Source organism: Aphelocoma coerulescens, unplaced genomic scaffold (assembly GCF_041296385.1).
Source record: "Aphelocoma coerulescens isolate FSJ_1873_10779 unplaced genomic scaffold, UR_Acoe_1.0 HiC_scaffold_63, whole genome shotgun sequence".
In the NCBI taxonomy this organism is placed as follows: domain Eukaryota; kingdom Metazoa; phylum Chordata; class Aves; order Passeriformes; family Corvidae; genus Aphelocoma; species Aphelocoma coerulescens.
In genome coordinates, this window is record NW_027183981.1 from 1,705,721 (window position 1) to 1,775,605 (window position 69,885).

General features: G+C 53.7%; 2 protein-coding genes, 1 long non-coding RNA gene and 3 pseudogenes across 6 annotated transcripts; 4 read left to right on the forward strand and 2 right to left on the reverse strand.

Moving 5' to 3' along the window:
* Nucleotides 1-1,156: 1,156 nt before the first annotated feature.
* On the reverse strand, nt 1,157-4,128 carry LOC138102156 (N-acetylmuramoyl-L-alanine amidase-like; annotated as a pseudogene).
* Nucleotides 4,129-4,945: 817 nt separating this feature from the next.
* On the forward strand, nt 4,946-31,332 carry LOC138102171 (inositol 1,4,5-trisphosphate receptor-interacting protein-like 1). Of its 3 annotated transcripts, none has more exons than XR_011147340.1 (3): nt 4,946-5,035; nt 11,178-14,111; nt 14,220-19,659. XR_011147340.1 is itself a non-coding variant. In XM_068999909.1 (3 exons), the coding sequence occupies exon 3, from the start codon at nt 24,822-24,824 to the stop codon at nt 26,730-26,732; it is 1,911 nt and encodes a 636-aa protein (XP_068856010.1). In that variant the 5' UTR covers nt 4,946-5,035; nt 11,178-11,289; nt 20,873-24,821; the 3' UTR covers nt 26,733-31,332. The 3 variants fall into 3 exon arrangements, 1 of the variants encoding a protein (XP_068856010.1); XR_011147339.1 differs by having other exon boundaries at nt 11,178-11,289; nt 11,817-19,659; XM_068999909.1 differs by lacking the exon at nt 14,220-19,659 and adding an exon at nt 20,873-31,332 and having other exon boundaries at nt 11,178-11,289.
* A 1,984-nt stretch (nt 31,333-33,316) lies between these two features.
* On the forward strand, nt 33,317-35,985 carry LOC138102183 (zinc finger protein 70-like). Its single transcript, XM_068999938.1, has 3 exons — nt 33,317-33,520; nt 34,172-34,250; nt 34,437-35,985. The coding sequence occupies exons 2-3, from the start codon at nt 34,199-34,201 to the stop codon at nt 35,285-35,287; spliced, it is 903 nt and encodes a 300-aa protein (XP_068856039.1). The 5' UTR covers nt 33,317-33,520; nt 34,172-34,198; the 3' UTR covers nt 35,288-35,985.
* Nucleotides 35,891-40,630, reverse strand: LOC138102174 (ultra-long-chain fatty acid omega-hydroxylase-like; annotated as a pseudogene).
* Nucleotides 40,631-40,732: 102 nt separating this feature from the next.
* On the forward strand, nt 40,733-43,704 carry LOC138102157 (N-acetylmuramoyl-L-alanine amidase-like; annotated as a pseudogene).
* Nucleotides 43,705-52,643: 8,939 nt separating this feature from the next.
* LOC138102194 (uncharacterized) lies at nt 52,644-55,537 on the forward strand. 2 transcript variants are annotated; one of them, XR_011147346.1, is made up of 3 exons: nt 52,644-52,745; nt 53,207-53,314; nt 53,673-55,537. It is a non-coding gene; the product is annotated as an uncharacterized lncRNA (long non-coding RNA). The 2 variants fall into 2 exon arrangements; XR_011147345.1 differs by lacking the exon at nt 52,644-52,745 and having other exon boundaries at nt 52,945-53,314.
* Nucleotides 55,538-69,885: the final 14,348 nt, after the last annotated feature.

A 69,885-nucleotide genomic window follows, 5' to 3' on the forward strand; every position in this document is an offset into this window, starting at 1 on the left:
CAGGGGGTCCTCTCATCTGGGTCTGGGGGGGACCAGAGTCAGCACACCCAGTACTGCCAGACCACCCCTCATCCTGTGGGAAACATCCCCCAAAGGTGCCAAATCATGCCAGGATCTGGTGCAGCCAAGCTTTGGGTAGGCAAAGGGGGGGCTCAGGGGGACAAAGGAGAAGGGGCAGAGGGGCTTATCCTGCTCCTGGTTCAGTGCCCAGTGCTGGTGCCCAGTGCCAGTGTCCAGCCCCAGCACCCAGTGCCAGTGCCCAATGCCGATGCCCAGCCGCAGTGTCCAGCCTCACTGCCCAGTATTGGTGCCCAGTCCCAGTGTCCATTCCCAGTGTCCAGTCCCAGTGCCTGGTGCTGATATCCAGTGCCAGTGCCCAGTGCCAGCATCCAGCCTCAGTGCCTGTCCCCATTGTTCAGTCCAGCTGCCAGTCCCCAGTGTCAGTGCCCAATACTGGTGGCCAGTCCCACTGCCCACAGCCCAGCCTCAGTGTCCAGCCCCACTCCCCAGCCCCAGTCCCAGTTCCCAGCCTCAGTTCCCAGGCCTGGTGCCGCAATGCCAAGCCCTGATCCAGGACAGTCCCCACCCCGGTCCCAGGTGGGTGCCAGCCCCACTGCCAGCCCTGATACCAGGTGTGTGCCAGCTGTGTGCCAATGTCACCCCCCACCCTGGGGGACACCTTGGGCAGCCACCAGCAAGGCCCAGGGCTGGGCAATGCCATGCTGGCCCCGAGGGAAGCCGAGGGTTTTAACCCGGGGATTGGCCAATGCAGCAGCAGGAAGGAAGCAGTGATGGGGACAGTGACAGGAATGGTGACGGTGACAGAATGAGGCAGCCATGCACGGCTTGGGGCATGGCCTGGGGCATGGCGTGGGGCATGGTGTGAAGTGTGGCGTGGGACATGGCACAGGATAGAGGGCATGCCGTGGGTTGGGACATGACCTTGGAGCATGGCACAGGACATGGGACATGACACAAGACACGGGGCACAGCTAGAGAGCACAGGGACATGGGACATGACTGTGGAGCATGGCACGGGACACAGGGCATAGGACATGGCACAGGACACAGGACATGGCACGGGACATGACCATGGAGCATGGCACAGGGCACAGTCAGTCCCAGCATCATCACTCCAAACCCCCTCCCACCAACCCTACTGGGACACCCACCCCAAGCCCTGGAAGCTGGGCCAGCTCTGGATCTCCTGGAAGAGGGCGTTGCCAGGGCAGTTGGCATGGCTGAGCTGGCGGTGGCCACACAGGGTGAAGTCTGGCCGGACGGGGCCAGAGTGGACGGCACAGGGCAGGAGCTCGTCCTGCACCAGGGCCAGGGTGTCGGGGTCCAGCAGGGTGGCCGAGAAGTCCCAGGTGATGCCAATGCCCAAGCCTTTGGTATTGTAGTCCTTGGTGTGGGCACCGACCCAGCGCCACCCCCGACCCTCGTACAGGTATCCATCTGAGCCCACCACGAAGCTGCAAGGACCTGATGGGGACAATGGTGGGGATCATGCTGGGGACAATGGTAGGGACTACAAGGGGACCATGGGGGGCGAAAGGGACCACAGAGGGTGACAGAGACCACAGTGGGACAGTGATAGGGACAGTGGGGGGACAATGGTGGGGACTACAAGGGGACAGTGATGGGGACCACAGTGGGTGACAGGGATCACAGGGGTCACAGTGACTGCAGGGGGTGATGGGGACCTTGGGAGGCAACGGGTCTCTCAGGGGGTGACAGGGCCCACAAGGGTACAATGACAGCTCCCTTGAGGGGTGACAATGACCTGCAGCCAATGTCGTCCCAGGTGCGGGTGTCCTGGTGAAAGCTCTGCCTGTCCCTCGTGGCACGGGCACAGGGGCAGAAGCTCTGGCATGGCCGTGTCGGCTCCAGGGTGTGGTGGAGGAACATGGAGCCCAGCAGGAGCTGCAGCAATTACAGGGTGCCCCAGCAGGGACGGGCCCCCCACATGCAGCGGGGCACAATGGCCAGGCACTCTGCAGGGGCAAGGGGCTCCATGTGTCTCATGAGCCCTTGGGGACATGGCAGAGTCCACCTGGGGACAAGGGGCTCAATGGGTCCTTTGGGACACGTGGGGACACCTGAGGGACCTTCAGCCTGGATGTGGGAGGGTCCTCCTGGGAGTTACTGAGGGGACGGGGAGGGGCTGCTCAGAGTGTCCTCTGGCCAGGACATGAGGTGGCCAGTGTCCAGGGGACACAACAGTATTGGCCATGGAGACATGGTGGTGGCCACCCAGGGACCATCACCGAGGGGAGAGTGGTGGCCATCTGGGGGACAGAGTGGTGGCCATACAGAGGACATGGTGGAGGTCATCAAGGGGACACAGTGGTGTCCACCCAGGCAGCATGGTGGTGGCCATCCAGGGGACATGGTGGTGACCACCCAGGGGACCCGAAGATGTCCCACCACACCAAGCCACCTGTCCCTGCCCTCATCTCTCAGTGCTTGCCCACCAGAGTGACCCCACCCCACCCACCTGGGGTCCCCTCCCACACCCTCCCACCCCATTTGTGCAGTGACAACCCCCATTTGTGTGGTGACAACCCCGTTTAGGGGGTGACATCCCCTGCCCATACCCATGTAGTGCTCGCTGAACTCCTGTGACACCCAACGAGCCATGGTCACCACCTGCTGTGTCCTCACATCCCTCAGGAGATGCCAGGTGAGTGACAGCACCCACAGCACCCCCAAAACCTCCTTTTGTCTTCTCCTTCTCCAGCTGTCCTGGCCCCACCAGCGCCCTGAAATCCCGGTGCCAGTAACTGCTGGGGAATCTCCTCATTTCCAAGCCATTGCTGGTCCTGCAGTAGCCTCAGAGCAGCTTGGCCAGCAGGAGGGGCTCCCGGGCCAGTCACACCCCCAGGACCACCCCATCCATAGTGGCCACAGCATCAGGGACAGGGGATGGGAGGCCCTGCAAGATGTAATTTTGGCAGTTCCCCATGTCATCCCAGCAGCCGCTGGGTCCCAGCATGATCCCATTGTCGTCACCAGGAGAGATGTCCCCAAAGCCTCGGTGGTGGTGACAGCGAAGAGAGGATCAGCAGGGGGTTGAGGCTGGGGAGAGGCCACCCAAATCCTCCAGATCTCAGCCCCATCTCGATGCTGGCGAGGAGGGGACTGAGGGCCACCGTGGAGCCGTTGAGTGTCCAGTGTCGCGGGGTCACGGCAGAGGAGCTTGGTCAGGAGCTGCCACTGCCCAGGAGTGAGAGCTGGAGAGGTCCCAGGGGTACTTGCCCAGCACGGCCTGGCACTCCAGAGTGCTCCAGCAGGTGCTCCAGCACCTGCCCCAGTGCCGTGGTGGTGACGGGGGAGCCCCGGGGCTGGGGACTTGAGGACATCCATGATGTCACCCATGGAGTCCATGTGGTGTGGAGGACATCCGTGGGGACACCTGGGGGAAAAAGGGTGGGCAGGGGGTGAGGGTGTGTGAGGGGAAGGGTGGGGAGGGGGTTGAGGGGGGAAAGACACCCAAAAATGCATCAAAGCAGGGGGAGGGCACCCAAAATTAAGGGAAAGGACCCAAAATCTGAACAATGCACCTAAAACTGGGGAAAGGACCGAAAACGGGGGGAAAAGACATAGAAGAAGGGAAAGTACCCAAAATAGAGTTAAAGGACCCAAAAGAGGTGGAAAGGACCCAAACCAAGGAGAAAAGACCAGAGACAAAACCAGAGGTCAAAAGGTGTCACGGGGTGTCGTGGCATGTCCCTACGTGTTCCGGGACGGGCACAGATGCTCCGCGCAAGGAACAGCCACGGCAACATCCTGCGGGACATGGAGACACCCTGCGGGACACGGGGGGGGGCGGGGGGCAGGGGACATACGGGGAGGGACAGGGACACACAGAAGCGGACAGGGTCACACGGGGAAGATGGGGACGGGGACACTCGGGGGGGACAGGGACACACGGCAGTGGACAGGGGACACGTGGAGAGGGACAGGGACACAGGGGTGGGGGACAGGGACACAGAGTGGGACACGGAAGGGGGACGGGGACACATGTGGGGACAGGGACACACACAGTGAGACGGGGACACACGGAGGGGAGGGGACACGATGCCACCAGGACGTGTCAGGGGACGCTGCCACCAGGACGCGCATTGCGACAAAAGCCACCTGGAGGCATCCGGTGACACCCAGCGCGGGGCCACGTGACCCCGCGGGCGACACCGCCCGCGCCCGACCCTTGCCCTGTCCCCAGCCTGTCCCCAGGAGCGGTTCCATGGCGGTGGCCGCGGCGCTAGGTTCCCTGGGTGCGGTGGCCCTGGGCACCTTCGTGGTGGCCCTGCTGCTGCGGTGGCTCTGGGATGCGCTGGTGGCTGTCACCCGATTCCGGGCCACTTGTCGCCAGCTGAACAAGTTCCCCATCCCACCCTGGCGCAATTGGTTGCTGGGACACACCGGCATGGTGAGGGCACGGCCGGTGGCACCTGGGGTGGTGGCACCTGCAAGGGGACAGGAGGAATGGAGTGGTGGCACTTGGGGGGACAGTGAGGACGGGGTGGTGGCACCTGCAAGGGGACAGGAGGAATGGAGTGGTGGCACTTGGGGGCACAGTGAGGATGGAGTGGTGGCACTGGCAAGGGGACAGGAGGAATGGAGTGGTGGCACTTGGGGGCACAGTGAGGACGGGGTGGGGGCACTGGCAAGGGGACAGGAGGAATGGAGTGGTGGCACTTGGGGGCACAGTGAGGACGGGGTTGTGGCACTGGCAAAGAGACAGTGAGAATGGGGTAGTGGCACCTGTGAGGGGACAGAGGAGGCAGACACACATGTCCCCAGGGCTGGCAGTGTCCTGAGGACACATGTGTCCCCAAGCCTGTCTGTGCCCCTGATGACACACATGTCCGCTGCTGTCCCCAGGGGCAGGGTACGGAGCAAGGCCTACAGCAGGTGGACGCCTTGGTGGCCCGGTACCGTCACGGCTGCCTCTGGTGGGGACTTCCCTGGCTGCCTGTCCTGCGTCTCTTCCACCCCAGCACCCTCCGGCCACTCCTCAGTGCCTCAGGTGGGACATGGGACATCCAATGGGTCCCCAGGGCCACCCACGGGTGTCACCACAGCTGGCACAGAGACCTGGCAGTGCCCGGGCAGTGGCCACCAACCCAACCCCACAGGTCCTCAGAGGCGTCACCATGGCCAGGCCAAACGCCACCCTATAGTGGCCACCAATCTGTCCTTGAGGTTCCCCAAGACCACCCAAAGGTGTCACCATGTCCAGCCTCTGGTTGCCCCCCATGTAGTGGCCATGGGTGCTGGGAGAGGGTGCCCACCCCGGGGTCCCCACCTGAGGGTTATGGGTGCAGACAGGGGGGCCCCACCCCCAGTGTCCCCACCCAGGGGACCTGATGCCACCCCAGTGAACCCCTGCCCACCCCGTCTCTGTCCCCCACAGCCTTTGTGGCTCCCAAGGACGAACTTTTCTACAGCTTCCTCAAGCCCTGGCTGGGTGAGTGGGGGGGGGGGGGGGGGGTTGGGGTGGGGACACCACCCCTGGCTGCCCCCCGAATGGAGCTGGGTGTCACAGGGGTGGGGACAGCACCCCTGAGTGCCTCCCCAGATGGATCCGGGTGTGTAACAGGGGCAGTGGGGGACGTGAGAGACCCCCTGGGTGCCCGCAGGATGGATCTGGGTGTCTCACAGGGGTCAGGGGCAGCGGGGGACAGGGACAGCCCCCCTGGGTGCCCCTGGTGGGTACAGATGTCACAGGGGAGGAGACAGCAGGTTTTGGGGGCAGAATCCCTGGGTACCCCCGGTGGATCCGGGTGTGTCACACAGGACAGGGCACCGGGGGACAGGGACAACCCCTCTGGGTGCCCCCAGGATGGATCTGGGTGTGTCACAGGGGTCAGGGGCAGCAGGGGACAGGGACAACCCCCGTGGGTGCCCCTGGCGGACCCCGGTGTCCCCCCCCAGGGGAGGGGCTGCTGCTGAGCCGCGGGCAGCGCTGGGCGCGGCACCGGCGACTCCTGACGCCCGCCTTCCACGGGGACTGTGCTTCGGAATTACCTGGGAATCTTCAACCAGAGCACCCGCGTGCTGCTCGTGAGAGATCCGAGATGCGCACGAGTCCCCATTCGCACCCCAAATCCTGACCTCAACCCCAAGTCCTGAACTCTGACGTGCATCCCAAACCCTGAGTCCTGCACCCAAAACTCTGTCCTGTACCCACTGCTGCACCCTGAGTCCTGTCCTGCACCCCGAGTCTTGTCCTGTACCCCAAATCCTCTACTGTCCCATACCCCAAACCCAAACCTGCCCTCAAACCCCAACCCCACCCCTCGCTCATCACCCCATCCCTGTCCCACACCCCCACTCCAACTCTGCCCCCTGTCCCACCCCCAATGCCCCCCCCGGTCCCCATCCCTTGTCCCTGTCCCTGTCCCCTCCCTGTTCCCTCCCTGATGCAGTCCATCCCCGCAGGCCAAGTAGGGGGTGGCAACAGTGGCAGCCGGCGGGGGGCCGGTGGGGTTGGAGGTGCTGCAGCCCCTGAGCCTCCTCACCCTGGTCACACTCCAGAAGTGCATCTTCAGCCACGAAAGCCACTGCCAGGAGTGGCCTCACAATACCCCTGTGGCAGTTTAGTCCACCTCAGTTGGTTCTTTTTCCCTGTCTTTGGATCTTCCCATTCAAAGGCAAAAATATTTTGGCTTTCCTCTGCCAGTGGGCAGGCCCAAAAGGCATCTTTAAGATCCACCACACTAAACCACTGATGTTGAGGTGGAACTTTGCTTAAAAGAGTGTAGGGATTAGGAACCATAGGGTAGCAGGCCCGTGTTCTTTTGTTTACTTCTCTTAAATCTTGCACTAATCTGTAATTTCCATCAGATTTCTTTACTGGGAGAATAGGGGTATTATGAGGGGATTTACAAGGTTCTAGTGTCCCATCCTTTATTAATTCTTCTATCACTGGTTTTAAGCCTTTTCTCCCTTCTAAAGATATAGGGTACTGATGTACACGAATGGGACATTCTTCTTTTTCAATTGTGACCCTTATGGGGTCAATATCTAGTCCATCTCTATTCCCTTCCCCAGCCCAAACCTCTTTGTTAATTTTGCTTTCATCTTCTTGGCTAAGTTTTAACACTTTGGCCGTCATTTTCCCTTCTTCTGGTATGACTCCAATCCCCAGTTGGATTTGTAAATCCCTTCCCAAAAAATTGCTGCCAGCCCCAGGAACTAACAAAACATCCCCTATCCCTATTTTTGTTTCCCCTTCAATAACCACATCTTTAATGACAGGGACCTTAAATCCTTTCCCCTTTGCTCCTGTTACTTTTACCATATCATTACTTACATCACACCCTTTTGGAATATTCATCACACAAGTCCTTTCTGCCCCAGTGTCAACTGTAAATTCTAATACTTCCTCTTGGGGGCCTACTTTTAAAGTTATCAAAGGCTCCAGATGGTATTTATCCCCCAAAAAACAGAGCCCATGACTTCCCTATTTTTCTTCTGTGTGTGTTTCTTGAAATATTTTCAGATCCCTCCTCAGGTGGGGGCATTCTCTTTGATATGCCCTTCTTCCTTGCAATAAAAACAGGCATCCCTGGGTTGTTCTTGGAACCTTAATTGTGCTGAGGTTTTATTTTTCTCTTTTCCACCATTTCTGAATCTGGAATGTTTAGGAGTGTTACCTGAGGGCTTTAGATTTTTTTTGGAAGGTACTCTCTTGCATAGTGGCTATCATGATCTTTGCTTCCACTTTGGCTTTTTCTTCATCCCTCCGGACATATATCTTTTGAGCTTCCCTTACTAGGTCTTGTAATGGTTTCTCATACCAGTCTTCTATTTTTTCCAATTTTTTTCTAATATCTGGCCAGGCATGAGTGACAAAGTTAACTCTTAGCAGGGCTTGCCCTGCTAGGGACTCCGGGTCTATCCCAGAATATTGTTTCATATTCTTTTGGAGCCTCTCCAGCCACTCAGTCAGGGTTTCTTCCTTCCCTTGCTGCCCCTCAAAGGCCTTTCTGACATTTTGTCCTCGGGGTGCCCCCTCTTTTATTACCTTGATTATCAAATTACGATAGTCATTCATATGTCCCCTCCCAGCTTCATCATTTTGGTTCCAGTTAGGAGGTGTAATGGGCATTTTCTGATCCCCGGGTGGACCTTGTTGGTTTTCTCTTTCCCAAATTTTTATTCCAGCAATTCTAATCATTTCTCTTTCTTCTTGGGAGAATATTATTTTCATTATTGATTGCATTTCTTCCCAAGTGAAAATGTTGGGACCTAAGAACTGGTCCAACTGCTCAGCTGTACCTATGGGGTCTTCTAATAATCCTTTCTTTTTTGAAATTCCTAACCTCTGTAGAGGTTAGAGGAGCATTTACAAAGCCTGTTCCCCCTCCTCCCATAGGTACTTCTCTTAATGGAAATAAATGAATTTCTCGGCTTCCCTCTGTTTGTTTAGCAATGGAGGGCTTGTTGGGCTGCCTCTGAGCCTTAATGGCACCTCCTGTATTCTGGTATGGTGCTCCTTCGTTAAGAAGAGGGTTGATTCGGGAAGAAAGCACCGAACTGCCCTGGGGAGGAGGGGCAGATTCAAAGTCTGGCGCTGAAGCTGAATATTCTGTGGTGCAGAGGGTGGGGGTGGGGTATGGCAGTGAAGCCAGATATTCCGGAGCACAGGAGGCGGGCACCGGGGCTAAAGCCGGGTTTCTCAAGGCAGGAGAGGTGGGGGCTGAAGCCGGGACGTGTGACCTTTCCCTTGATTCAATTGAGGGTGCTGGGATTCCCGAGATATATGGGAAGGGTGGGATCCCCGGCATGGGCGGGGGCAGGGCTCCCCCCCAGCTCCATTGGGGCGGGAGGGCTGGCGGGGGAAAGGCCCCCGGTGCGGGCGGAGGGGGGGCTGGCGGGGGAAAGCCCCGGAGCCAGGGGGAGGAGGGCAGCTTCTGGTGCTGGCGGCGGAGGCAATACTTCTAAAGGGTCTCAGCCTTTTTTCTCTTCTGTTTGCTTTTCCTCTGCGGTTTCTGAAATTTTAAAGACTTTGGTTCCCAGAGGTTTTGTAATTCCTGTCCAGCAAGAAGCATATTCTCTCTCCTCAGGGTGAGATGGCTCTTTTGAATTTACAAATACATTGAGAGCCTGGCAAATCCATGCCTCATCACACCCATATTTTGGCCAGTACACATGATCGGATCTGATTTCCTTTTTTACCCACTCTTTCATGCAGAATTGAATCATTTTTACTTTATCTTTTCCTTTTGTAGAAGGATCAGTTTCCCAGTTTGCGAGTTTGACCCCGAGGGGACTGTCTTGGGGTATATCTTCTGGCACCCTTTTATAGTTTGAACTTAATTTACTAGGTTGTTGCCCCATTTTTCAAGGAGTTCTCTATTACTCAAAATACCAATTTATCCCTCCCTTTGAAATACTAATTCATTCCTTTAAAACACTAATCTTCACTGCTGTAAAATACTACCCACCTTTTCACAGTACAAAAAACCAAAAAAAATTTAGCCCACCTTCCCCAAAAACAAAGTTAACTTCTAATTACACAGTTTTTCATTCACACATTCACTCTTTTTAATATTTGTTCACTCACTCATTCCTACTCACAACAGAATAATAAGGTACCTCTTTCAAGTCACTTGTTAGTATCCACCCATGGGTATGATATAATCCTTAGGATTGTGGGTGCTCTTGGATTTCCCTCAACCCAGCATTGCTAGCATCCAAACCCCCAACTTCTCTTGGGGTACTTTTAGGCCCTGGGTGCTCTTGGAGTTTTCCTCAACCCAGCATATGGGGGGGGGGGGGGGGGTAGCTCCCACTTTGCAACCCCTTCCCTGGGACCCCGTCCCAGTCACCCCGGGAGATTCTTTCACTCCTCTTATCTCTCACTTCGTCTCCTCGCTGGCCGCTGTTCTCGTGAACAAGACGGAACCGCAGCACTCAGAGACTGCCACACTCGCTTCGCAGATCTGGGGGCAACCAGCCCGCGTCTCATTCACACACACTCATCTCCCGTAACCACCCCCTTTTTCTTTGGACAATACTTACCAGTCCTGTTTCTTTTCCAGTGTCTGTGGGATTTTTGTCGAGAGCGCTCTCTTTCATTTGCTTTATTTTTGTGTCTTTCTTGTCCTCCGGGTGTTGCCCTGCTTCCACCAAATCACGCCAGAGGATGCTAAGCAAGGTTCCTGCCAACTTGGGCAGGAGGCGCCTTAGCCTTGCTTCTTGAATCCTCCCACGCTTTTCAGAGGCGAGGTGTAGCTCCGGGACGAGCCCCCAGTTGTGAAAAACGAGGTTCACTCTCCTGTGAGAATTTAAAGAGTTTAATATAAAGACAATAAGAGACACATAAAATAAAGCAAAGGGGTAATGGCCGAGTGCCTTGGCGCTCTGCCAAGAGCACACCTGATGCCAGAGGTGAGTCCTTTTTATACCACTTTTACTGTCTGTTCTTCATTCATATTCAAACTTTTCCCGGAGCTGTTCTGCATGGCCACTCCTTGGTTCCGCCTTTTTAGAGCATGCATAGTCTTCTGCCTTGTGGTTTTATTTCTCTTGATTCTTGGGGTTGGGCCCGCTAGGTAAGAGTTGATGGTAGGGTGGATCTCTTAATTCTCCAGACAGTCAGGGCTGATTGCAGCTTTGGCCTCTTTGCCCCCCAGGCAGAGCGGTGATAACGGGTCTCAGACTCTCCTGGCCACCTGTTCTCTGGGCGGAGCAGCCTTTGGGCCCTTTTGTTCCCTGGACAAAGTGTTGATTAGCAGCTCCTTGGGCCTCATCCTCTGTTCCCTTGGAGGGTATCTTACTTGCTCACACTTGCTAACATTCTTGCTAAAAAGAGAGAAAACTACATCCACACAGCAAATGCAAAAAAGCATTTCTAACATTATATAATATCTACCTTTATACTTTGTGAGAAGCCAATATAATATATGTTTATAACACCTGTGATGACACAGGATGTCAGCATGGAGGGCCTGTGATCAGGTGTGATCTCATGGCTTGTGGTGGTGCATTCCCCTTCCCTCCCATTTTTCAGCCTCCCCATGATCTGAGAAATGCTGGTTAGGCCTCGGCCTTGACAAACTGCAGCTTGGCTGAGCTACTCTTGAGCTTATCAAAAACAATGTGCACTCCCAGCAACTGGTGCTGTCTAACATGTTCCTGGTTTTTTTTTATTTTAACAGCCTTGGAAACTTTGTTTGTGCCTGAATGGTAAACACTGCGTGCAGGTGTGCATGTCCTCTCTGGAATGTGGGAGAGGGGCTGCTCTCCTGGATCTTTAAGTGCTTTACAACTGTAAGTAAGTTATGCTTGTAAGTAAAGTTACTATAGAGGTATGGTGAATCCTGTATGGGTCCTGTTCTGAGGTGTCTGGTTTGAGTTCAGTTCTAGGTTAAGTGTTGTTTAAGTTGAAGTATGGTTGAGTCTAAAAGCTTTTCAGTGTTATTCCACTGCTAAATGGTTAAGTTTAACTTATAAGTTTAAATGTTGCTACCTTTTAGTTAAGTGAAGTGCTATTGAGCCTTTGGGCCATGTTCTTTTTATCCTTACTCTTTATAGCATCTTGACAAAGACATGCACACACTCACACACATGCACAGATGATTTTCATGGTATTTCATTTTGGATTGACTGACTCTGGATTTTGTTTGTTGCTTTTCCTCGCTGTGCCTTAACCGTTGTGTCAGTAGTAGAGTGAAGCTTGTCAAGGAACCTTGTCCTGCTGTGGCTTTGATATGAAATCTTTCTTTCCTGATTTCCTGATACCTTTCCCATGATTCTTTAAGTGATGTTAAAGTTCCTGTGCCATCCCATCTCTTTAGCAGCATGGAGAGGCCGGGATGTCCCCACGGAGGCCCTGTGGCAGCACGAGTCCTCATGGTTCTTTTGCAGCCTTTGAGACCCCTGGGATGTCCCCATGGAGCCCCTGTGAGTCCTGTGACATCCCAGCTGTTTGGCAACATGGAACCTCCTGGAATGTCTCCGGGGGCCAAGTGTGAGTGCCTGTGACATCAGTGCTCTCCGGCAGCAGCAGAGAGCCCTCTGGAATGTCACTGTAGATGGCCTGTGAGTTCCTGTGACATCGTGGCTCCTTAGCAGCGTGGAGATTGCTGGGATGTTACCCTGGAGGCCCTGGGATTGCCCTTCCCCTGCCTGTTCCTTAGGAACATAGAGAGCCCTGGGATGTTCCCATGGAACCCCGGGGAGTGCAGTTGCCAAAAGGGCTCCTTAGCACCTAGAGACACCTCTGGTTTTGCCACGGAGTCACTGTGAGTGGCCCTGCCCTCAGATGTCTTTGGAAGATGAAAGAGCCCCAGGATGACATGGGATGTCAGCATGGAGGGCCTGTGAGCAGAGAAAGCGGCAGATCGCAAGTGGGGCCAGGATGAAACCTTGTTGTGACTAAAGGCCACCCCAGGGGTGCCAAAGGAGCCCCCCTGGAGCTGTGCTGGGCCGCAGCAGCGGTGAGCAGCAAAGTCCCTGTGAGTGGGGCCCCTGTGAGCCGGGAACTCTCCCCTTGGCTGCTCTCGGGGGATCCCTGAAGGACGACGGCTCCTGGGCTGCCGACACCCCCACTCCTGGAGGCCTCGGCCTTTTCCCTTTGGTGAGAAGATGCCAAGGCATCTGCAGGGAGTATTTCAGTGCCTTGGAGGGGAATTTTTCACAGGTACCTTGTGCAGGCTCTTTGTGTGCTTGTGTGTGTGCAGGTGTGCATGTGCTCTCTGGAAGGCGGGAGAGGAGCTGCTCCCCTGGACACTGAAGTGCTTTAGGTTTGTCCCGAGGTCAGGCCTGTAAGTTGCTCTTGTGCTGTGGTAAAGCCTGTGTGGGTCCTTTGCTGAGGTGCTGGGTTTCAGGTCAGTTCTAAGTGTTGTGTAGTTGAAGTACGGTGTTGCTCCTCCGCTAAATTGTAATTTGAACTTAGGTTACCAAGTGAAATGTTGCTAAGTTGAAATGCTATCAAGTGAAATGCTATCAAGCCTCTTGGCCACATTCTTTTTTATCCTTACCCTTTCTATTCCTTTCACACACACACACACACACACACACACACAGAGACAGATAAAATTTTCACTTTCTTTCAGTTTGGGTTGAGTGGCTTTGGATTTTTGTTTGTTGCTTTTCCTCGCTGTGCCTTAACCATTGTGTAAGTAGTAGAGTGAGGCTTGTTATGCTGTCACTTTTATAATGAACCTTTTTTTACCCATACCTTTGCCAGTGATTCTTTAAGCAATCTCAAACACTCCTTGGTAACTTGTCTCTTTAGCAGCCCAAAAAGCCTTGAGAAGTCGCCGTGGGGCCTATTTGCCTCTCTTTGACCTCTCTGCTTTGGAGCAGGATGGCGCCAAATGTGATGTCACCATGCAGTCCCTATGACTGTGGGTGGCTGCAGGGATCTTTAGGAGCCCAGAGGGCTCTGGGAGTGCAGGTGAACTCAGGGCTCTTTAGAAGCCTGTAGCCCTGTGGGACTGAGGATGGAAGCCCTGGGAGTGCCTTTGAGCCAAGGGCTCTTTAGCAGTCTGGAGACCACTGGCAGCTGTAGCAGGATGCTTTGGGCTGGCTACTTTGCCTTGGAATGTGTTCCAGGAACTTGGACAATGTCCTATTTACAAAGCTCTCAGTGTGGATTGAGAGGGGGCACCATGTGTTGTTTTGGTGTTCAGTTTTCTTAAAACTGCTTGTCTTAGGTTGCAATGTAAGATGTAAGCAAAAGGATGTATTGTATCACCATCTGTTAAAACCAGGTGGGGCAGTGTTCTTTATCTCTTCCATGACACATCCCTGATAACTCCCTCCAGGGCATATGTTCTGTTAATGGGCCATCAAGGCCACACTGCATGACTCATAAAATTACATCAGCCCATTGGGAGATCCTCCGCCCAGGGGGAGGAGCCAAGCATTCCTACCTGGATGTAATCTGAGGTTTGGAGCACCACAGCCAGCCTTTCCTAGTGGATTCCCAGAGCACAGGAGCTACATAACCACCACTGGCCCTTCGGAGGAAGGCCAGACCCTTCTACAGGATCACCGCTTCAACAGAACCACATCTATCACTTCAGGAGGACTGCAGCCACCATTGAATCGGACTGCTCCCACCACCCTGACGGACAGGGCATCAGGTTGTGTCCTGACTCTGTCAGTGTTTCTGCACTATTGCATTTATTTTAATTTTCCTATTCAATTGCAGTTCTGACTTGGAGTCTCTCACTGGTTTGCTTTCAAACTAGTACATGGGGGTAGAGGAAGATCTCTCACCTAAACACAACATGGGAAAGAACAGCTGCCTCCTGGTGGTCAGAGAGAACGGCAGCGGAAGAAACGATGAGGAATCAAAGGATGGCACAGCAAGAACGTCCCCACGCGGACCAGCAAACAGCACGGATTCGGCCCCGGAGGACATCCTGACGGTGACAATTCCCGACCAAAATCCATCCTGTCCATGCTGTGGCACCCGGGCGGACCGTGTGTTGGACTTGATTGAACACCTGAAGAGAGCCCACATGAAAAGAAAGATCTGTATTCGGTGTGCCGGCTGCGGTAAGGAAAGTCTGAACCATCACAGTATTGCTTGTCACTATCCCAAATGCAGGGGAGCCACAAAAACGGCTCCAGCAGGGGAGTGGATCTGTGAGGTATGTGGAAGGGATTTTTTGACAAAGATTGGCCTGGGACAACACGAAAGACATGCTCATCCTGTTATCAGGAGCCAGAAGAGGATTGCTGCATCCCGCCCCAAGGGCACCTCTGCCCGAGGAGCCCACAAACGAGTGTGGACAAAAGAGGAGGAACAGCTTCTGATTCAACTGGAGGTACAGTTTGGGGCAGACAAACACATCAATAAATTAATCGCAGCCCACATTCCTTCAAAAACACCTAAGCAAATAAGTGACAAAAGGAGGCTGTTACACAAGGGACCAGCTGTGGGCAGGGGAAAAGAGCCAGAGATGACTCATCAATCAGAAGATGATGAGGAGCAGCTGGGGAACATGGACCCCAGCAGGAGCAATTAATACTGGAGAGTGTGACATGCAGCCTCATTCACAGTCATTGTTTGTAGATGCCACACACAAAACTTTTACATTTAAAGATGTTAAGATGCCAGTATTTTGTTTTAGAGGAATCTCCTTCTGTTCCAGGGCCATGACATAATTCTAACAAATGACACAAACACATCAAATGTTATCCTTAGGATCTCTAAGCAGGAGGGACTTGACTTCTCTACACTGATGGGAAAGGTTTCACAGTAATTTGTAGAACCAGAGACTTACGGAATCATGGAATGCTTTGGCTTGGGAGGGACCTTAAAGCCCATGCAGTGCCACCCCCTTCCATGGGCAAGGAAACCTTCCACTAGCCCAGGCTGCTCCAAGCCCCATCCAGCCTGGCCTTGGACACTTCCAGGGATCCAGGGGCATCCACAGCTTCTCTGGGCACCCTGTGCCAGGGCCTCACCACCCTCACAGGGAGCAATTCCTTCCTAATAGCCCATCTAAACCCTCCTAAATTGCAATAGTCAGCATCATTTCCTCTTGGAATTTCCCAGTTTAAATTGGAGCTATGTGAGCCTTTCAGCCCCTTTTGAAACTGGATTCCAACAGCTCATCTCTGGAGTTTTTTCCTTTGCCTCCTGAACCATGTGACTTCTCCTGTGTTTATATTGCTCTGCAATATAAAGGGGCAAATGATGGCATTCTTAACTATGCTGAAAGGGAAATCAATTTCCCAACGAGTCCAGAATTTTCACATCGCACTTATCCTAAACTTAGTGCTGCACACGTCACGTGTGCAACAGCCTCTGCATTTTTCGGTGAGCCCTCTCTCCTGATTTTAGAAGGGAATTCTCTGGTGAGTGTGAAATTATCAGAGTTAAGAGAAACAAAGAAAATTATGCTCTTGGATTTGTTTGGAACATTTTCCACAATTCTTTACAACTTGTAATCATTTATAAATAAATTTTACCCTGCAGTGATATGCCTTCTACAATTTAACAGCTGTGCATGATGTGAAAACACACTTTTTTAAAGCTGTAGCAAATCCACTGATTTCACTCTCCAGCCTGAGGAGAGTGTGGGCAGCGGGAGGAGTTGGTTTCATTTGTCTTTGTTTCTTAACCTGCACGCCTGTTTTAACTGAGAAGCAATGACTTTTCCTCAGTGGAGTCTGCCTGCCTGGGATGTGGGGGAGCGAGGTGGGGCTGGGCTGGCAGTGGGTGGGCACAGCCTGAGCTCCTGGGGTGTCAGGCTCCCTGTGGTAGCAAGACACTGTCTTAGAACCTATAAATCCATTTAATCTAGCCCTGAATGACTAAGCAGCACCCCTTTGGAGTTAAGACATGGCTGGGAATTTATCCCAGTGCCGCTGTGACCCTCCTTATTTTCCTTCTAATGCAAGCCCAGGGAGTCCAGCCTGTGAAAACCACTCTGTAACAGAAACAACCATGTTCTGCCAATGTCCTGCAGGAAGGTGGGAATGGGAAACAGGAATCTGCCCGCTGTGCTTTGCCTCAAGCACCTGTAACTACACCTGTGCCCATAAAAGCAGCAGGCAGTGAGGTGAAATATTCCTAAGCATGTAAAGACTGACTCCCTTAGCCAGTGCCACTGTTAAGTCAAGCTTACAGTATCAGTTGATATAACTTCAGAGCTGGCCCTAAGAGCATCCTGACCAGAGTCACATCTAAACCCAGCTTCAGCCCAGACTTCACAGCAATTCACAGCATTTCAGCAGTTTGTACCTTTTATGTGATGAACCAGTGGTGGTATTCTTAGGTAAAAGGTACCAAAGGAAAAGGCACACTTGAAAGGCTTTTCAGTGTTTTGCTGATAATCACTTGGGAAAGGAAACCATTTGAATGCAACTAAAGCCTAAGAGACACTGAAATACTCCAGCCCTTCATGGGTATTTGGTCTCCAAGACTGGAGCAGGGCTGGTCCAAGCTCAAACTCTCAGAAATGCGCCTGTTGTGGACCTTGAGTCCTCATCACCGGCTGGTGATTTACACATAGGCTCCCTCAGGCCCAGGCAGAGAGGTGAAGGCACTGGCACTAGACAAGTGTCCCTTCTTAACACCATGCCTTCCCTGTGGCTTGTGTGGGGAAGCCTGTGCTGAGGGGTGCCTTGGAACAGGACTTCTCCTGTTTACAACACCTGTCAATCACCAGCAATGCCATGGGCTGCATGGGCATAAACAGGAGAAGGATGTCTCCTAAAGTGTGCCCTGGAAGTGTCTGCAGGGGATCTCTTATGAAAAGCTGATGAGATAGAGAGAGATAGAAATCTCTAAGGTATCTAAAGGGTTTCCGGATAACTTTAAAAATCAGGCATGACAATGAGCCTGGAAGTCTCCTGGAAGCTTATTTACTCAGTGCTTCATAGGTAGCTGTTGTGATTTACTGTGAGGAAATCATGCAGTGCTTGACATCCCATTTTATTTGCAGCTGAATTTATAAGCACAAGCGGCCCAGAGCAGCTTTGGTCCTCATTCATTGAGCAGGATGACTTTGGTCACTTCCAGTTTCTACAGCATCTTTGTCAAAGCCGAGCCAGTTGTGCTTTCGTCTTTGCTGGTGTTCATTTGAATTTCCACAGGTATTTTACGGCAGATTTTCCCTGACAATTCTGACAATTATTCTTGCTGGAAGGAGACTAAGGAATACGTCTCTAGATTCCCTGCTGGGTGTTCATATAGAATCACTCCAGGGGAACAACAGGCACCATGCAAGGTGCTTTTACTCCAAGGAAAGCCGTCCAAGCTACTTGATGGCTGATCCCTCATTTAAACTGACGATAAACTGTGGAAATAACTTAAATGATGATGCTGTCCCTTGCATTAGAAGTACATATGAGGTGTATATTTTGCTCTTGCTGCAGTGGGCTTGTGACTTCTGAGAGTCCAGGAGCAGTAGTTTGTCCTGAAGAAATAAACAGGCCCTGGCAGTATTTCCCTGGGGATTTGTGCCATGAAATGAGGAATTTGATGTCTGTGTAGCCACAGAAATACGGAAGCTCACACTATGCTGCAGTGCAGGAGGACACAAGTGTGGCCTGGAAGCTGAGCCTTTCCCTGGTGGCATGCAGCCAAGCCAAGGAGCAGCCAAGCAGCAGTTCCAGGTGGCCAAAAGGGGCTCCTGGCCAAGAGTGATACCACATTTTAACTGCTGTGGGGAAAGGACTTTTTAGTTGGGGACTATTCCATATGTCTCCCCAAAAACCATCCAGCCTTTCCCTGTTTGTCAGCAGGCACCTCACCTTTGCAGGCCTAGTTTCCTCCTTTAGAAAAAGGATGCATTGAGAAGGTTGACTTGCTTGCATGCATTTCCTGTGGCTCCACTTCAGGCCCAGAAATTCTTCAAATGAATGGATCTGCTTGCTCTTGGAGCTGAAATGCCCATTTTGCTGCCTGTAGTCTTTGTAAAAACCCCCTCTGACACAAAAGCCAGTCCTTGGCAGGAGTGGGCCTGGCCAGGTGGCCTTGTTTGTCACCTGCCTGTCAGGGCTGCAGCTGCATCAGAAACCAAATGATTCTGCTCTTAAACCCTAGAGTAACAGGTATTGAATGGCCAGGCCATAGAACCGGAGCTTACAGGGTGAACCTACGGTAAATGTCAGCTGGGCATGGAGTTCTGAACAGCAATCTGTGCTATCCAACCCTTTGCAAGTGAACATATGGAGATTGATCAGAGATGCAGGGATTGCTTTCATGGCAGTGTTTAGAGGGTGAACAAATCAGGCCACTTTTAAACTTGAAACCCAAATTGTGCTAAATCCATTCATTAGCAGAGAACTTGATAGCAATGGTTAGATCCCAGGCCAAGAGGGCCAATGACATCCTAGCCTGGATCAAAAGTAGTGTGGCCAGCAGGGCCAGGGAAGTGATCACCCCCATGTGTTGGGCACTGCTGAGGTCCATTGAATTCCATGTCCAGTTCTGGGTCTCTGGCGGCCAGAGAGGCCTGGAGGGGCTGGAGCATGTCCAGGGAAGGGAACGGGGCTGAGGAAGGGTCTGGGGCCCCAGGAGCAGCTGAGGGAGCTGCAGGGGCTCAGCCTGGATTTCTCCAGGAGGTTTAGGGGGCACCTTCTGGCTCTCCACAACTCCCTGACCGGAGGGGGCAGCCAGCTGGGGGTCCCCGGGGCTCTGCTCCCGGGGAACAAGGCACAGGATGAGAGGAAAGGGCCTCAAGCTGTTACAGGGGAGGCTCGGGTTGGCCATCAGGATGGATTTCTTGCTGGAAAGGTTGGTCAGGCATTGGCAGGGGCTGCCCAGGGAGCTTTCGGAGTCCCCATGCCTGGAGGTGTGCAAGGAAGGCCTGGACGTGGCACTCAGGGCTCTGGGCTGGGTGACACGGTGGGGGTCGGGCACAGCTTGGACTCGATAATCTCAGAGATCTTTTCCAGCCTTAGGGATTCTGTGACTCTGTGAGTCCATGATTTAACACTGTCCCTACACATGCAGAGCTGTTGATCTTTAACTCTGATGTTCTACAGCATCTGTGGCTATAAAATACCACACACACCTGGTCAGCAGGGATGGCCGTGGTCTGTGGAAATCAGTGCTGAGGGGTTTATGCTGCTTTCCCCTTCCCCGCAGGGGGTTTTTATCTCCTCTCTGTGCTGCTGTTCTTGGGCTTTGGATTTGAGAGTGATCTTTGTTGAGCAGGATGTCCTGCCTACTCACACTTTGAGTCTCACACTGCTCAGACACTCCAAGGCCCTTGCACCTTGTGCCACGTGGTGCCATGCCAGTGTCCCCAAAGCCTCAGACGCTGTGTTCATGATGCCCATTGAAAAGGCTTCTATTTCAATGGAATGGAAGCTACTCTTAATTCCATCCCAATTATGCACTTCTCCTTTAGGAATGTTTCAGGCTGCTGCTTTTGGCACAGCTATGGCATCTTCTGGTTTGTTTCTCTGAGCCTTGCACAGCCATTGCTGCTGGGACATTGCTGGAATCGAGTCAGTTGGAAAGAGGTGTATTGCCACTGCTGTTCCAAGGCCAGTTCTGACCTCAGGTGAGCCTGCTGTGCTCAAATAGAGGTAGGCAGGACCTCTGTGCAGACCTTAGTCCCAGAAAGAACCCAAACATCAAATGGATCTAAAAGACTCTAAGAAGTGGGGAAAGACCCAAGGGGTTTTGCTCTATCGATCTCATTCTCCTTTTAAACAGAAGTAGCTTTTCTTCATGAAATGCAGCTCATTTGTCCCTCATTGCCATCTTGTTTTCCCACAAGTTGGCTGCTGGTCCATGCGGCCAGTGGAAGGGGACTTTCCAGAAAGATGAATACTGGGTTTTCAGGCCTTCCAGGAGCCCTTTCTGCATTTAGTTCCCAAGGTTTCCAGTTTCCATGGAACTTACTTTGACTGTCAGTTTCTGGATACTTGCTATCAAGCAGAACCTTTGCATGTGATGGTTGCATTCCAGTGTTGATCCCTTAAAAGTCTCTGTGCAATAAAGCAACCTGGTAGTAACTTCCTCCCTCCCACAGCTGCAAAATGAAGTAAATTCCAGCCACATTTCCACTTTCAAGGACGCAGAACATAAGAGGACAAGTGGCAAAATTCTAAATGTGCTGCTTAATCAAAGTGTGGTTTTCTGTGAGCAAGCCTGGGATTTGGTGAGGCCTGGCAGGTGTTTTATGGGCTCTGGTGTTCCCAGAGGTTCAGAGGAGCGCTGCCTGGACCAGGTTTTAACCACGTTTTAAGCAGGTACTGAGAAGATGGTGCACTGGGATGCTGGAATCAATCCATTCCAGCTTTACATCATCTGTTTAAGGGATTTTACACCGTCAGCTGGTGCTGCTGAAGCTCTGCCTGTGTCACTGTGGCTTTTTTGTTTTGAAGGTTTCCTTGCACTCTTTAGCCCTTGTGACGTTCATTTTTCCAGGTGGCTGACACAGCCTGCCCAGCCAGATGGAGCCAGCTGGGATTAGAGCTTCACCCTGTGCACACTGCAGCACCCTCAGGCTCAGGAAAGCGCGAGAAGAAAGCACAGCTCAGGTGACACAAGCTGGCCTGGGGTTCTTCCCCGAGAAAAGTGAAATGGGCCTCACAAAAGCCTCATTTCTCAGGAGCACAGATGAAAGCAGCAGAATGCTTTCTGCCTGAACTTTCACTAATACAGTGCCCAGGAAAAGAAACCTGGTGGCTGGCAGGGAAGTCCCGGAGACAGGCATTGTCTGTGGAGTTGAGAATTTCCCGGGGATGCCAGGAGAATGTGTTGCAAGACAGAGGCCTGAGGAATGGCTATCCCTAAAAATGCAAGTGTACTTAAAGCTTTAAAAATGACTTTCCAAAGCCGTATTTTACATTTTCTCTGGATATAATCCAGTTATACCCTACAGGATCCATTTGATCACTTATTATTTATTTCAATAGATGGCTTTTTTGGGCTGTGAATTGCATATAGAAATCACTTCTTTTGGTCTTGGAGAAACCATACAGACCTCTTTTTCTTTCTTATTTAGTGTCTGTCACGATGCTACAGAAATACTCTGAAAAGGCTGAGAAATGTTTGTGGCACTGAAAGATGATTTGTGCAGAACAGAAGGGGTGGTGCTCGGCCTGGAAGCACCAGTCCTGGTGTCCTATCCAGATGCTTAATGCCCAAGGAGTCCTGGAAGGGTCCCGAGGCAGGAATTTGTGACCCTGATGGTTTTCATGTACCCCCACTCTGCCCATGGGCCCAGGAGTCCCCTTTCAGCCAGCCCAGGCCCGTGCTCTTGCTGCTCCTCGTCTTCCCTGTGCTGCTCCTGGACGGGCCCTTTGCATGAGCTGAGACACAGGACTAGGTTGTCTTCCTCCCCACTGTCATTCCTGGAGCAGATGCCCAGGGCCAGCATTTACTGTCTCTACCTAAGAAGTGTACGTGGGGATTTTTGCTATGAAATCTGGATGTCCTCCACTCCACTTTTCTTTTCTCAGCAGGAAGAAAGGGAATGTCCCTGCTTCTTAGACCAGTGCCATTTCTTTCAAAGGATTCTCACCAACTCTTTCCCCATTTCATGGTTCTGTTTCTTTTACTCCCTGTTCCACCTGAGTTTATCAGTTTCAGTAGACAAGGACCAAATAGACAGAGAGTAATCAAAGTGCAAAACAAAGCAGAAGGATTGAGAATGGAGAGCTAGCTCAACAATTTAAGAATAAATCTCTGCAGGTTTTCCATGTGTTTTCCACAAACAGGCTGCTTTTGCAGCCTACAATCGCTGCAAACGTTCAGGAGGGACAAGAGTAGAAAGCCAAAACCTTATCCTAAATCTCTCCCACTCCCCCCTCACATGTGATGGAGGGAGGCAGGGAGGGAGGGACGGAGGGAGGAAAGGAAAGGAAGGAAGGAAGGTAGGGAAGGTAGGGAAGGTAGGGAAGGCAGGCAGGAAGGCAGGCAGGAGGGCAGGCAGGAAGGCAGGCAGGAAGGCAGGCAGGCAGGCAGGAAGGAAGGAAGGAAGGAAGGGCAATTGTAGCGACGTGCCCTTGCTGTCAACAGTACCAGGTACCATCTTTGGGCACAGGGGTAAACCCCCACGGCCTCAGCAGCTGCCAATTGTGGCAGACAGATGTCACCCTTGTCCCCCAGTTTGGGAGACTGAAATACGTCCATTTGTCAGTAGACACTTTCTCTGGAGCCATCTTTGCATCTGCCCTGCGGGAGAAAAGGCAACAGACGTGATAAAACACTTTCTCCTTGCCTTTTCCACCCTGGGAGTGCCCAAAGAAGTGACAACGGACAACGGTCCTGCCTATGTTTCTAATAATTTGCAAGATTTCTTTAGTCAGTGGGGCACCCAGCACACCACAGGCATACCTCACTCCCCCACAGGACAGTCTATTGTTGAAAGGACCCACCAAACTCTCCAGAGGGTCCTTGACCAACAAGGCGGAGGTGCAGAGGTTGATTCTCCCATTGTGAGACTCTGCAAAGCTCTCTTTACCATCAATTTCTTAAACCACTCCTTCTCAGAACCCACCCCTCCCCCAGTGTTCCGACACTTTACCAATGCCACACAGGCCAAATTAAAGGAACAGCCGCCAGTGCTGGTCAAGGATCCAGAGAGCTGTCAAATTCGGGGACCCTTTCCCCACCTGGGGGAGGGGATATGCTTGTGTTTCCACACCAGCAGGTTTGAAATGGGTGCTGGGAAAGAATATCAAGCCCTACCTTGGACCACTGACAACAGCCCCCGAAGACACAAGAAAAAACACAGATAACCCTGACCCTGAAGCAGACAAAGACGAGACTAGTGCCGCCTGGAGGCGACGGCGACGCCAAGTGACAAGCCACGTGAACATCTAATTTGGGGCCCCTCCAGACTGTTTCAGTTTAAAATCCCCCTGAACCCCCCTGACCTTCCCTCATGGTTTCCCTGCCCGAATAAACCCTTCCCCTTCCTATACCCTGTACCTACCTTCTTTTTTGAAGAGGGGGGATGGAAAAGGGAAATTGATAAAGGGAGAATGAACATTTCCAGTTTCAGGTATTCTCGAGTGACTCGACCTTTCAATAATCTTGCCATGATCCTTAACATCCTTGTTTGAGACCCTTACAGAGACATCGGCCCCAACTCCCCCATGGAACCCGGCACCTGTCACCCTGCCGTCTCCTAGATGTCCCTAACCTGAGCAAGTACCCAGAGACGCTGCTGTGGCTGCGGATGCTGTGGCTGATGAGAGCATGGAAATAGCAGCCTCGGTAGCCCAGAAAGGTCCACCACATCCAGCACCGTCAAAAAGGAACTCGGGAATTGTTGGGACATTGGGAACTCGGGGGAGGGGTTGCTTCCCTCCTGAGGCTTTGGGGGTGTTTCTGGTTGTTCTGCCATCCATTCGTTGTTTCCAATACCGCCACAACCCTGGATGCTCACTGCTAAAATCAAAATCCACTTTCCCCGCTCACAGAAAGGGGAAGAATGGTTCCCACCTTAGTTAGTTGCAAGTAATTGGGGGAGGCCTCCTTTTAAAGTAAATTAGGGGGAGATGTAGCAGGGGCTCAGTGCACGTCACACCCCTCAAGTTTCCCTAAAAGTGGTCTCTCCTAACAACACTGTGCTAGAAAGCTCTCCCTTTGTCTAGATTCTGCTGGTCACTGGCCCTCTCCCCCCTCCCATCCCTTTCCCCATTGGCCCCTGTTCTGTCATTCAACCTTGCCTCTGCCCCCTAGCCCTCAGACTATTGCTATTGGATGCTCTGCCCGCCTTTGGGAGTTTTTGGGATCAAACTGGCACGGGCTTTTGATTTGGTGTTCTTTTTGCCTCTGCCTCCCTTCGGGTGTGTTGCCACTAAAGGCCTCGGAATTGCATGCAGAGAACCCCTCTCACCCCTCTGTCTCTGGTTCATGCACAGACTGTGTGTGTGAGCGGGTGGATACTCCTCCTAAACCATAGTGAAGGTACAGAGGCCCTTTAGAGGGACCACACCCATGGAGCCACTAGGGTCAGGTCTTCCACTCCACTGCAAATTGTGTCAGCAAAAGAGCTTCTCAAGCTGCAGCTATAACCCTTCTGGAAGGTTCTCACAGAAACCACACCTGGAGTTCTTTGCCTACCTGACCTGCAGTCCTGTCTGCACTTTGTGTGTGTCCAGCCTTTGATTGCTTCAGGCTACACTGAGTGCCTGAGCTGGGCTGGAGACAAAGGGTGCTGCTGGCCTGGCTGTGCTGTGCTGTGCCCCCTGTGACATCCCGGGCGACGTGTCACAATGGGGGCAGCTCTAAAAGGCCCCAGCAGGTAACGCTGGCCCTGTATTGCTTGGGCAAGCGGTGAGTGCACACGTGGCGGGGAGGCTGGGCTGGGGACGAGGGCCGGGGCGGAAACGCTGCACCCGAGGCTGGCTTGTCCCCCTGCATGCAGGGACAGCCCCTCATGGGAGAGCCTGGGGCAGGGCACGGTGCCGCTGCTGCTGGGGCAGCGGGACAGGCCTTGCTGCCTGCCAGCTGTCTGGGGCCCTGTCCTTCCTGGCCCCAGATGCCTGTGACTGCCGTCCCTGCTGCCCCCAGTGGCAGCTGCCTCCCTCCCCAGCCCACTCAAGGCCTTCTCTCCATCCTCCTGCAGACCATGGGTCACTGGCTGTTCTGGCTCTTGCTCTTGCAAAGCCTTATCCCGTACCCGCAGCCCGCAGGAGATGCTTTGGATGAGGCGAGGCGTCTGAGCATGGAGGTGCATGCGATGCACCAGGAAGTGGAGAGGATTCTTCTGGAGCGGGAGGTGGAGCAGCTTATGCTGAGGCAGAGTGGAGGGGCCTGGGGAGACCTGCCGTGGTCTGCCTTGCAGCACTGGCAGGTCTGGGAATTTGCTGGGCTCCTGCTCCTTCTCTTGGCCCTATGGTTTATCTGGCGGAAAAGGAGCCTGAGGAGAGAGGAACGTGAAGAAGAAAATGATGGTGCAAATGAAGAGGAAGTCAGAAATGCGGATGCAAACCAAGAAGAAGATGTTGGAAATGAAGAAGAAGAAGAAGCCAATGATGCCAATCGGGAGGAAGACAACAATGATGATGGCAATGTACAGCAAGTCGGCAATGTTGCTGCAAATGAAGAAGACGATGTTGGAAATGAAGTTGTCCGTGAGGCTGCAAATGCAGAAAACAACAATGATGCTGCAAATGGAGTCCAAGAAGAAGAGGACGAGGGTGAAGATAACTTCGGAAGGATTGCAATGGAGCGCATCCAGTGGCCTGTAGAGGACCTGCAGGAAGGCTGTGAGTGGACAACCAACCTGATGGACAATTTTGCCATTTACTTTGGCCACGTCTTGTCCAACAGTTTCTACCCGGTGCTGCAACGAGCCATCGGGGTGGGCAGTGCCTTCGAAGGTTGGAGTCCCCGTGAGCAGGATGTTGTGTACCGTGTGCTGGTACCCATGAATCCTCCCCGAGGCCACTCCTTCCAGCTGGAGCTGGACACTGCAGGGCAGAGGCGCGGGAGGAACTTCCGTGTCCGCGTGCAGCTGGAGTGCACCTGCAGCAGGGAGCAGCAGGGTGAGAAGATGCTGTGCTTCCTGCACCAGCCCCAGGAGGAGCTGCGGAGCAATCAGCATGCCAGCCTCCTACACACCCTGTGCACCGGCTCCTACCTCGACGTGCAGAAAACTGCCCGCTGGTTCTACCAACTGGTGAGAGCAATCTGGCCAGCTTTGCCTCAGTCCCACAATTGGCATTTAGTGCTGCTGCCCTCCAGACGCTCCTGCCAATTCCAGGCGAGCAACGGCGCAGCAAGCTTCCGCATTGAGGTGCTGTTTGGGGTGCGGCAAGGCGACTCAGACATCTTTGTGAGCAGCCAGCCGAGGGAGGCCTGCACGCCAAGCACAACATGGCCTGAGAGCTACGCCGTGGCAGAGATGAAGTTCTTCAAGTCCATCGCCAGGCAGGCCCCCCCTGACAGCTTGCACCTCAAATGCCTGCAGTTCTTCAGCCGTCTGCAGCTGGGCTCAGGCTTTTCCACCTACACCATCAAGACCATTGTCATGCACCTCCTGTCCATCATCCCCGTGTCACGGTGGCGCAGGAGAGATTTTGTCAGGCGACTGGTGGATATCAGCGAGGGCCTGCGCTTCTGCGTGCAAGTGAGATGCCTCAACCACTTCATCGTGGGCAACCGGAGCCTTCCTGGGGAGATCAGGTTGCCCCCAGAGGTGCAGATGGCCGAGATGTGCAATCTCTTCCACCACCTGGTGATGGATCCCGTTGCCCACTCCCAGGCGATGAGTGAGTACGTGGATCTGCGAAAGCGGTTCACACGAACCCTGAACGATGAGCACTGAAAGAGCTTCTCCTGCTTAGAGCTGTGCTTGTGGGGCCGGCAGCTGGCAGCAGAGAAGCCCCTCATTGTACAGGGGAAAAGAAGGAACAGTGTGGGACACAGAGAGGGAAGGGAAAATGCTGTGCAGCAGCACTCTGCCAGCAGCAGCAGCAGCAGCAGCAGCGGTGTCATCTCAACAGTCTCCTCAGCACTGCATGCACGGATGACCGGGTTGGCTACACAGATCAGGGACCACGCAAGAGGAAATACTCTGATTCCATTTTGTGTTCTCTGGGCTCTGTGGGCACAATCTGCTCCCTGGGCTGCAGCTGACGCTGACCGGAGCGTGCAGAATGTGGGGAGGGCACTGCTCAACAGACAGTGGGAATTGCTGCCACACCTTTCCTCAAGAGCAAAAGAACATTCGGGGAGTCAAAGCTGATGGAGCTGAAGAGGCCGTGCCCAGGGGCCTTGTGAGAGAGACTCCCATTAGCACCAGGACTGCGACTGCCCCCAACTCTTTCTCAGACTCCACTTTCCCTCGGAGAGCTTCACCTTGTGCAAAGATGCAGATCTGCGAATGCCAGAGGAGTTAACGTTTGGAAGGAGCACCGGTGGGATCATCTTGGCCAGGGCTACTCCAGCAGGGTCTTCCCGCTGCGCCTTGCAAAGGATTGCCTTCAGATGGTTCTTGACTATCTGCGCTCAGGGAGACTCCACAACCTCTGGGCAATGTGCTGCAGTGCTCGCTCACTGCGCTGAATGCCAGATGTGCTGCAGAGCTGCTTGAAGTCAGCAGAGAATTGATGGGGCTGCTTGAGAAAAACATCAGCTGGGCCTCTCAGCTCTCTTGCCCCTGGCTGCAGCAAGGCCTAAGCACAGAATGACGTCTGCAGTGAAGCAGAGGCCTCTCGGCCCCATGTTGTTTCCCTGAGGCCCAGAAGAGCACCTGCACCTCTCTAGCACCATCGGCCTCACTGCCCTTCACTGTGCAGAACAAGCTGTCGTACAAATCTGGTCCTTCAAGGAGAAGAGGATGTGTGCAAAGACTCCGGCCCAGGTCCCACGGCCTTTCCCGCCTCCTCAGCAGGTGCAGGGCCATGGCAAGGTTGATTCTACCTCCTCGTATCATTTCCATCTCCAAAACAAGTCACCCAGATCCGCACTGAGCCCTACTTGCATATGACCTTTGCCGCTCCTGAGGATTCGCACCAAGAGAGCGCCTGCCTTATGTGCACGGCCAAAGCCACCAAAGCCTAGCTGTAACCAGCAATTGTTCCCGGCCTTTGGCAAGGGCCAAAACTTAGAGGAGGAAAGAAGCGGGAATGTGGGACAGAAAAAGGAAACAGAAACAGGGAACAAAAGACCAAGGGGAACAATCAGCGCTGCTTGCCCGCCATCAGCCAATGGACGGTGTCTCTCCATTTCCCCAGAAGGGACACCTTTGGGTCTGACTGTGTCGGAGCTGGCCAAAAACTGTGACTATATAAGAATCTAGATTTTTATTTCATAGATGTATATAGATCATCTATACATAGTGGATACTCTAAAGTTTATTAATGATCATATATAATAGTATAGTATAATCAAACAAAACAATACACTAATCTAAATAATAGAAAAGATACCAAATACGTCATTATTCTATGATAAAATAGAATGAAAATGATCAAATGATCATCTAGATAAAATATGCTACAAAATATTTAGAAAGAGTTGAGTAGGTAATTAGGTTTAAATAATAACAATATAGCACATATTTAGTGTCACTATCTGTTGTGACACATAATATTGCTCTCAGTGCATTTATGTCTGGAAAGATTTTAAGAAAATAGATCCATTTATGACATGCCTATGATAGATTACCTCGATGATATTATTTTTATGCACAAGTCAAGCCTTGTATAGTGTCGCTCTCTGCTGGGACATCTACTCATGCTCTACAGTTAGTGCATTTATGAGTGGAAGGCCAGAAGCTGCTTTGTCCTTGCTTCAATAAACGACAATATTCCAGAATCTGGAGCGTGCAAGACTTGATTGATCTCAGCCAGACCCAGAGCATTGGTAAATCTCAGGCGCTGGCAATCTGGGCTCGTGAACAGTCTCCTTGAACTCAGCCCAACTTAGCATGCTGAAGCGGTTCTAAGCAGAAATGAAGGCCAGCTGCCCCGGGATCCTGTGATCACAGAATCACAGAAGGCCTTGGCTTGGGAGGCTCCTTGAAAATCGTCTTGTTGCGAGCCTGCTGCCAAGGGCAGGGACACCTCCCACTAGGCCAGGTTGCTCTGAGCCCCGGCCAAGCTGGCCTGGAACACTGCCAGCCATGGGGCAGCCACAGCTTCTGTGGGCAGCGTGGGCCAGGGCCTCGCCAGCCTCCGAGCCCAGAATTTCTTGCACATCTCCAGCCTAAGCCCACCCTCTGTCAGTGGCAAGCCACTGCCCCTGGGGCTGTGCCTCCAGGCCCTTGGGAACAGCCCCTCTGCAGGTCTCGGCTGGGCCTCGTGCAGGGACTGAAAGGCCACAGGAAGGTGCCCCCGGAGAAGCCCTTGGAGAGCACTGGGGCCACGAGTGCCACCATCAGGGCAGCAGGCAGGGCCTGGCGCGGCCAGCGGGGCCAAAGGGCACAGGGCACAGGGCGCTGAGGCCCTGCCAGCCGGAGCTGGCGGCTCCGCTGTGCGGCCGGCAGAGAGCCGTGGGAGATGCGTGCAGCAGCAAGGACACAGGGCTTCTTGATGGGTCAGAAAGCAGAGAAGAGCTTGAGAATGGTCTCTGAAGGATTAGGGCCTCTCCCTGTGCGGAAAAAATTCACAACACCCGAGGTTTAGTCTGGAAAAGACACACAGGTGTCCTGTAGTCTTATTGGAATAAAGGCAGAGGCCACGGGACATTTCTCATGGCGTGTCTCCAATTGTTGTGGGGCGCAGCCTCCTTTTTGATCCTAATTTCCAGGTGCATCACCCTCTTCCTTCCCCCATTGCCTGAGGTACTCGGAAGGTACAGACTTCCCAAGTCGCCGTCTCTATGGCCCCCTCTAATATGCACCCTCTGGTTTCTTTATATACAGATCTAGAACCAAACACTATTCTTAACTCTCTTAAGCCTTTGTTCTTCTTCTCTAAGTTCAGGAATTTCACACGGCCTTGGCTGAGCAACAGTGCGTGCCAATCAGTAACATTTTCTAGAAGGGAGAACTTCTTTTGTGCCTTCCCTATCTGTGAGTTCCTGGCCCTATGGACAAGCAGATTCACGCTATCTGTGTGTCAAGACACATTTCTCTTATTCCTTTCATCCCCCTCCAAAAAGGTAGCGAGATCAAGAGCTCAACTGAAGTGCTTCCTCGCCACTTTGTGCAGCATGGCCAACAAAGTGCAGCAGCTGGGAGTGGTTGCAGGTCGGGAAAAGCGGGACATGGTTGCCATGCCAGAGCCATGGTGGGATGAGTCCCACACTGGAGCACTGTTGCTGATGGCTAGAAAGCCTTCAGAAGGGACAGGCAAGGGAGGAGAGGCGCTGGGGTTGGTGTCTGTGTAAGGGAGGATTCCAACTGTCTCGAGCTTCATGCTGGTGCTGATGGGGTTGAGTATTCATGGGCGAAGGCCAACAAGGCAGATTTCGTGGAGGGGCTCTGGTATAAAGCAGGCAGGCAGCGTGAAGAGGCAGGCAAGATATTCCCTGAGTAGCTGGGAGAAATGTCAGCATCACTCACCCTTGCTCTCTTTGGAGAGTTCAGTGGAGCAGCTGTAAGTTTCCTGGAGTCTTGGGATGAGTTTTGGGCCCCTCCCATCAAGCAAGACCTTGAGAGGCTGGAGTGTGTGCAGAGAAGAGAAGGGAAGGGAAGGGAGCTGGGGAAGAGGCTGGAGAAGAAGTCTGATGAGCAGGGGCTGAGGGAGCTGCAGGGGCTGACACTGGAGAAGAGCAGGATCAGACAGGAACCTTCTCACTGCCTGCAACTCCCAGACAGGAGGGTGGAGCTAGTGCAGGTCAGGCTCTGCTCCCAAGGGACAGGAGAAGAAGAAATGGCCTCAAGTTGTGCCAGGAGTGCTTTACATTGGGTATTAGGGCAAAGGGTCTCCTCTGAAAGGGTTGTCAAGCACTGGCACAGGCCACCCATGGAATTGAGGCGATTGCCATGCCTGCAGGGACTTAAGGAATGTGTGGATGTGGCACCTGGGGATGTGCTCTGATGTTGAAGCAGTCCAGTAGAAAAGGGAGAAAATCCAAAATTCCAGGGAAGGAAAAAAAATCATCTCTCTGTCTCCGGAGAAAAAGAAGCTGAACCACTGGCCAAAAGCTGACTGGAAAGCAGCAAGCTGGGTGCTTCCTCACTCCCCTGCCGCAGCTGGAAAAAAAAATCCCTATCTCTGTGTGACCTTGAACAAGCTGCAAACTGCTTTGAAAAAGTTTTGCTGTTTTTCCTTCTCCCTCTCAGGCTCAGTTTAAAGGCATAGAAAGGCACAAAAATTAATTTCTGGGCATAGGGCAGCGATATGGGATACACATCATAAAATCATCCGAAGACAAGCTGCTCGGTCTCTGGGGGGACCCAGCAGAGCCCGTGTCTCCTTCTCGGTCTGTGTGTCACCCCCTGTCCAGGGTGTCTCCCCTAGCCGGTCCACAGTGTCCCCGTGTCCCCCTTGGTCCGCTGTCACGCCCTGTCCCGTTGTCACCCCCCCTATTACCCCCCACCCGATCCCCAGTACCCCCCCGTCCCCATCTCCCCTCTGTCCCATCCCGTTCCGATTCCTGGTGCCCCTTTCCCTGTGTCCCCCTGACCCGGACCCCCCTCACCCCGGTGTCACCCCCCCCACCCAGTCTCCGGTGCCTCCTGTTCCTGTGTCGTGGTCCCATTCCCATCGCAGCTCCTGATCCCAGTCCCGTTCCAGATCCCTGTTCCCATTCCCAGTCCCGTTCCCATTCCTTATCCCACATTTCCGCTCCCATTCCCCCATTCTCTATCCCACATTCCCGTTCCCCCATTCCTTATCCCATATTACCACTCCCATCCCCCCATCCCCTTTCTCATCCACATTCCTGCTCCCGTTGCCCCGTTCCCTACCCCACATTCCCGCTCCTGTTCCCTACCCTACATTCCTGCTCCCGTTCCCTACCCCCCACTCCCGTTCCCATTCCCACTCCCGTTCCCGTTCCCACTCCCGTTCCCGTTCCCGTTCCCACTCCCGTTCCCGTTCCCACTCCCGTTCCCGTTCCCACTCCCGTTCCCATTCCCACTCCCGTTCCCACTCCCGTTCCCGTTCCCACTCCCGCTCCCGTTCCCACTCCCGCTCCCGTTCCCACTCCCGTTCCCACTCCCGCTCCCGTTCCCACTCCCGTTCCCACTCCCACTCCCGTTCCCGTTCCCACTCCCGTTCCCGTTCCCGTTCCCACTCCCGTTCCCACTCCCGTTCCCGTTCCCACTCCCGTTCCCGTTCCCGTTCCCACTCCCGTTCCCACTCCCGTTCCCGTTCCCACTCCCGTTCCCGTTCCCGTTCCCACTCCCGTTCCCACTCCCGTTCCCGTTCCCACTCCCGTTCCCGTTCCCACTCCCGTTCCCGTTCCCTGCTCACCGGACACCGCCCCCGCCCGGGCTTCGGCCGCGGTCTCACGTAGCCGAACCCCACCGCTCTGGCTCCACCAATCACCGCGCGCGACCGCTCTCTTATTTGCATGGCCACGCCCCCACACGGCCCGAGCGTTGTGGCCACACCCGCTCCCGTCGGTCACGCCCACCGCGGGTAACCACGCCCCCTGGCAGTTCCCTCCCAGTGCTCCCAGTTCTTTCCCGGTGCTCCCAGTATCCCTCCCCCTGGGTGGCCGGGAGTCGGGGTTCGCCTTGTCCTTATGCATCTCTGTCGTGCTCTGCGCAGAGGAATCCCGGGAGCTGCTTCTTCCTGCGAGAGCGGCTCTCCTGGGACTGGGCATCCCAGGGCACAGCGCGGCTGCTTTTGGGGTGTTGGCACCTGCCCGGCGATGGCCATGGGGCATGTGGGGGGAGCTGGGGCCGTACTGGTGTTACTGGAGGTTCTGGGAGCCGCCCCGGCCGCCGGGTGAGCGGGGGGGCGAGGTGACAATGGGGAGAGGGGCCTGGAACCCCCAAAACCAAGCACGGGGGAGGGTGGGGATGGGGGGGACGATGAAGAAGGGGCAGAAGAGCTGGGGAAAAGAGGGGGCTGGGACCCCCAGACAGAACGGGAGCAGGGTGGGACACCCAAATTGAGTTGGGAGGGGTCTGTGGATTGGGGGAACGCTGGGAAAGGGAAGGAGGGGGGAGGGAAAGGTGGGGTGGGGATGGAAGAAGGGCCGTTCCAGGGGTGTCCAGCCCTGTCCCCCAGCACCTGAACCCTGGAGCGATTCCCTGCGGCTCGGGAGGGGCGGATCCGCACTGGGGGGTCCCCAAAGCCCCTGCCCATCCCTGGGGGCTCATGGGGGGCTCCCCCCACCCAGCAGCCGGTGCTGCGGCGGCCGTGGGGCAGCGACGGGTGGGAAGGGGAGTCCGGGGTGGGAGCGGGGGAGGAGCGGGAGGACGAGGGGGGAGAGAGAAGCAGGAGGAGCAGGAACAGGAGGGGAAGGAAGAGGAGGAGCCCGAACCGGAAGAAGAGGAGGAGAATCGGGGGGATCCGTCGCCGCTCGCTGAGTCCATAGCTCCCCTGGGCCTGACTGCATCGCATCCCCCCGCATTCCGCCGGTGACCGGGGAGGGGAAGTTCGCCCCAAATCTATCGCGGGATCTCCGGGAGGATTTTTTCTGGGGAGGTGTTTGGAGCTCGCAGATTCCGGAATCGAGTCGCAAATCTATTTCGGTGTCCCTGGGAAGGTATTTTTTTATCTATATGATGAGGGGGTATTTTTGGATCTTGCAGGAGTCCAAAGCTGAGCCGCAAATGCCCCTTGGGGGGATTTTGAGGGGCCCGCGTGGCGATCGTCCGGTACCGTTGGGCGGGACATGGGTTTTGGGGATCCCCGGGAGAGCCGGGGGGTGAAACACGGGAGCCCCCCGTTAACAGAGCTGGGGGACCCCCGGCAGCCTGGAGGGGTGGGGGAGCCTGGAGATGAGTGGGATTCGGGCCCCCTGACCCTGAAAGTGTTCGCAGGGAGAGGGGGAAGCCCCGAGTACTTGGAGGGGGGGGAAGCTGAGGAGGGGGACCATAGGACCCCTAGGAGCCGAAGCAGAATCAGGGGAGGATGACCCCTGAGACCCCCGAAATGCCCCCAGCATCCCTAAGCAGGACTTGGGAGAGGGTATCCTCAGGACCCACAGGCCCCCCAGCAGCCCTGAGAAGAGGGACCGCCATAACCCCAAAGTAAGGACACTGGAAACAGGGAACTCCTGGGAGAGTTGTTTTGGACTCCTTGATTTCTGGAGGTTTTTGTGGACACCAGACCCACGGTGACTTCTAGAGATGGACTTGGACAGCGGAACCCCCAAAGCCAACACTCTCGCATCTTGTTTTTCCCTCCAAACCAGGATTTCCCATTCCCAAACCTTGGCCGGATGGAGGATGAGGCGGCGAGGAAGAGGAAGATGCCCTGGGACCCCCAGGCAGGTGAGGAGGAAGTCCCTGCCCCTTTCCCCCTCTCTCCTGCTCCATCTCCCAGCCCAGCATCGCCCCCGGCTGCAGGACAATTCCGCTGCTGACGCCGTCCTGCCGGGGACAGACTGGGGGGATCTCCTTCCCCTTCCCTCTGGCACGGAGGCAAATCCCATCCTCTCCTTGTCCTTCCTCCCCCAGACAACGAGCTGAGCACGGAGCCCAGGGAGGACAAATCCCTGCGGCAGAACCTGATGGAAGAGGCCGTTTTGAGTGGCTCCACAGTGCAGGAATCCAACAGGGAGGAAAAGCCCTGGAGATCCTGCAGGAGGAGGGGCTGCAAACGTAGCCCAGGGAGCTCTGAGGCAGAAAGACCCACCCTGGGTCAGGAAGGAGGCTGGAGATCCAGCCAGAGCTCGGAGCTGGGGGTCCATGAGCATCTTCATGATGAGGAGAAGCCCTACAAATGCTTGGAATGTGCAAGGAGTTTCAGCAAGCGATCCCGCCTGGTCCGCCACCAGACAATCCACACCGGGGAACGGCCCTATGAGTGTGGAGAATGTGGAAAGGGCTTCAGAGACACCTCCGACCTGATCCGCCACCAGACAGTCCACACCGGGGAATGGCCCTATGAGTGTGGGGAATGCGGGAGGTGCTTCAGCATCAGCTCCCACCTGATCACCCACCAGAGGATCCACACTGGGGAACGGCCCTACGAGTGTGGAGAATGTGGGAAGAGCTTCAGCCTGAGCTCCAGTTTGAAACGCCACCAGAGGATCCACACTGGTGAACGGCCCTATGAGTGTGGGGAATGTGGGAGGGGCTTCAGGAAGAGCTGCCACCTGATCCGCCACCAGATGATCCACACTGGAGTACGACCCTACAAGTGTGAGGAATGTGGGAAGAGCTTCCGCGACAGCTCTGGCCTGATCATGCACCAGACAGTCCACACTGGGGAATGCCCCTACAGGTGTTCAGAATGTGGGAAGAGCTTCAGCCAGAGATACAGCCTGACCTCCCACCAGAAGACCCACACCAGGGAGAGGCCCTAAGAGTGTCCCAAATGTGGGAAGAGCTTTTCACAGAGCTGTCACTTGACCCAACCCCAACAGAGCCACCAGTAAGGGAAGCCCTGTGAGTCCCCTGAGTGCAGGAAGAGCTTTGTGTGCTGTTCCAACTCCATCCCCCTTTGGAGGACCCCTGTTAGATGATGCACAGTGACCCCCCTTGGGCAGAGACTTGGTGATCCATGCTCCTGGTGATCCGTGTTGGGATCATCCTGGCTGGTGGTCTCCACATCTGCCTGGCTCCCTGTGGGCACCTGGACGCAGCAGGACAAAAATTCACTGGGATGCAGACTGACATCAGGAATTCATTTGGGACAGCATTTTCTTTTTAATTTTGACCCCAAAACCTCTCACCTTTTGCATCCAATAATTTCTTCTGGTGGCATCAAGAAATACTGGATGGTCTTGGAGGTCTTTTTCAACCTAAATCATTCCATAATTCTAATTCTCTCTGGCCCACAGGCATCTTCCACAGCCAAACCGTGATGGACTGGGGCAAAAAGCAAGATTTTGGAGACAATGGAGTGGAAACCTCTCTAAAAAAGGTTCTTCCCACCCACCCAAGCACATGGATACTCAGCCAGCATGGACACTTAAATCCTTTTATTTTAGCCTTGATTTTGTTTTCATTCTTCTTCATCCCTTCACCCAACATTGGGGTAAAAATAAAGACATTGAACTAACACATGGATGGGGATATGGAAGGGGACGTGGGGGACACAGGCATGGATGGGAACATTGTGGGACATGGGTGGGGACATGGTGGGGACAGGGACATGGTCATGGGTGCAGACATGGCTGTGGATGGGGATATTGAGTGTGGGGGGTCAGACATAGATGGTGACGTGGGGGTATATGGCCATGGATGAGGACGTGGGGGACGTAGCCATGGATGGTGACAAGTGGCCTAGGGGACAAGTCCATGGGTTGATATATCCATGCCATGAGGTGTCCCGTGACCAAGGACAACACATCCCCACCACCACCATGATGACACTGTCCCCTTCATGCTACCATTTATTCCCCACTCCTCCCCTGGATGTGACACCTGCCTCACGGGGTGTCCCCATGTCCTGGTGACCCATGTCCCTCAGGCCACTCCTGGCAGTGGCTCCAGCAGCAGCCAAAGCCCGTTTTCGGCACGCAGGATCAGCTCGGGCTTGCGGCGTGGGGGTGGCCTCGCTGTGTCCCTCCGCAGCACGAACCGGGACAGCATCAGTGCCACCACCACCTTCATCTCAGCCATGGCGAAGCTCTGCCCGATGCAGTTCCTGCCACCACATCTCCACTGTCACCCCACTATGAACCCAACCAGGGACGAGGGTGGCACTTCAGGACACTCCTGTCCCCACCCCACCACGTACCTGGGGCCAGCAGAGAAGGGGATGAAGGACGATGGGGACCATCCCTTGCTGTTCTCTGGGCTGAACCTCAGGGGATTGAACACCTGGGGTGACAGTGTCACGCTGAGGGGACACAGTTGTCACCACTGTGGTGACAGGGATGCCTCGTAGGGTGGCCTTACCTCAGGCTCGGGCCAGAGGTCTGGGTTGTGGTGGGTCCTGTAGATGCTCATCAGGCAGGTGACCCCTGGTGTGATGGGAATGACCACTTTAGGGACAGCAGATGAGGGTGGGTGGTGACATTAGGGACACCCTGGCCATGCCATACCCTTGGGGATGATGCGGCCATCACGCAGGGGGATGTCCTCGGTGCAGCGCCGGGACACAGCAGTGACAGGAGGGTGCAGCCGCAGACTCTCCTTGATGCACATGGTGGTGAAGGGCAGCTGGGACAGGTCCTCCCTAGGGACAAGTGGGGGTGGCACCATGTCCCCGAGCCACGTGGCCGGAGGTGGCCTTGGGGACATCTCACCATTCAATGTCCGCAGCGTCCCGGCCAGCCAGGAGCTCCTGGACCTCCTGGCGGCACCGCTCCTGGTGCTCAGGGTGGCCAGCCAGGTTGTAGAATAGCCACGCCAGGCCACTGGCCGTGGTGTCGTGGCCTGTGGGGACATTGGATGAGCGAGGGGACACCAGAGTGGCTCGTCCCCAATGGCACCTGGGAGCTCGTGCTCACCCTCAGACATGAAGGTGTCAGCCTCAGCCGCGATGTCCTCATCGGACAGAGTGTGGCCGTTCTCGTCCTGCAGGAGTGAGATGAGCCATCGGCCACCTGGGACCACCAGTCTATGACCAAATCCCATCCATGGCCACCACTGTTCACCCATGGCCACCACCATCCCACTGGCCACCACCTTTCTGGTCAGTGCTGCCCATGGCCACCACTGTTTTCCCCCCTTGGCCACCAGTATATGCCCAAACCCCCCCATGGCCACCAGCATCCCACTGGTCTATGACAAACATTTCCATGGCCACCGCCACCCTCTTGACCACCTCCATGCCCCCATGGCCACCACCCCTGACCCCCCAGCCCCACCTTGGTGAGCAGCAGGAGGTCGATGAAGTCCATGCTGCGTCCCCGGTGGCCATCCAGCCAGGCCTGGTGGCCCAGGCGGGCGAGGGCACGGCGCCGGCGCTGCACCACATCAGCAGTGAAGGCATGGACAGTGGCGCAGGCACGGGCAAAGCGCTGGCCATCAGAGGAAAGGCTGTAGAGCCACCACGGGTGGAGAAGTGGCTGGAGCTGGCGCCGGACCACCAATGAGCTCAGCTCCAGGATGGCCTGGATGTACTCACTGGGCTGCCTGCAGGAACCAGGGACAGTGGGGGGACACTATGGCCACCAGGATGGCCAACAGGGAGGATGGCAGGGCCATTGTGCCACCGGAATGGCCAGTGGGGACAATGGTGGGACCAGGATGGCCAATAGGGACAATGGAGGGGCCACCATGGCCCCCATGAGGGCCAACGCGGACTATGGTGGGGCCACCGTGGTCACCAGGATGGTCAACAGGGACAATGGTGGGGTCACCACGGCCACCAGGATGGTCAGGTGGGACAGGTGACACTCACTCCTGGCAGTGGCTCTCGTGGCTGAAGATGCACTTCTGGAGTGTGTCCAGGGTGAGGAGGCTCAGGGGCTGCAGCACCTCCAACCCCACCGGCCCCCCGCCGGCTGCTACTGTTGCCACCCCCCACTTGGCCTGCGGGGATGGACTGCATCAGGGAGGGAACAGGGAGGGGACAGGGACAGGGACAAGGGATGGGGACCGGGGGGGGCATTGGGGGTGGGACAGGGGGCAGAGTTGGAGTGGGGGTGTGGGACAGGGATGGGGTGATGAGCGAGGGGTGGGGTTGGGGTTTGAGGGCAGGTTTGGGTTTGGGGTATGGGACAGTAGAGGATTTGGGGTACAGGACAAGACTCGGGGTGCAGGACAGGACTCAGGGTGCAGCAGTGGGTACAGGACAGAGTTTTGGGTGCAGGACTCAGGGTTTGGGATGCACGTCAGAGTTCAGGACTTGGGGTTGAGGTCAGGATTTGGGGTGCGAATGGGGACTCGTGCGCATCTCGGATCTCTCACGAGCAGCACGCGGGTGCTCTGGTTGAAGATTCCCAGGTAATTCCGAAGCACAGTCCCCGTGGAAGGCGGGCGTCAGGAGTCGCCGGTGCCGCGCCCAGCGCTGCCCGCGGCTCAGCAGCAGCCCCTCCCCTGGGGGGGGACACCGGGGTCCGCCAGGGGCACCCACGGGGGTTGTCCCTGTCCCCTGCTGCCCCTGACCCCTGTGACACACCCAGATCCATCCTGGGGGCACCCAGAGGGGTTGTCCCTGTCCCCCGGTGCCCTGTCCTGTGTGACACACCCGGATCCACCGGGGGTACCCAGGGATTCTGCCCCCAAAACCTGCTGTCTCCTCCCCTGTGACATCTGTACCCACCAGGGGCACCCAGGGGGGCTGTCCCTGTCCCCCGCTGCCCCTGACCCCTGTGAGACACCCAGATCCATCCTGCGGGCACCCAGGGGGTCTCTCACGTCCCCCACTGCCCCTGTTACACACCCGGATCCATCTGGGGAGGCACTCAGGGGTGCTGTCCCCACCCCTGTGACACCCAGCTCCATTCGGGGGGCAGCCAGGGGTGGTGTCCCCACCCCAACCCCCCCCCCCCCCCCCCCCACTCACCCAGCCAGGGCTTGAGGAAGCTGTAGAAAAGTTCGTCCTTGGGAGCCACAAAGGCTGTGGGGGACAGAGACGGGGTGGGCAGGGGTTCACTGGGGTGGCATCAGGTCCCCTGGGTGGGGACACTGGGGGTGGGGCCCCCCTGTCTGCACCCATAACCCTCAGGTGGGGACCCCGGGGTGGGCACCCTCTCCCAGCACCCATGGCCACTACATGGGGGGCAACCAGAGGCTGGACATGGTGACACCTTTGGGTGGTCTTGGGGAACCTCAAGGACAGATTGGTGGCCACTATGGGGCGGCGTTTGGCCTGGCCATGGTGACGCCTCTGAGGACCTGTGGGGTTGGGTTGGTGGCCACTGCCCAGGCACTGCCAGGTCTCTGTGCCAGCTGTGGTGACACCCGTGGGTGGCCCTGGGGACCCATTGGATGTCCCATGTCCCACCTGAGGCACTGAGGAGTGGCCGGAGGGTGCTGGGGTGGAAGAGACGCAGGACAGGCAGCCAGGGAAGTCCCCACCAGAGGCAGCCGTGACGGTACCGGGCCACCAAGGCGTCCACCTGCTGTAGGCCTTGCTCCGTACCCTGCCCCTGGGGACAGCAGCGGACATGTGTGTCATCAGGGGCACAGACAGGCTTGGGGACACATGTGTCTTCAGGACACTGCCAGCCCTGGGGACATGTGTGTCTGCCTCCTCTGTCCCCTCACAGGTGCCACTACCCCATTCTCACTGTCTCTTTGCCAGTGCCACAACCCCGTCCTCACTGTGCCCCCAAGTGCCACCACTCCATTCCTCCTGTCCCCTTGCCAGTGCCCCCACCCCGTCCTCACTGTGCCCCCAAGTGCCACCACTCCATTCCTCCTGTCCCCTTGCCAGTGCCACCACTCCATCCTCACTGTGCCCCCAAGTGCCACCACTCCATTCCTCCTGTCCCCTTGCAGGTGCCACCACCCCGTCCTCACTGTCCCCCCAAGTGCCACCACTCCATTCCTCCTGTCCCCTTGCAGGTGCCACCACCCCAGGTGCCACCGGCCGTGCCCTCACCATGCCGGTGTGTCCCAGCAACCAGTTGCGCCAGGGTGGGATGGGGAACTTGTTCAGCTGGCGACAAGTGGCCCGGAATCGGGTGACAGCCACCAGCGCATCCCAGAGCCACCGCAGCAGCAGGGCCACCACGAAGGTGCCCAGGGCCACCGCGCCCAGGGAACCTAGCGCCGCGGCCACCGCCATGGAACCGCTCCTGCGGACAGGCTGGGGACAGGGCAAGGGTCGGGCGCGGGCGGTGTCGCCCGCGGGGTCACGTGGCCCCGCGCTGGGTGTCACCGGATGCCTCCAGGTGGCTTTTGTCGCAATGCGCGTCCTGGTGGCAGCGTCCCCTGACACGTCCTGGTGGCATCGTGTCCCCTCCCCTCCGTGTGTCCCCGTCTCACTGTGTGTGTCCCTGTCCCCACATGTGTCCCCGTCCCCCTTCCGTGTCCCACTCTGTGTCCCTGTCCCCCACCCCTGTGTCCCTGTCCCTCTCCACGTGTCCCCTGTCCACTGCCGTGTGTCCCTGTCCCCCCCGAGTGTCCCCGTCCCCATCTTCCCCGTGTGACCCTGTCCGCTTCTGTGTGTCCCTGTCCCTCCCCGTATGTCCCCTGCCCCCCGCCCCCCCCCGTGTCCCGCAGGGTGTCTCCATGTCCCGCAGGATGTTGCCGTGGCTGTTCCTTGCGCGGAGCATCTGTGCCCGTCCCGGAACACGTAGGGACATGCCACGACACCCCGTGACACCTTTTGACCTCTGGTTTTGTCTCTGGTCTTTTCTCCTTGGTTTGGGTCCTTTCCACCTCTTTTGGGTCCTTTAACTCTATTTTGGGTACTTTCCCTTCTTCTATGTCTTTTCCCCCCGTTTTCGGTCCTTTCCCCAGTTTTAGGTGCATTGTTCAGATTTTGGGTCCTTTCCCTTAATTTTGGGTGCCCTCCCCCTGCTTTGATGCATTTTTGGGTGTCTTTCCCCCCTCAACCCCCTCCCCACCCTTCCCCTCACACACCCTCACCCCCTGCCCACCCTTTTTCCCCCAGGTGTCCCCACGGATGTCCTCCACGCCACATGGACTCCATGGGTGACATCATGGATGTCCTCGAGTCCCCAGCCCCGGGGCTCCCCCGTCACCACCACGGCACTGGGGCAGGTGCTGGAGCACCTGCTGGAGCACTCTGGAGTGCCAGGCCGTGCTGGGCAAGTACCCCTGGGACCTCCCCAGCTCTCACTCCTGGGCAGTGGCAGCTCCTGACCAAGCTCCTCTGCCGTGACCCCGCGACACTGGACACTCAACGGCTCCACGGTGGCCCTCAGTCCCCTCCTCGCCAGCATCGAGATGGGGCTGAGATCTGGAGGATTTGGGTGGCCTCTCCCCAGCCTCAACCCCCTGCTGATCCTCTCTTCGCTGTCACCACCACCGAGGCTTTGGGGACATCTCTCCTGGTGCCGACAATGGGATCATGCTGGGACCCAGCGGCTGCTGGGATGACATGGGGAACTGCCAAAATTACATCTTGCAGGGCCTCCCATCCCCTGTCCCTGATGCTGTGGCCACTATGGATGGGGTGGTCCTGGGGGTGTGACTGGCCCGGGAGCCCCTCCTGCTGGCCAAGCTGCTCTGAGGCTACTGCAGGACCAGCAATGGCTTGGAAATGAGGAGATTCCCCAGCAGTTACTGGCACCGGGATTTCAGGGTGCTGGTGGGGCCAGGACAGCTGGAGAAGGAGAAGACAAAAGGAGGTTTTGGGGGTGCTGTGGGTGCTGTCACTCACCTGGCATCTCCTGAGGGATGTGAGGACACAGCAGGTGGTGACCATGGCTCGTTGGGTGTCACAGGAGTTCAGCGAGCACTACATGGGTATGGGCAGGGGATGTCACCCCCTAAACGGGGTTGTCACCACACAAATGGGGGTTGTCACTGCACAAATGGGGTGGGAGGGTGTGGGAGGGGACCCCAGGTGGGTGGGGTGGGGTCACTCTGGTGGGCAGGCACTGAGAGATGAGGGCAGGGACAGGTGGCTTGGTGTGGTGGGACATCTTCGGGTCCCCTGGGTGGTCACCACCATGTCCCCTGGATGGCCACCACCATGCTGCCTGGGTGGACACCACTGTGTCCCCTTGATGACCTCCACCATGTCCTCTGTATGGCCACCACTCTGTCCCCCAGATGGCCACCACTCTCCCCTCGGTGATGGTCCCTGGGTGGCCACCACTATGTCTCCATGGCCAATACTGTTGTGTCCCCTGGACACTGGCCACCTCATGTCCTGGCCAGAGGACACTCTGAGCAGCCCCTCCCCGTCCCCTCAGTAACTCCCAGGAGGACCCTCCCACATCCAGGCTGAAGGTCCCTCAGGTGTCCCCACGTGTCCCAAAGGACCCATTGAGCCCCTTGTCCCCAGGTGGACTCTGCCATGTCCCCAAGGGCTCATGAGACACATGGAGCCCCTTGCCCCTGCAGAGTGCCTGGCCATTGTGCCCCGCTGCATGTGGGGGGCCCGTCCCTGCTGGGGCACCCTGTAATTGCTGCAGCTCCTGCTGGGCTCCATGTTCCTCCACCACACCCTGGAGCCGACACGGCCATGCCAGAGCTTCTGCCCCTGTGCCCGTGCCACGAGGGACAGGCAGAGCTTTCACCAGGACACCCGCACCTGGGACGACATTGGCTGCAGGTCATTGTCACCCCTCAAGGGAGCTGTCATTGTACCCTTGTGGGCCCTGTCACCCCCTGAGAGACCCGTTGCCTCCCAAGGTCCCCATCACCCCCTGCAGTCACTGTGACCCCTGTGATCCCTGTCACCCACTGTGGTCCCCATCACTGTCCCCTTGTAGTCCCCACCATTGTCCCCCCACTGTCCCTATCACTGTCCCACTGTGGTCTCTGTCACCCTCTGTGGTCCCTTTCGCCCCCCATGGTCCCCTTGTAGTCCCTACCATTGTCCCCTCCATGATCCCCACCATTGTCCCCATCAGGTCCTTGCAGCTTCGTGGTGGGCTCAGACGGATACCTGTACGAGGGTCGGGGGTGGCGCTGGGTCGGTGCCCACACCAAGGACTACAATACCAAAGGCTTGGGCATTGGCATCACCTGGGACTTCTCGGCCACCCTGCTGGACCCCGACACCCTGGCCCTGGTGCAGGACGAGCTCCTGCCCTGTGCCGTCCACTCTGGCCCCGTCCGGCCAGACTTCACCCTGTGTGGCCACCGCCAGCTCAGCCATGCCAACTGCCCTGGCAACGCCCTCTTCCAGGAGATCCAGAGCTGGCCCAGCTTCCAGGGCTTGGGGTGGGTGTCCCAGTAGGGTTGGTGGGAGGGGGTTTGGAGTGATGATGCTGGGACTGACTGTGCCCTGTGCCATGCTCCATGGTCATGTCCCGTGCCATGTCCTGTGTCCTGTGCCATGTCCTATGCCCTGTGTCCCGTGCCATGCTCCACAGTCATGTCCCATGTCCCTGTGCTCTCTAGCTGTGCCCCGTGTCTTGTGTCATGTCCCATGTCCTGTGCCATGCTCCAAGGTCATGTCCCAACCCACGGCATGCCCTCTATCCTGTGCCATGTCCCACGCCACACTTCACACCATGCCCCACGCCATGCCCCAGGCCATGCCCCAAGCCGTGCATGGCTGCCTCATTCTGTCACCGTCACCATTCCTGTCACTGTCCCCATCACTGCTTCCTTCCTGCTGCTGCATTGGCCAATCCCCGGGTTAAAACCCTCGGCTTCCCTCGGGGCCAGCATGGCATTGCCCAGCCCTGGGCCTTGCTGGTGGCTGCCCAAGGTGTCCCCCAGGGTGGGGGGTGACATTGGCACACAGCTGGCACACACCTGGTATCAGGGCTGGCAGTGGGGCTGGCACCCACCTGGGACCGGGGTGGGGACTGTCCTGGATCAGGGCTTGGCATTGCGGCACCAGGCCTGGGAACTGAGGCTGGGAACTGGGACTGGGGCTGGGGAGTGGGGCTGGACACTGAGGCTGGGCTGTGGGCAGTGGGACTGGCCACCAGTATTGGGCACTGACACTGGGGACTGGCAGCTGGACTGAACAATGGGGACAGGCACTGAGGCTGGATGCTGGCACTGGGCACTGGCACTGGATATCAGCACCAGGCACTGGGACTGGACACTGGGAATGGACACTGGGACTGGGCACCAATACTGGGCAGTGAGGCTGGACACTGCGGCTGGGCATCGGCATTGGGCACTGGCACTGGGTGCTGGGGCTGGACACTGGCACTGGGCACCAGCACTGGGCACTGAACCAGGAGCAGGATAAGCCCCTCTGCCCCTTCTCCTTTGTCCCCCTGAGCCCCCCCTTTGCCTACCCAAAGCTTGGCTGCACCAGATCCTGGCATGATTTGGCACCTTTGGGGGATGTTTCCCACAGGATGAGGGGTGGTCTGGCAGTACTGGGTGTGCTGACTCTGGTCCCCCCCAGACCCAGATGAGAGGACCCCCTGGGGGGCTGCCAGAAGCCCTAAAATGAGACCTCCCCGACCTCCTGTTGCAGTGGGGATACTGCAAAACGCCTATATCAAACCAGGAGTCCCGTGGAAAAGAAACAAATATATACGGACGGATTCTTGCTAGATGTTTCAGAGATGTTTATTTCCCCAGCCGCATGGCCGGGCTCGGCCGAGAGACTCTGCCACAGTCACAGGACCCGAGCTGCTTTGCCCGCGCAGGGGAACACAAACCAACCCATGGGGAACGAGGCTGAGCAGGGGCAGGGAAACCCCGTGCCTCCCTCAGGGCTCCCAGGGCTACAGGCGGGGGGAGGAGACCCCAACATCTCACCCGTTTTATTTTAATAAAAGGAGAATGAAGACAACTGGATAACCATAACAAGAACTGTTTCAAAACAAAACAAGCCACCCTCCTGAGTCTTTAAATGTCCAAACAGATTCTCTGGAACATCTTAGGGCTGACAGAAGGGAGACAGAACTCTCTGGACATGCCTGTGGGGAAACTGAGGCAGGAGAGGGTTCAATCTCTTCCCTCCCCCTTTTCATCCCCCCATCGGCATCAGAGAGGAATTGTAGGGGAAACAATTGGCAAAGGCAGGGTTTTGTGAGGGGAACCATGGATGAAAAAACGGATTGGGAATAAACTGGGGATAGGGTAAACTTAGGAAAGGGTTCATATTGGGTATAGGGTAAAAGGGGAAATTAGGCTGTGGGTAGGGAAATTGCTGGAATGGATATTGTTTATAATTTTGTGCATAACGGCTGCCTTTGACGGGAATACCTCCAGGCCCAGTAACATTCGCTGCTTGTAAACCCTTCTTTCCTTGCACTATATCAAATTGAACAACTTCCCCATCTCCTACACTTTGCAGGTAATTTTTAGGGTTATTCCTTTTAATGGCAGTTCTATGGATGAATAAATCTTCCCCTGTATCATCTCGTGTTATAAATCCATAGTTGTTTTTTACATTGTACCATTTCACAGTTCCTGTGACTTTTGTTGCTAGAACGTCTCCCATCACGTGCTTGCGTGTCTGTCGTGGGTGCCGGTCCCGCATGGCCGCCGCCTCGCCGACTCCGACGTCTCGGTCAGGCCCCCGCGCCGCGGCCGCTCTGTGCTCTCTGCACAGCCCCGCTCCAGCGCGTGTCTGGGCTCTGCGCGGCCCCGCGCTGCCATCGCCGCCGGCCCCGTGCCCTGCGAGTGGTTCCGCTCCGCAAACTCCACGCCGCTTTGAGAGCGGCCCCGTTTCGGCTCGGCGCTGCGCTGCACGGCTTCTCGTGTCGCTGTGGAAACCGCCGCTTCTCCCTGCATAGGGCTCTCTGAGCCGTATGCACAGAGCGGGCTTCCACGCTGACCTCCGCTTCCTGGCTGCTCGTGGCCCACGGCACCCGTGGCGCCTGCGGCGTCGCTCCCTCACTCGCGGTCGGGTGGCCGGGGACCCCGAGGCAGGGATGGGGTCCGCGATAAGGCGCGCGCTCCCGAGGGGGCCGGGCGCATCCAGCGCAGGCACCTCCACCGGCACGGCTGCAGTCATACACTCCTGGGATGGCGGCCGCGCGGTCTCGGCCACGGGAGAAGTATGATCTTCTGCTTTAGGGGTAATGGGACCATACAAATGCTCCTCAAGAGCGTCAGTGATTATAAAGGATCCACGGACAGCTTCTATCGCTCGTCCATCCCTTAGCTTATCGCAGATCTCGTTCCAGAAACACTCCTGATGATATCCAGAAGGTTTGATATCAAAAAGGAAGTCTCGGGAAATATAGGGGAACTCTTTGAAAAGCCACATAAAGAAGTGTTCAAGATCTCCCGGTTCAAATACTTTTTTGTTTTGTTGTTCAAGGATTCCTTTTACTTCTAGATACATTTTTTTCTGTGGCTCAGAGAGCCCCATTTCCCACGATTCTTCCATAGTCCAGATATGCAATAGCAAAACAAAACCAAGAAGAGGAATCCAAAGTTTCCAGGGTTTACTCACACAAATCAGTCGCGGGGATCGTTCTGCTCGCAATCTTCCACCATTATGTTGCAGTGGGGATACTGCAACACGCCTATATCAAACCAGGAGTCCCGTGGAAAAGAAACAAATATATACGGACGGATTCTTGCTAGATGTTTCAGAGATGTTTATTTCCCCAGCCGCATGGCCGGGCTCTGCCGAGAGACTCTGCTCTAGTCACAGGACCCGAGCTGCTTTGCCCGCGCAGGGGAACACAAACCAACCAATGGGGAACGAGGCTGAGCAGGGGCAGGGAAACCCCGTGCCTCCCTCAGGGCTCCCAGGGCTACAGGCGGGGGGAGGAGACCCCAACAACCTCCCAGTCCAGCAACGCCAAGGTGGGCACCCCCCACCCCTGATCCCACCCCCCAAGGGTGCTGGCCCCAGGGGTGACATGGAGCTGTCCCTGGCCCCTCCTCCAGGTGCTCTTATGGAAGAGTCTCCTCCAAGAGAGGAAAAGTTACAGTGGCACCAAAGCTCACAGAATCACAGATTTAACTGGGTTGTAAAAGGCCTTTGAGATCAAGGCCAACCTATGACCTAACACCACCTTATCAACTAAACCATGGCACTGAGTGCCACATCCAGTCTTTTTTTATACACCGCCAGGACCGGTGACTCTACCACCCCCCTGGGCAGCCCATTCCAGTGCCCAATCACTCTTTCAGTGAAGAATTTTTTCCTAATGTCCAGCTTCAACTCCCCCTGGCACAGCTTAAGACTGTGTCCTCCCATTCTGTCAGTGGTTGCCTGGGAGAACCAGCCCCACCTGACTACAACCTCCTTTCCAGGAGCTGTAGAGAGTGATACAGTTGAGACAGCGGTGACGGTCCTGATGGCAAGAGTTGCAGGACAGCACGGTGGAAGGGGTCCCAGTGACACTCTTGTCCCCACACAGTCCCTGTTTGGGGGCCCCAGTGACACTACTGTCCCTGCAGGGTCTCCACCGGAGCCATTTGGGGGGGTGGGCGGGTGCTGGGGCAGTCCTGGTGACAATCCTGGTGACAGTCCTGTCCCTGCAGGTTCACCACCGGAGCAGTTTGGGGGGTTCCGGTGACACTGTTGTGTTTGCAGGGTACTTCCAAATGCAGCCAACAGGAGAGTTCCCGGCTCACAGGGGCCCCACTCACAGGGACTTTGCTGCTCACCGCTGCTGCGGCCCAGCACAGCTCCAGGGGGCTCCTTTGGCACCCCTGGGGTGGCCTTTAGTCACAACAAGGTTTCATCCTGGCCCCACTTGCGATCTGCTGCTTTCTCTGCTCACAGGCCCTCCATGCTGACATCCCATGTCATCCTGGGGCTCTTTCATCTTCCAAAGACATCTGAGGGCAGGGCCACTCACAGTGACTCCGTGGCAAAACCAGAGGTGTCTCTAGGTGCTAAGGAGCCCTTTTGGCAACTGCACTCCCCGGGGTTCCATGGGAACATCCCAGGGCTCTCTATGTTCCTAAGGAACAGGCAGGGGAAGGGCAATCCCAGGGCCTCCAGGGTAACATCCCAGCAATCTCCACGCTGCTAAGGAGCCACGATGTCACAGGAACTCACAGGCCATCTACAGTGACATTCCAGGGGGCTCTCTGCTGCTGCTGGAGAGCACTGATGTCAGAGACACTCACACTTGGCCCCTGGAGACATTCCAGGAGGTTCCATGTTGCCAAACAGCTGGGATGTCACAGGCACTCACAGGGGCTCCATGGGGACATCCCAGGGGTCTCAAAGGCTGCAAAAGAACCATGAGGACTCGTGCTGCCACAGGGGCTCCATGGGGACATCCCAGGCTCTCCATGCTGCTAAAGAGATGGGATGGCACAGGAACTTTAACATCACTTAAAGAATCATAGGAAAGGTATCAGGAAAGAAAGATTTCATATCAAAGCCACAGCAGGACAGGGTTCCTTGACAAGCTTCACTCTACTACTGACACAACGGTTAAAGCACTGCGAGGAAAAGCAACAAACAAAATCCAGAGTCAGTCAATCCAAAATGAAATACCATGAAAATCATCTGTGTGTGTGTGTATGTGCATGTCTTTGTCAAGATGCTATAAAGAGTAAGGATAAAAAGAACATGGCCTAAAGGCTCAATAGCACTTCACTTAACTAAAAGGTAGCAACATTTAAACTTATAAGTTAAACTTAACCATTTAGCAGTGGAATAACACTGAAAAGCTTTTAGACTCAACCATACTTCATTTTAAACAACACTTAACTGAGAACTGAACTCAAACCAGACACCTCAGAACAGGACCCATACAGGATTCACCATACCTCTATAGTAACTTTACTTACAAGCATAAGTTACTTACAGTTGTAAAGCACTTAAAGATCCAGGAGAGCAGCCCCTCTCCCACATTCCAGAGAGGACATGCACACCTGCACGCAGTGTTTACCATTCAGGCACAAACAAAGTTTCCAAGGCTGTTAAAATAAAAAAAAAGCAGGAACACATTCGACAGCACCAGTTGGTGGGAGCACACGTTGTCTTTGATAAGCTCAAGAGTAGCTCAGCCAAGCTGCAGTTTGTCAAGGCCGAGGCCTAACCAGCATTTCTCAGATCATGGGGAGGCTGAAAAATGGGAGGGAAGGGGAATGCACCACCACAAGCCATGAGATCACACCCGATCACAGGCCCTCCGTGCTGACATCCCGTGTCATCACAGGGCTCTTAATCCTCCAAAGACTTCTGAGGTCATGGGCACTCACAGGGGCTCCGTGGGGACAACAGAGGGGTCTCTACATGCCACAGAGCCCATTTGGCTCAGGCACGCACTGAAACAAAGGGTTCCAGAAAGATCTCCCAGTGGTCTCCATGCTCCTAAAGAACACCGAGGTCATGGGCAATCCCAGAGGCTCCACGGGGACATCCCAGGGGTCTCCCATCTACCAAACCAGACTGAGCTCACAGGCTGCAACAGGATGTCAGTTGTGACATCAGTGGTGTCTCTAGGCTGCTGAGGAGCCCTGATGTCACAGGATCTCACAGGGGCTCCACGGGGACATTCCAGGGATCTGCAGGCTGAAAAAGAGGTCTCTTGTCACAGTCAGTCACAGAGGTGCCATTGTGACATCCCAGTGGTCTCTGCTCAGAGGAACACTGAGGTTACCAGCAATCCCAGGGGCTCCATGGGGATATCCCAGGGCTCTCCAGGCTGCTCAAGAGCTCTGATGTCACCAGCAGTGACACAAGCTCCTTGGGGATCTCTGTCGCTGCTGCAGTGGCAGCTTCAGACAAAGGCTCCTAGAGCAGCACGGCCACTGAGTCACGAGGGGCACAGAGGGACCCCTGGCTTTCTCAGGTCCTTCTCACAGACAGGAGCCTGGGGCAGCTGCATCCAAGCCCAGCCTCACACTGTCACTGGTTTCAGTAACTCTGTCCAGCAGGACTTGAACATGGCAAAACTTATAGATCAACTTATAGAAAACAAATTATTCAGTAGGAGAAATGATTTGACACAAAGAACTCGATCACAATTATTGACTACACAGGAGAAAATCCAAACCTGCTCCTGGCAGTGTACAGTAGAGCACAATAGAGTGCACTCTATTAAAGCAGTAGGGAAGCAGTCATATTTCAGCAAGCAAACAGAAACAGTTATGAAGTAGAGCTCGTGTAACTCCCCACACCAACACTCGTGGCAGCTCTCTTTCTCTTCACCTCCAGGAGTAGCCTTGGTGGGCGTCACTGCCAGGAAGGAACCTCCACATACTCCAAGGAGGAAGATTTTAGAAGAACCTACCCTAGCAAAGAGGACTGCACTTTTACAGTTGAAAGGGATTGACTGGCTGGCAGAGGCCTTCAGGGCACTTTAGCAGCTTCTCTGCAAATGTTTTGCCTCACTATCAGCACCTTCATTCTGGCTTACTTGCCTGAAGGAGTTTCAGCAGAATCCAACACCAAAACAACACATGGTGCTTCCTCTCAATCCACCCTGAGAGCTTTGTAAATAGGACATTGTCCAAGTGCCTTGACCACATTCCAAGGCAAAGCAGCCATTGTCCAAGTGCCTTGACCACATTCCAAGGCAAAGCAGCCAGCCCAAAGCATCCTGCTACAGCTCCCAGGGGTCTCCAGACTGCTAAAGGGCAGGGAGGTCAAAGGCACTCCCAAGGCTTCCATCCTCACATCCTAGGTGGTTCGAGGTTTCCAAAGATCCCTGAGCTCACCTGCACTCACAGGGCTCCCATGGGGACATCTCAGAGCTCTCTGGGGATGATGAAGACCCGTGTGCTCAGAGGCACTCACAGCCATTCAGTGGGTACATCCGAGGTGACTTTAGTCAGCTACGGCACCGCTGTGTCACAGGCACTCACTGGGGTTCCATGAGGACATCCCAGCGCTCTCTGTGCTCCTGAAGAACACTGAGGGCACAAACAACCCCAGGGGCTCTACGGGGACATCCTAGGAGTGTCCCATTTGCAAACCGCACGGAGCTCTGAATCGTGCCGCAACCGGGCCAGGAGACACTTCAGAGACAGAGTCAGAGAAGCGGGTATTTGCTTTATTCAGCGTGCCGGGTGTGTGGGGATCGCTCCTCCAAACACACACACCTGGTGCTCTCTACAACACAGTATTAAGGGTTAAATTATGAATATTCATCACATTCCTTGGGACAGGTGTGGTTAAACAAATTATTTCTTGGAAGTCATTAGCATATGGGCCACGCATGCGCTGTGTGTCCTGGTGGTTGTGCTTAGGAAGGCCTCTCCTCTTCCTCGGGGGTCTTTCTGATGAAGGCCAGTATTCATCCTCGCAGTGAACTTGTCACCTTTCTCCCTGGGCATGCGTAGTCCTTGGAGGGATGATTCAGCAATCTCTGAGATCATCCTTGTCCCCTCTATCTTGACAAGATTAGGGTGAATTCGGCTTCTCCGGCTTTGTAATTAACATCTTCTGTCTGAACTAACATTTGCTGTCTCCCAATAGTTAACTTGTGCTTACATGAGTTAGTTATTGACTGCCCCTTCTTCAGCTCACAGCCCATAACAGGGTCTCAGTGGTGACATCCCACGTGTCTCAAGGCTGCTAAGGAGCTGGGAGGTCACAGGCACTCACAGGACCTCAGTGGTGACATTCCAGGGGGCTCCACGCTGCTAAAGAGATGGGATGGCACAGGAAACCGGCAGCAGCCGGCTCGGGCAGGACGCTCGAGGGCTCCTCTGCCCCGGAGGGGTACCAGTCCCCTAAATCCTACTCCTTTATTTTTCACCATCAGGCCCTACCAGAACACTTTTTTTTCCCCAAGGTTTGTTTTCTGTTGCACCCACAGCAGCCCCGCCGCGCTCCCGGCGAGCCGCCTCCCTTCGCTCCGCCTGCGCCGCCACGGCCCCGCTGCCCCAGAGCCCACACAGCCCCCACACACAGCCCGGCCGGCGGGGATCGCGTCGGGGCGGCCGAGCCCGGCCCCAAGCCGCCGGCCCCGGCGCGAGTTCCCCCGCCCGCCGCGAGAGCGCAGGGCCGGGCGCCCTTGGCCGGCTTTCGGCTTTGGTTGCGCGAGGTGAGAGGAGGTAATTTTGTGTGTCTGTTGCGGGGTGGTTTATTTTTCGGCGCGGGAGGCGGAGGTGCGGGTATGGGGAGGGGTGTTAGAGGGGAGCGTGGTAGTTGGTTGTTTCCCTTTTGCACCAGCCCAGGCGGCTTTTTCTTCTGCATTTCTTTCCTTCCTTCTGTTTTCCCCTCGCTCCCCGCGCCGCCTTGCAGGGCCCGCGCGCGGCCCAGGCCGCCCCGCCCTCACCGGCTCGGCGGTGGCGCGGAGCAGCACGGGAAAGGCTTTTCCCGCCGCCGCCCAGGGTCCCAGGCGCGGCCGGCGGCGGCGGCGGCCGGGAGAGGAGGAGGCTGCGCGGGGGCAGCGGGCGCGTTGGGCGAGCAGGGGGAGCCGGGCACGGGTGAGGCTGGGCACGGGCTGCGGGTGGTGGCGGGGGGCTGCGCGGCGTCTCTTTGCGAAAAGATTTCTGGCTGGGTCGCTTGGAGTCTTTTGGTTTTACGGCGTTTTTCCCGCGGTCCCGCGCTTCTTCTTCATCCCGCGGCGGGGGCGAGCAGGAGCGCAGCGGGGCGAGGGAGCGATGCAGAAATGAAGGCGGGAGGCGGGGCAGGGGCACGGCGGGTTTAGAGACCCGGGCCCCGGGCTTAGAGAGCTCCCGCTGCTGCCTGTCCGGGGGCGGGGCGGGGGGCAGGAACTCCGGCGGCTCCTAAAGACTCCCTCCTTCTCTCCCCGGGAGCAGTGCGGAGTGGTGAGGCGCAGGAGAGGGGCAGTGGCGGTGGTGGCGGTGAGAGAGAGAGGAGGGAGATTAAAGAGCCTTGGGATGTCACCATGGAGTGCCCGTGACTGCTCCTGACCTGTCTTTAGCAGCCCAGAGTCTTCTAGGATGTGACCGTGGAGCGTCTGTCACTGTCAGGGCTCCTTAGAAGGCCCAGAGAGCCCTGCGATGTCACCATGGAAGCCGTGTGAGTGCAGGTGAGCTCAGGGCTCTTTAAAAACCTGGCTCCCTTTGGAATGTGAGGATGGAAGCCTTGGGGAGGGCCTTTGACCTGACTGCTCTTCAGCAGTTTAGAGAAACCTGGCATGTCCCCATGGAGCCGTTGTCACTGCCGCTGACATCAGAGCTCTTTAGCAGCCTAGAGACACGGGGGATGTCAGTACAAAGCTGCTGTCATTGCCTGTGACCTCAGTGTTCTTTAGGAGCACTGGGATGTCACAATGGAACACTTCTGGGTGTCTGTGAGGAAGAACCTTTTTAGCAGCCTGGAGACACCTGGGGGGATGTCCCTATGGAGTCCCTGTAACAGCGTGTGACCTGATGGTTCTTTTGCAGCCTTCGACACCCTCAGAATGTCACCGTAGAGCCGCTGTGAGTGCCTGTGACACTACAGCTTTTCAGCAGCATGGAGACACCTAGGATGTCACTGTGGAACCCCTGTGAGAGCCTGTGACATCACGGCTGCTCAGCAGCCTGGAGACACCTGTTATGTTGCCATTGAGACCCTATGACAGCGTGTGAAGTCAGTGTAGTTTGGCAGATGGGAGACTCCTGGGATGTCGCCATGGAACCCCTGGGATTGCCTGTGACCTCAGTGTTCTTTAGGAGCATAGAGACCACTGGGATGTCACCACAGAACCTCAGTGAGTGCCTGTGCCAAATGGGCTCCTGAGCACATAGAGACCGTAGTGTTCTCACCATGCAGCCACTGTGACTGATCGTGACCTCTCAAGTCTGTGGAAGATTTAAGAGCCCTGGCATGTCACCATGGAGGCCCTGTGACCTCATGTGACCTCACTGCTCTTTAGCAGCCCAGAGAGACTTGAGATGTCAGCGTGGATGCCTGTCTGTGACCTCTCTACTTTTGAGCAGGCTGGAGAGAACTCTGATGTCACCATGGGCTGGTGGTTCAGGGAGGTAAGGGTGGGGGGAGGAACATGTGCTAGGGCTCACTGGGACCTGCTCAGGCACTGAGTCAGCAGGGACCACAGCGGTACCCAGGCCTGGGAAACACTCATGTCTCCCACTGGCCAAGTCTGGTCACAGGAAGCAGGTCTGCCCTCCACTGGGATGAGATGCCACATCTCCCCACTGGAACAGGGGACCAGGTGTACCCCGTGTCCCCAGCATGCCAAGTGTGGTCACGGGAAGGCCGGGTCTCTCCACTGGGGTCTCAGACACGGTCTGCCTGCTGCCGGCATGGGGCATGGGGAGCCTTCCCTCCTCTACCCAGGAGGCCAGGTGTGCTCACCAGAACAATCAGAGTAGTGGTATTTCACCGATGGCCGGGACACCAGTGGGCGGGTCACCCAACACTGCCAAGTGTGCACCACGCCTCCCACGTATTCCACACCTCTCGTGTCTCGTCGGAGCGCCAGAACAGAGTCAAGCTCAACAGGGTCTTCTTTCCGTGTTGCTTCTGCCAAGCCTGTTCCGTTGGCTGTGGTTTCTCTGGATAGTAAGTAGGGACAGTGGGAATCTCATTGATCCATTCATTCACATCACTGATTAGATGATGAGGCATTTGGCTATTTACTGAGCATTTATTTTCATATATGTTCCTTTTCTGGGTTAAGTATAGGTGGCCCATCCACCATGGTCCAAATCAGTAGAATTTAGTCTCAAAAGTGGGTGAAATACAATGCTACATCCTTGGAAGAATTGTGTCGTTCCCACTGTCCTTATGTACCATCAGGCTTTTAACTTTTTTTTTAAATTAGTGTAAGCAATAAGAACTCTATGCAACCGAGCCAGCCTTGCTTGCAAAGATATGAACAATATCAGCTGAGGTGAGGAGGGCTCTGGAGGCCAGGGCCCGGGCAGGCTTCTCCCGCCATGTTTTGGAGAGACCCAGGGCCTCTAGGAGCTCATTTGTTCCATAGAACCACTTTCTCCACTCTCCAGCAGGAAAGCCCCCAAACTTGGTATCTCCTGCATTGGCGAGTTCCTGAATGTGTTCATGAAGATGTTGATATTTTCTCACTTTTCCAGTTGCAGCTTCCTGTTGAAGCTTCCTGCTTCAGTGCATTCACATTTGATTGTCACCTCCATCACCAATGCCTGTTTTTCTCTTACAAAGATCAGGTCTGGTTTGTACATTTCACCGTTGTCATCCCTCACATGTGGCTCTTGAAACACTGTCCAATCCTCCTTTTTAGCTTTGTTGATCAACATGTCACAGATGTAGTTGTGTCTTTTAATTCTGCCATTTTGTGTTACTGCACAGTTTCCGATGATGTGGGAGCACGTTTCATTTTCAGCCTTGCAGTGCCTGCAGCTTTTGACGCACTGACCTTGTCTTCCTCTTGCCAGGAAGGAACTCTTGTGGTGTAGACATTGGCTCTCAGCTGCAATGTTGTTATTACTTTTCTGTGAGGTATGCCTCTGTATCTAAAGATCCAGAAATTGCTGATGTTATCCTCCTCAAAGTTTGTAATACTAGGGCCCTGGGATACCAGCTGTTTCCCTTTAGTAAATTCCTCTTTCCTCTGGTTACATGGTCACAGATACTGAGCTTTCAGAGTAGCTACTTCCCATTCTGATGTTGTGTCATCACCTGCACCATCCAGCAGTTCTGTCTTAGGTTTAGGCTCCCATATGGACAGGATCTTTTCTTTATCTCCTCCAGCTGTTATCCGTAATTTCCGGTAGATTTGATCGGAGCATTCTTCTTTCAGGAACGATCTTAAGGCATCATCCGACAATTGGGCAAAGTCGACGTAATCTTCGGGCCTGTATACTTAGATTGAGGCCCATCAATTTGGTGATACCCAAACCTCCATCCTTCATGCTGGAGTGCAGGACGGCATCACATGTGCACAGTGTTAAGTGTAGCCATTCCTTGACAGTCGATTGAATTTGTAGGCCAGGGGATTAAAGGAGCCCTGCTTTGCATCCGTGTGGTCTGCCAAGTATATTAGTGTAGGGATGGTGTCTATTTGTTTGGAAAGTCCATTTTCTGAACAGGTTTTAATGTGATGATATGTATGGATGTTCTCATGCATATTGCTCACCAGTCTGGTGACATGGGGGTCCGCTACCCTGTGCTGCAGATCATGTAGAATGTGCTGGTGGGTCACGGTGTCAAAAGCCTTAGCAATGCCCATGAATACGACACCCAGCAGTCTGTATTCTCTTTTGGGAGATGGAATTATTGTTCGTAGGAGTTTCCAATTTTCAGGGGATTCCGCTGCTCTTATAAAGCTACTTTACCTTGGGTTGAGGGGGCATGACTTAGTCAACCTTGCTGTCATTATTCTGGAGAAGAGTCTTAACAAGATGGAACCAATTGTGATGGTCTCCAGTTATCAGTGTCCTTTAAACAATCCAGTTTGGCTGACTTTGGTATTAATACAGTCCTGCATCCCCTCACCATGTCTGGGATTTTTATCTGATGTTAACCAAAGGTTGAAAATCTCCATAGTCTGGGAGAACTTGGGGTCCATCTTTTTGAGGTCCCTTAGGGTAATCCCATCTGGACCAGGAGCTGAATTTTTGCTAATTTCCTGCACATTCTTCTCAATTTCTTTAGCCATAATTAAGTCCCTGAAAGCACTGTTGTCAGGTTTCCCTTTAATTTGGAAGTTCCCAAGGCTCTTGAACTTGCCAGGTGTTTCCCATCTGGCTTTAAATGCTGAATAAATTTCGCAGGGTGGGATGTCACAGGACAAACATTCAACATCATCCAGAGTAATCTTGGCTAATTTCCCCCTATCTAGATGGAACAGGCACTGGAAGTGCAGGTAATTACCTCTCTTGATTGCTCCCTGACAGGTCTTCTTGAGTTTCTTTCCTGGGTCCTCCTTTTGTTCTTATCTTGGGTTGATGTTCTTATCTGGCTTATCATATGGAGGCATCCTGAAGCAGTCCTGCCCTGACTCATTGACCAGTGATGTCATCTCGTGGCCATGAAGTAACTGCTTGAATGCCTGTGGGAAGGTGTTGAGTTTGCCAGCTGAAAGCCATTCACCCAGAATTCTCTGCTAATGGGCCTGCAGCTGCCCCTCCCTCTGCTGGTTGATATTCCCCAGCTGTTCCTCCTCATTATCTGGATGGTGACTCATCCCAGGTTCTGTTCCCATGCCCACAGCTGGTTCCTCGGGCAGCAATCTCCTTTTGTCACTGATTTGCTTTGCTGTCTTGGATGGAATGTGTTTGGCTAATAGTTTATTGATGTTTTTGTTTTGCCAAAACTGAGCCTCTAACCTTAGCAGCAGATGTTCTTCCTCCTTGGTTCAACACCTTTTGTGAGCTCCTCGGGCAGAGGTCTCATTCGGGTGGGAAGCAACAATCCTTTCCTGATTTCTGACAATCAGGTGTGCCAATCTTCTGTGTTGTCCCAGGCCGATTTTTGTTTTGAAGTCACGGCTGCAAACCTCAGAGACCCACTCCCATGCTGGAGCTGTTTCAGCCATTGCCCTGCATTTAGGAAAACGACTAGCAATAGTTACTGATAGTTACTGTTTTTCCTTCTGCATGTAGCACATTGAAACCGAATCCTCCTTCTCCTGTGGGCTCTTTTCAGGTGTTTAATTAAGCCCAACACACGGTCCACCCGGGTTCCACAGCATGGACATGGTGGATTTTTGTCGGGAATCGTCACTGTTGGAACGTCCTCCGGCGTCCGATTCACGCTGTTCCCTGGCACGGGTGGGGATTTTGCCGGCGTGTTGTTCTCTGGCTCGGGAGGTGATGTTTCTGATGTGCTTTCTGTCTTTTCCTTGCCACTTTTTTCCCCATGGTTAAGTACAAACAACTGGTAGTCTACAGGAGACAGCTGTCTTCTCCCGCACTCAGATGAGGTGTAAGACATTTGTACACCTCCGGCAGCCTGTTCAAACCCTCCCAACTTGTGGAAAAATGAACACATTCATTAGTTTCAGACACTCCCTAGTTATAAAACTCCAACAACACCAGTTTGTTTTCATTTTCCACCAAATCTTGGGGTCAGATGGTAAATTTGCAGACAACAGGTCTCCTTCAGTGTTAGACAAGTGGTCCAGTTTTAAATTGCTAGGCCCCAGTCTACCCAGTCAGAAGGGCTGGTCTGGGTGCTGGTCAATACCTGGAATAAGCATATCAATGGCCCCATTTTACGGATCCGGAATTTTAGTTTGTAGCAAATTAAGGAGAGGAAGTATTAGATTGGTGGTGGAGCCCCAACCACTTGCTGTTCTTTGGCCAGCACAAACCCATGGGCTAGGTTTTGGGTAAAAAGCTCCACAGCTCTTACCTTAAATTTGTTTCACCGATTTTGGGGCTGTTGTTGGCTGGCAATTCCAGCAATAACTTGCTGGGGCAGAGGTCAGCGTATTCAGCAGCGTATTCAGTGGGACCACAAGGAGGTGCGACCTCTGCAGCAATGCCCAGTTTGTAGCTAAGCCCTCATACGCAACGTCCTTTTCATTGGTAAGTTCTCATACCTCTTTCTCCAGGTGTTTGTACTTGTTCACTTGCTCAGTAGTGGCTTCTTCTGGCGATGCTTTGGCTGATTCCTACTGCACTGTCACATCCACGACAAATGCCTGGGCGACCTTCGCCAGTACCAGATTAGGTTTATATAACTGTTGTTATCGCTTATATGCGGTTCCTGAAACACTACCCCCTCCTTCTTCTTCGCCTCTTTAGACAGCAGCTCGCCGATGTAACTGTGCCTCTTAATCCTAGCATCCTGTGTAACTGGGCAGTTGCCAATGATGTGGGTGCAAGTTTCATTGTCCGCCTTGCAGTGTCTGCATGCCTTGAGGTATTGGTCCTGTCTACCCCTGGCTAAAAATTCTCTCGCGGGGTAGACATTCTCTCTCAGTTGTAATGCTGAAAGGAGCTTCCTGTGAGGTATGCCTCTATTATTTTGCAGCCAATGATTACTAATTATGTCTCCTTCAAAATTTGTGATTCCGCAGCCTGGGACAATAACTTAGTCCATTTATTGAATTCAATTTTTTTGCCAATTGCATGGTTTAGGAAATTTGCTTTTTGAAGACGGTGCTTCCGGTATGTCTGCACTATACGAACCAATTGGTTCAGTCACTGTTTTGGTCTCCCAAATTGACAGTATCTTTTCTCTGTCTCCTCCATCTTAAATCCACAGTTTCTTATATGCTTGTTCCATTTAATCTTTCTCCGGGAACACCTTCATGGTTTCTTACTAAACATATGTCAGGAAAATTAATCCACAAACACCAGAGGTTTGTGTCCAAAAAGGAGATAGAGGAGTTCCATTACTTTATTTGAATAAAGGGAGAGGTCATGGGCATTTCCCATGGGTCTCTCAGATTGTTAGAGGATGCCGCCTCCTTTTTATCCTAATTTCCCAGCCGCATTTCCCTCTCTCTTTCCCCATTGGCTGAGGTACTTGAGAGGCACAGACTTCCCGAATCACCTAATACAGACCCTATTCTAATGTATACCCCCCCCTTTTCTTTTCCTTGTGTCTCTGTTCTTTTTCTCTAAATGCAGGGATTTAGCACAGCCTTGGGTAAGTAATAGTTTGTGTCAATCAGTGGAATTCCTATGGAATTTATGGTTCCTCCCATTGCTTCTTTCTCAGTATCTGGCTTTATCCACCAGCAGACCCACAGTTTGTTTGTAGAGATAAATCCCTCTCATTCCTTTCACATCTATGATTATATGTTTCTTTTCTTGGTTCAGTATAGGTGGCCCATCCACCTGGTCCAAATTGTTACATTTATCCCAAATACGGGCAGTGGGCGACACAGGACGATTGGCAGAATTGTACTGTTCTCATGTGTCCTACCCACTGTCCAGCAATGCCATTCAGCCGTATTTATTTTCCATCCACAGGAACGATTGAGCTTTGCTTGCAAAGATATGAACGATATCAATGGAAGAGAGGAGCTCTGTGGATGCCAGGGCCCGGGCAGTCTTCTCTTGCCTCTTCTTAGAGAAGCCTAGGGCCAGTAGCAACTCAGAGGTTTTCTTGTACCACTTTCCTTGTGCTCCTACAGGAAAGCCCATGAATTCAATGTCTGCTGCTGCATTTTTAAGATCTTGAACTTGTCTATGAAGTTGCTAATATTTCTTGACCACTCATTGGCAGCATCTTACAAGGATGAGTTGGAGTGCTGGTATCTGACTGTCATGTCCAGCACGAATGCCTTTCCTTTAAAAAAGATCAGATCTGGCTTGTATAACTCGTTGTTCTTGTCTCTGATACGCTGCTCGTGGAATACAGTCCAATTCTTCTTTTTAGCCTCGCAGCTAAGCATCTCACAGATGGAATTGTGTCTTTTAATCCTGACCTCTTGAGGTATTGGACAATTCCCGATAATATCAGCTGGTGTTTCATTACCAGTGCCACAATGTCTACAGGTTTTCACACATTCATTTTGCCTACCCCTGGCCAGGAACCCTCAAATGGGGTAGGCGTTGGCTCTCAGTTGTAGCGCAGTTATCAATTTCCTGTGAGGTATTCCTCTGTACCTTGCTATCCACCAATTTCTGATACTATCATTTTCAAAGTTCTCAATACCGTGGCCTTGGAATAGCAGTTACTTCCACTTACTGTATTCATGTTTCTGTCAGTTACAAGGTCTTGGGCTGTGGATCTTTGGAACGGCAACCTCCTGTTCAGATGCATCTTCACCCTCAGCAAGGATACCTTCTGGTAATGGAATAGGCTCCCAGATTGGTGGGATATTCTCTTTATCACCCCCAGCTCGTATGCACAGTTTCTCATACATCAATTCCAAGTGTTCCCCTCTTAGGAACATTGTCAAAACCTCATCCAGAGACTGGGTCAGTCTATATAATCTCCGTGCTTGTATACTTGGAAGAAGCGCCACCAACGTGAAGAAACCCAGACCACTATCTTTACAATCTGAGTACAAGATAGCATCACAGATGTTTGGTGGAAGATGAAGCTATTCCTTGACAAAAGATTGAATTAACAAGTCAGGGGATTTGAGGAGCCCAACTTTTACTTTGGTGTGGTGGGCAAGGTGTACCAATCTCTGGATACTATAAGTTTTCAGTGTATTGATTTTCTGAAGAGGCTTTAGTAGTGCGTCAGCAATCCGACAAAGCTAATTTCTGGTTTTTCGCATAAACCTGTATCTGCTATTCCAGTCCAGGGATCAATCTGTAAACCGAGATATTTCTCAGAGTGAGCAGGGTCGATCATGTTAAGGGGGGTGCCATATATCATCCACACTGGACAGTCATTGATGGTATAAGAAGAGTCTTTAGTTGGCTTGATGTAAAAGCCATGACACTTCTCCCCTGTATCTTGAGACCAGTTAGATGGAAAATCGTCTCTAGGATCTTAATGTTCGTACACATGCCTTCCCAGGGGTCACTCAGTAACACTAAATCATCAGCGAAGGCCATGGCAGTAACTTTGAAACTTCCTTGACAGTTGCTTTCACCAAGATTCTCCAATTTACATAATAGAGGGCCAAGCACCAGATTGAATAGTAAGGGTGACACTGGATCACCCTGTTTGACACTTAAAAGGATTTGTCTTTTCCTTTTTGGTGTCGATGTCCGTAAAATTTTGCCAACATGATGCTTAATGTGGGGGTCAGCCCCTCTCTGCATCAGACTCATGGTAATATGCTGATGACATATGGTGTCAAAAGCTTTCGCAATGTCCACGAAAACAATCCCAAACTCTTTGTGCTCCTTTTTTGCATGTTTGACAGTAAGTTGTATCAAGTTCAGATTCTCAGAACATCCTGCTGCATGTATAAATCCCCTTTGTCTCAGGTTTATGGGACACGCTTTGGTCAATCTTGCCATTAAAATCCTGAAGAATAACCTAAACACCGTGGAAGCAATGGTGATAGGCCTCCAGTTATTGATGTCATTAAGCCTATCCACCTTGGTAGACTTGGGGATCAAGACTGACCAGCATTCACTCAGGGCAGCAGGAATAGTTCTGGTTATGAGCTGTAAATTGAAGATCTCCATCAACAGGGAGTACCTGGGATGCATTTTGATAAGACAGCCCAACGTAATCCTGTGTGGCCCCGAATCAGAGTTCTTCCTAATCTCTTTGATATTCTTTTCCACTTCTTTTTCAATAATTAGGGCCGTACAAGCGGTGTTACCTGCTTCTTTCTGTGAAGGGAAGGATTCAAGGCCCATGAATAATGGAGCTATAGCAGTCCCTCTGCCAGCTATTTGGCAGATGGGGCATGTTCTCCTCTCCCCACATTAGGATCATTAGCCATCTATATCAGGTTGAACAGTTTTAGAGGGAACTTTTAGAAGACATCTTTTATCACATACATGCTTTGCCATTTTAGATGGAATATGCTCTGCGGTTAAGTTATTGATGTTACCATCATACTTTATCACTAATTGTCTCAGAAGAGCCTCTTCCTCCTCAGTCCACACCTCTTGGTGGGCTCCTCTAACCGATGTTTCCTTTGGATGGGGGGCAGCAATTTGTTGCAGGTTCCTTACAAGAGGATGCGCCAGCCTCTTGTGCTGTCCCAAGCCAATCTTGGTGGAGAAAGCCCTCTGGCATACTTCACAGATCCAATCACCCTTTGGGACCACTTCCACATTTCCTTTGCACTGTGGGAAGTGGCAGCAGATACTGTGGTGTTTTAAATTTTCCTTACCACATTTGAGACACTTAAAGATGATCTTTCTTTTCCTGTGGGTTCTCTTTAGATGGTCAGTCAGGCCCAGCATCCAATTGAATTGGGTATCACAGCATGGACAGGATGGATTTTTGTCAGGAACAGATACCACAAGTGTATCAGTTGGTATCATGCCCAAGCTTGTCCCAGGGAGAGCTGCAGATGTGTGAGGCTCATCCTTGTCTCTGTGATCTTTAAGCAAGCACTCAGTTTCTCCGTCCCAGGTGGACCTAGTTGGTAAGGCTTCATATGCCTCGGGGTACTTGGCAAACCCCTCCCAATTTCCACCTGGTTGGATTCCCGCATCATAGTCAATCATGGAGTTAACAAACTCCAAACATACTAAATTGAGCTTCTCAGCTGCCAGTGTGGAGGGTAAAGGTGGAGCAATACCAGCTGTACTGACCATCAGATCTAAGGGGTCAGTCTGAGTGGCTTGATACGTAGTGCAATGTCATTGATTGTACCATTGTTCCAAAACCAGTCAAAGATAGATGTCAGTCCAAGTGAGGGTAGTCGAAGTTGACAGCAGGCCCTCTCCCACATTTCTGTGTCCAACACAAATCCATGGACTAGGCTCTGGGCAACAGGAATAAGAGGTGTTACAAAACAATTTTGTTTCAACTAAGATGTGAAGCTATCATTGTGGGGGCAAGTCCAAGCAATAGGGAGGGGTACACCATCTCTCACACTGGGGCAGAAGCCAACTTAGATACCACTAAGGGTATCTGGCGGAACCACGAGGAGGTGCGGCTTCCACAGCTGAGCCCAGTTAGTAACTCTGCTCCCATTTATTGAGCATATCACAATACACACTTTCCTGGGTTTAATGAAGGTGGCCTGTTCACCTTGGTCAAAATTGGTAAATCTTGGCTCAAGATTGAGGTGGTAAATGGGTGACGTCATGGTACACGCCTCGCAGCGTGCAGCAAAACGAGTTTCCCACTCAGGGTTTGGAGTCTTAACCGGTCACAGATTGGGGCATAGCCATGCATTACCAGTGACATGGCCCTGTACGGCATGATGCGCATGCCCTTTCTGACAATCTGGGGCACAGCTGTATGCACGGATGGGGTCTGGTACAAGACCATGTCTCCACCACTCAGTGCCACTGGGTTGCAAGCAGTGCGGAGCATCCAGGTGGCAGAATACGGCAACCGGTCCAGTCTTGCCCCCATGTAGTTGGAACAAGTGACATACACACCCAGGTTCTGACGGATTAGAGTTATGGCCCTGCGCGTGCAGTTGCTTGATTGACGCGTTTCCCTCAAAACACAGAGGTCAACCAAGCTGGCCCTGGCTAGGTGATTAGCGTATCCTGCTCTAAAGTGGGAGATTCCAAGAGTCATGGCAGCGCTACCCCCTGAGCAGCTGCCCGACTTTATCCAGCTCACCACCCCCAGGGCAAAGGGTCAGCAGCTCATGTCGTGACTCGTATGAGTTTTGTGGCACCGAATTATGAGGCTACTATTTGGGTGGTGAGTCCAAACAGTAGGGAGGGGTAGCCGCTACACCCTCGCTCACACTGGGGCAGAAGTCGACTTAGTTACCCTTGCAGGTATCCAGCGGGACCACAGGGAGATGTGACTTCTGCAGCTGAGCCCAGTTAGTAACTAAGCTCTCTTTCTTTCTTGCTCTCTTTTGCATCCAATTAGCTGTCATTCTGGATGCTTGCTGACCATGGGACCTTTGCGACTTTGGATCCCTGGTCGCCTTTGTAATCTAGCAGAGCCTTACTTAGGCCACCAAAACAGTTCTAAAAAGCATCATTCACCACCCCTTGGGGATCTTGCCCATCCAAAATCTTCTCAAAGGCGCTCTGGCACTTAGCAAATCTACATGCCAATAACCCTTTCCTGGTGACATCACAATAGTGGAGCTTCAGCTGTGCTCTCTCTCGGCAATTTAGTGACCTGGTGGAGCTCTTCTCTCTCAACATTAGACTCACCTTTGATTTCAGATTGAACCACATTGGGGGGACCTTTCATGAGAAGGTGTCTCTTGTCATTGATCTTCTTTGCCGTCTTAGGTGGAATATGCTCCACAATCAACTTATTGATGTTTCTGTTAGCAGCATACTTCATCACCAACTGCGACAGAAGAGCCTCTTCCTCCTCAGTCCATACCTTCTTATGGGCTGCTCTCACAGATGACTCTTTAGGATGGGAGGAAGCAATCCTTTCCAAGTTTCTCACAAGAGGATGCATCAACCTCTTGTGGTGGCCCAGGCCAGTCTTGGTAGAGAACCCCTTCTGCATACCTCACATAGCCAATCACCTGTCGGAAACCCATGCACATTCCCCTTGCTCCGTGGGACATGAAGGGCAATACTGTGTTATTTAAGATTTCATTTACCACATTTAGAGCACTTAAAAAAGATCTTTTTCAGCCCATGGGTCCTCTTTAGATGTTCAATCAGCCCCAGTATCTGATTAAATTGGGTAAAACAGCGTGGACAAGCTGGATTTTTGTCTGGGACGGACACCACAGGAGTTCCAACTGGTGTCCCACCTCACTGATCCCAGAGAGAGCCTCAGGTGTTTTGGGCTCCTCAATATCTCCTCAATCATGCCCAAATTCATCATCCCAAGCAGGCTGAGATGGCAAGGCCTCATATGGCTCTGGGAACTCAGCCAAACCCTCCCAGACACTACCCAGATGGATTCCAACCTCAGAGTAAAAAGAGGAGTTTAAAAACTCCAGACACACCAGATTGAGCCCAACATCTCCCAAAGCAGGGGATAAAGATGGAATGACATTGGCTGATCTGACCCTAAGATCTAAAGGGTCAGTTTGAGTGGCCGTTCATATGTACCACAAAGTCATTGATTGCACCATTGTCCAAATCAAACAAACAGTAATGACGGTATAAGTGAGGGCAGTCGAAGTCAGCAGCTGGCCCTCACCCAAACTCCTAACTGTGTCCAACTTAAGCCCATGGACAAGGCTCTGGGTGACAGTTAAACAAGTGTGCCAAACAATTTGTTTCTGCAGGCTTGGGAAACTACCGCTGGGTGGCGAGTCCAAGCGATGGCGAGGGGTATCAATTATACCCTCTCTCACACGGGTGGAAGCCCACTTCATTACCCCAAAGGGTATCCAGCGGGGCCTTGAGAAGGCGTGGCTTCCGCAGCTAAGCCCAGTTAGTAACTATGCCCTCATTTATTGAGCATACACGTACATACATGCACCTGTTCCGTGTTAAGTGAAGGTGGCCCATCCACCTAAGTCAGTAAATTTTGATGTGGTTATCAGACACGCCACACAGCGTGTGGCAAATGAGATTCCCATAATCAGTTTGGAGACTCAGTCCTTGTCAAGATTGGGGCATGCCTTGCTCTACCAGTGACGTGGCCCTGGATGGCATGAATGCACCTTGGCCCTGTCGCACAGTCACTTGAGTGACATATGTCTCCCTCACAACATAGAGGTCACACAAGCTGGCCCTGACAGGCAAACAGCAATACCAGGCTCCAAGGTGGAGGGTCCCATAAGTCATGGCAGCACTACCCTCCAAGCAACTGCCCTACCCTAACTAACTCTACCGCCCTGTGGGTGAAGGGCTCACAGCTCATGTCTTGTACCACCAGCAAGAGTGTCATGAGTTGCATGAGTTTGTTTCACCAGTTTGGAAACGGTATACTGAGTGGGTGGTGAAGCCACAGGGTAGGGTGAGAGCGTTCTATACTCCCACACTGGGGCAGAGGTTGGCTCAGTTACCCTACGCAGGGCATCCAGTGGGGCTGCGAGGAGGTGCAACCTCTGCAGCTGAGCCCATTTAGCAACACACGTCCCGAGTCATAGAGACATATAAAATTATATGTTTCTATTCCAGGTTAACCGTCCAGCTGGTCCAATTTGAATTTTATGCCCAAATATGGGCCAGACACATTATGATGGATGAACTCCTCCCACCCAAAACCAGTTCCACTGTCCAGCTCTTACCACACAGAGAAGGGGCGTTCATTTATTCAAAGGTACACACAGTCAGGCTTTACTAGTATATATATGTACTATGTCAACAGAAGAGAAGAGTGCTCTGGATGCTAGGGCTCGGGCAGTCCTCCCCTGCCTTGTTTTTGAGAGTCCCAGGGCCTGTAGCAATTCAGAGTTCTTCTCATACCATTTTCCCCGCGCTCCTGAGGGAAAACCTACGAACTCAATGACTGTTGCATTTGTAAGATCACAAATTTGTGGGAGAAGGCAGTGATATTTTTTGGCCTTCTCAGCAGCAGCACCTTTCAAAGATGAATTACTATGCTTATATCTCACTGTCATGTCCACTACAAATGCCTTTGCTTCTTTAACAATGGTCAAATCCGGCTTATATAATTAATTCTGATCATCCTTCAAGTGTGCTTCCTGAAACACTGTCCAATCTTCCCTCTTAGCCTCACAGCTAAGGGTTTCACAGATGGAATTGTGTCTTTTAATCCTGGCATCCTGAGTAATCGGACAGTTCCCGATGGCATGGGCGGTTGTTTCATAATCAGCGCCACAGTGTCTGCAAGATCTAACGCAAACATCATGCCTACCCCTTGCCAGGAATTCACGTGTGGGGTAGACGTTAGCTCTTAATTGCAACACAGTTACGAGTTTTCTGTGAGGAATGCCGCAGTAATGCACCAGCCAGCCGTTACTGATGTTATCATTCTCAAAGTTCTCCATACCATGGCCCTGGGCAGCCAGATGTTTCCATTTATTAAATTTCCACCTATCACAGGGTCTTAGAAAGCTGGAAATACAGCTTTCCGCCAGTCACAGGGTCTTGGAAAGCGGGTTCTGGAACCGGGAGCCTCTCACTCTGACAAGAGTTCACCTCCTTCTACAACAAATTTCATCACAGGGATAAGCTCCCAAATTGGTGGGATGGACTTCTTTTCCCCACCAGCTCTCAACCATAATTTCTCAAATATCAGTTCTAGATGTTCTTCCTTCAAGAATGCAACCAGAGCACCATCCAAAGATTGAGCCAGCTTATGCAATTTCCATGCTTGTATACTTGGTATAAGTGCCGCCAATTTAATGAGTCCTAGCCCTCCATCTTTAAACCTCGAGGAAAAGATGGCAACACACGTACTCTATAGGAGGTGAAGCCACTCCTTGACCATCCTCCTAATGAACAGGTCAAGGCATTCAAGGAGCCCAGCTCTTACTTCGGTATGGTCAGCCAGATATATCAGTCTAGGAATGGTATAAAGTCCGAAGTATATCAACTTTCTGAAGAGTTTTGAGTGGTGTGTCTCCGATCCGATGGAGCCATTCCTCTAGTTTCCCAGGCAAGCGTGGATTGGCAAAACTGGTCCAGGGGTCAGTCTGGGTGCCTAGATATTTCTCTGAGCTCCCAGGGTTGATCATGTTGAGGGGAGACCCACTAATCTGCCAAACAGGACAATCATTGATGATATATGAGTCCTTTTTGGGCTTGATGTAAAAGCCATGGCATTTCTCTCCTTGTGTCCAGAGATCAATAAAGTTGCAAAAGGTCTCCAGAACCTTGATGTTATGACACATGCCTTCCCAGGAGTCACTCAGCAGCACCAAATCGTGAGCAAAGGCCGTGGCCGTAAGTTTAAACCCACCATGATGGGTTGCCTTCTGCTTTAGGTTTACAGAGAAGAGGGTCAAAAGCCAAACTGAATAACAAAGGTGACATAGGGTTGCCCTGCTTGACACCGGAGCAGATGTTAATTGGGTATGTTTTCCCATTCTTAGTGACAGCATACATCGTGATGTTTCTGTACATCTCACTAACCAGATGGACCACATGGGAATCAGGCCCCCTCTTAACTAAACCAGCAATGATATGCTGGTGACAAACAGTGTCAAAGGCCTTGGCAATATCGACAAACAGAACCCTCAGATCTCGATGCTCCTGTTTAGCACTTTTAACCAGAAGCTGTAACAGCTTCAGGTTCTCAGAACAACCAGATGCACTAATAAACCCTGTTGTCTGGGCTTAATGGGGCATGCTCGGACCAGTCTCGCCGTAGCAATCCTGGAAAATAACCTAAACACCACCGAAGCAATGGTGATAGGTCTCCAGTTATTGATATCGCCAAGTCTCGCCTCATTGGAAGACTTGGGTATCAAAACTGTCTGGCAGTCCCATAGTGCATCTGGTATAGTTCTGGTAACAAGCCAGAGGTTGAAGATCTCTGTCAACTGGGAAAACTTAGGGTCTGTTTTAATAAGGTGACCCAGAGTAATCCCATCTGGCCCAGGAGCAGAGGTTTTACGCATGTCTTCCATGTTCTTACCAATCTCTTTCTCAATAATCAGGTCCTGATACATGGTGTTATCTGCTTCCCTGTGTACAGGGAAGGATTCAAGACCATTAAAACAAACCGATGTTTCCCATCTCTCTTTAAATGTGCTGTGGACAATGCCCGATGGTATTTGGCATTGCAGGGCTTCCGTGTCATCCAAAATAATACGCACCAGCCTTCCTCTGTGTAACTGAAACAGTTTCTGATATCTTAGATATTTCCCATGCTTCACATCTCTCTTCTTCATCCACTTAGTTTTTGTTTTGGATGCTTTCTGGCCACGAGGCCTTTGCGACTTTAGACCACTGGAAACCTTAAGGCCAAGCCCACTCAGGCTATCCCGAAACTTCTCATACACCTCATTCGCCACCACCTGCAGATCTTGCCCATCCAATGCTTTCCCAAAGGCCTCCTGGCACATGGTGAATCCACCAGCCAATAGCCTCAGCTTGATGGCATCAAAGTAGTGGAGCTTCAGGCGTCCTTTACTATGCCCTTTAGCAGTCTGGAGAGGTTCTTCTCTCCCTATTCCTCCGCCTTCTGCAGATCGAACTTTCTCAGAGGGACCTTTTCCCAGCAGGGATCTCTTATTGCTTATCTGCTTGGCCATCTTTGATGGTATGTGCTCCACAATTAACTAGTTGATGTTCCTGCTACTGATGTACTTCA

Bases quoted from the DNA above. Each gene is read 5' to 3' on its own strand.
- LOC138102171 (XM_068999909.1), top strand. From the start codon at position 24,822: ATGCAGGGACAGCCCCTCATGGGAGAGCCTGGGGCAGGGCACGGTGCC.
- LOC138102183 (XM_068999938.1), top strand. From the start codon at position 34,199: ATGGAGGATGAGGCGGCGAGGAAGAGGAAGATGCCCTGGGACCCCCAG. The intron at 34,251-34,436 runs GTGAGGAGGAAG...TTCCTCCCCCAG, and splicing joins GCCCTGGGACCCCCAGGCAG to ACAACGAGCTGAGCACGGAG.